This window comes from Euleptes europaea, chromosome 3, assembly GCF_029931775.1.
Source record: "Euleptes europaea isolate rEulEur1 chromosome 3, rEulEur1.hap1, whole genome shotgun sequence".
Classification (NCBI taxonomy): Eukaryota; Metazoa; Chordata; class Lepidosauria; order Squamata; family Sphaerodactylidae; genus Euleptes; species Euleptes europaea.
In genome coordinates, this window is record NC_079314.1 from 120,718,442 (window position 1) to 120,779,389 (window position 60,948).

General features: G+C 50.0%; 2 protein-coding genes and 1 pseudogene across 2 annotated transcripts; 2 read left to right on the forward strand and 1 right to left on the reverse strand.

Moving 5' to 3' along the window:
• Nucleotides 1-1,459, reverse strand: part of LOC130474937 (tubulin alpha-3 chain-like) — a 4,376-nt pseudogene extending 2,917 nt beyond the window's left edge.
• A 10,787-nt stretch (nt 1,460-12,246) lies between these two features.
• LOC130475766 (tubulin alpha-3 chain) lies at nt 12,247-23,484 on the forward strand. Its single transcript, XM_056847627.1, has 4 exons — nt 12,247-12,319; nt 19,950-20,193; nt 20,420-20,568; nt 22,504-23,484. The coding sequence occupies exons 1-4, from the start codon at nt 12,317-12,319 to the stop codon at nt 23,482-23,484; spliced, it is 1,377 nt and encodes a 458-aa protein (XP_056703605.1). The 5' UTR covers nt 12,247-12,316.
• Nucleotides 23,485-27,656: 4,172 nt separating this feature from the next.
• COPG2 (COPI coat complex subunit gamma 2) lies at nt 27,657-60,563 on the forward strand. Its single transcript, XM_056847147.1, has 24 exons — nt 27,657-27,704; nt 31,619-31,671; nt 32,310-32,390; nt 33,119-33,190; nt 34,354-34,433; nt 35,758-35,833; nt 36,621-36,713; nt 37,753-37,839; nt 38,976-39,133; nt 40,377-40,510; nt 41,365-41,432; nt 42,732-42,920; nt 43,496-43,591; nt 46,090-46,333; nt 47,281-47,356; nt 49,797-49,900; nt 50,842-50,967; nt 52,052-52,114; nt 52,233-52,372; nt 53,972-54,143; nt 56,128-56,225; nt 57,803-57,941; nt 58,671-58,769; nt 60,431-60,563. The coding sequence occupies exons 1-24, from the start codon at nt 27,668-27,670 to the stop codon at nt 60,559-60,561; spliced, it is 2,616 nt and encodes an 871-aa protein (XP_056703125.1). The 5' UTR covers nt 27,657-27,667; the 3' UTR covers nt 60,562-60,563.
• The last annotated feature ends 385 nt before the right edge of the window (nt 60,564-60,948 follow it).

Here is a 60,948-nt window from a genome sequence, read left to right on the forward strand (position 1 = left end):
ACTAAGAGAAAAGCGATTCCACCTAAACATTAGGAAGAACTTTCTGACGGTGGGGGCTGTTCGACGGTGGAATGCACTGCCTCGGAGGGTGGTGGAGGTCTTTAAGCAGAGGCTGGATGGCCATCTGTCGGAAGTGCTTTAATTGTTGAATCCTGTATGGCAGGGGGTTGGACTGGATGGCACTTGTGGTCTCTTCCAACCTTGTCAACTTGTGAACTTGTGAACAAATCCAGTTCACCAGATTAGCCTCCACTGCTCATGTGGAGGAGTGGGAAATTGAACTGGTTCTCCAGATCAGAGTCCACCGCTGCAAACCACCGCTCTTAAACACTACACCACACTGGCTCTACGCACATTGATACACACAGTCGGAGGACTGCACTGAATTCAGCCTTCTTTTCCTGGGTCCTACCCCAAAATCTCCAGGCATTTCCCAACCCGGAGCTGGCAACCCTACCCCAACCTGAAAAAGGAGAGGCAAGGAGAGCCAGCGCTCCTGACGCTTGGAGCCTTCTTTGGTGCTCCGTGCAATGAAGGAATCGCAGGGGAGATCAGTCTGGTGTTGCTATCCTTGGGGCTCTGGCAAATCCGCACCTGAACCAGACCATCCATCCCATCAAGGTCAGTATTTACTACTCAGACCATTAGCGGCTCTCAAGTGCCTCAGGGAGGGGCCTTTCACATCATCCATTTGCCTAGTCCCTTTAAGTGAAGATGCCAGGGATTGAACCTGGGACCTTCTGCATGCCAAGCAGATGCTCTACCACTGAGCCACAGCCCCTCCCCTAGCCACTAGTGATGCTGGGGTCCCATCCTGGACCTTTGCCCAGGGCCCGAGAATCACTAATTCTGCCGCTGGCATAGAGACAGAAGTCTCAAACGACCCGCTTGGTTTCCATTTTGATCTACACATCCTGGTACCCCCTTGTCGCATGGGGTGGCCAGGCTCCCAGCAGCAAGGGAAGAAAAAAAAAAGGTGGACGCGTTCTCTGCTAATGCTACGCTTATGGGCCCCGTGCAATGGATGGGGTGCCAACCTTGAGGCGGGGCCTGGAGATCTCCCAGAATTACAACTGACCTCCACACTACCAAGATCAGTTCCCCAGGAGGAAATGGCTGCTTTGGAGGATGGACCCGCTGGGGTCCCATCCCACTCCCCCTCAAACCCTGCCCTCCCCAGGCCATCCCCCTGCCCCAAATCTACAGAAATTTCCCAACATTGAGCTGGCAGCCCTAAAAGGGACATCTCCTTCCCCCCCATCTTACCAATGACAGATGGTTCCAGGTCGACAAACAAAGCTCTTGGGACGTGCTTCCCTGACCCTGTTTCACTGAAGAACGTTCCAAAGGAAGAATCCCCGTTGGTGGCCCAGCTGTGAGGAATCCACCCGTCTGGCTCAATCCCATGTTCCAAGCAGTAGAGCTCCCAGCAGGCGTTTCCCATCTGAAATCCAGCCTGGCCAATGTGAACAGAGATGCACTCCCTCTGAGAAGGAGAGAGAAAGGGAAACTTCTACGTGCATCTTTTTTAAATAAACAAAAAAAAAGCAGTAAAACACTTCTGTATTTGGACCAACCAAAATATCGAACAGCATGGAAGCGTCTTCAAGCTGTGTTTCTGTTGCAAGATAGCTTTCGTCGCCCTGGAATGGACAAGGGGAGGGGCAGGGCTACGGCTCAGTGGCAGAGCCTCTGCTTGGCAGAAGGTACCTGGTTCATAGAACCATAGAGTTGGAAGGGACCACCAGGATCATCTAGTCCAACCCCCCCATAAAATGCAGGAAATGCACAACTACCTGCCTCCCCCACACCCCTAGTGACCAGAAGATGGCCAAGATGCCCTCCCTCTCATCATCTGCCCAAGGTCATAGAATCAGCATTGCTGACAGATGGCCATCTAGCCTCAGCTTAAAAACCTCCAGGGAAGGAGAGCTCACCACCTCCCGAAGAAGCCTGTTCCACTGAGGAACCGCTCTAACTGTTAGAAAATTCTTCCTAATGTCTAGATGGAAACTCTTTTGATTCAGTTTCAACTCGTTGGTTCTGGTCCGACCTTCTGGAGCAACAGAAAACAACTCGGCACCCTCCTCTATATGACAGCCTTTCAAGTACTTGAAGGTGGTTATCATATCACCTCTCAGTCTTCTCCTCTCCAGGCTGAACATACCCAGCTCCTTCAACCTTTCCTCAAAGGACTTGGGGCGAAAATGCATGGTCTGAATCCTGACTGAAACAAGGATTAAAGGAGGATAAAGCGACCATGCATTTTTGCCCTTGGTCTCCAGACCCCTCGCCATCTTTGTTGCACTTCTCTGGTTCAATCCCTGGCATCTTCAGTTTCAAAGGATCAGGTGGTAGGTGATAGGGAAGGTCTTCTACCGGGAAGTCTCTGCCAGTTGAAGGAGGCTCTTTCTCCCCCTGACATGAGTCACACTGACTTATAGTGACCCTGTAGGGTTTTCAGGGCAAGAGACGTTCAGAAGTGATTTGCCTTTGCCTGCCTCTGCATAGCAACCCTGGCATTCCCTGGAGGTCTCCCATCCAAGTACTAACCAGGGCTGACCCTGCTTTGTTTCCAAGATGTGATGAGATTGAGCTAACCTGGGCTATCTGGGTCAGGACAGAGACAAACAGATGTGGTTTGCCACTGTTTGCCTCGGTGCAGCAAGCACAAGCTAGATTCCTCGATAGTCTCCCATCCAAGTACTAACCAGGGCTGACTCTCATTAGCTTCCAAGATTGGGATTGTCTGGGCTATCCAGGTCAGGTCAAGTAGGCAAGCCAGGTCCTATATCCCAGTACATCCCAGGTTCAATCTCACTACAGTCTCAGAACACACCGCCACCTCCTACTTTCAATACGCTCTTCACACAACACATAGATAAATTGTGGAACTCCCTGCCCCAGGATGTGGTGATGGCTGCCAACTTGGAAGGTTTTAAGAGGGGAGTGGACATGTTCATGGAGGAGAGGGCTATCCGTGGCTTCTAGTCAAAATGGATGCTAATGATGCATCCCTATTCTCTCCAGGATCAGAGGAGCAGGCCTATTATAGTAGGTGCTGTGGAACACAGGCAGGACAATGCTTATTTTCATATGACATTCCAGTTTCCTGGAGCTCTCCAGCCACTACCTGGAGGTTGCCAACCCTACTTATAGGGTTTGCTGCTTGAACCTCATCCTAGTGCGCATGTGTGGTGAACAAGGGGGCCACGCCTCCTGCCCCTGTTTGGCTGCTAGCGTAGGGAGGTCTCGCAGTGGCAGAGAGGATTCTCTAGGATTGCCAGCTCCAGGTTGGGAAATTCTTGAAGATTTGGGGGTGGAGCTTGGGGGGGGTGGAGCTTGGGGAGGGTGGGTTGGGAGGGACCTTAGTGGGGGGTCTGATGACCTGGGGTCCACCCTCTAAAGCAGCCATTTGGCCAAGGATCTCTGCACCAGGTTTCTCATTTTAGAGAAGTTTCCTCTTTTAAAGTCAAAGGTAATTGTGTGAGATTTCCCAGGCGCTTTCCCACTTACATATACATTAAATTTGATGCCATTGTGGTCACTATTGCCAACTGGTTCAACAACATCCACATCCCGCACTAAGCCGCTTGCAGCACCACAGAGTATTAAGTCCAGGATCGCCTCCCCTCTGGTTGGATCTATGATCAACACAGGGAGGATAAATGCTGCTGCAGTTGTCTTGCTTGTGGGCTTCCTGGAGACACCTGGTTGGCCACTGTGTGAACAGACTGCTGGACCTGATGGGCCTCCGTCTGATCCAGCAGGGCTTTTCTTATGTTCTTAACACTGGCAAATGCCGACTAAAAAAACCCTTTTATGGTATTCAACTTCTACCCTGAAAATCTGGTTGGTCTCTAAGGTGTACTCGAATCTAGCTCTTCCTACCGCAGACCAACATAGCTACCTTCTGAAACTTATTCGTGACTGTAAACAGTCTGCTTATTTCCCCTTTCTTGGGGAAATAGGGAGTTGTCACTTCCCTTCAGACACACAACTTAGGATGTTTTTGGAAAAGAAAAAGAGTTGGTTTTTATATGCTGACTTTCTCCACCACCCAAGGGAGAATCAAACCGGCTTACAATCACCTTCCCTTCTCCTCCCCACAACGACGCCCTGTGAGGTAGGTGGGGCTGAGAGAGCTGTGACTAGCCCAAGGTCACCCAGCTGGCTTCATGTGTAGGAGAGGGGAAATCAACCCGGTTCTCCACATTAGAGTCCGCCCCTCATGTAGAGGAGCGGGGAATCAAACCCAGTTCTCCAGATTAGAGAAGAGTTGGTTTTTATATGCCGACTTTCTCTACCACTTCAGGAAGAATCAAACCGGCTTACAATCACCTTCCCTTCCCCTCCCCACAACAGACACCCTGTGAGGTAGGTGAGGCCAAGGTGAGAGCTCTAAGAGAGCTGTGACTAGCCCAAGGTCACCCAGATGGCTTCCTGTGGAGGAGTGGGGAAACCAACCCGGTTCACCAGATTAGCCTCCGTCGCTCATGTGGAGGAGTGGGAAATCAAGCCTGGTTCTTCGGATCAAAGTCCACTGCTCCAAACCACCACTCTTAACCATTACACCATGCTGAGTTGCAGGTCCACCCATCACTCACTTTTTCTTTTCTTTTGCATGAATAGGGCTGCCAAGTCCCTCTTCATCACCGGCAGGAGGTTTCTGAGACAGAGCCAGAGGAGGGCGGGGTTTGGGGAGGGGAGGGACTTCAATGCCATAGAGTCCAATTGCCAAAGCGGCCATTTTCTCCAGGTGAACTGATCTCTATTGGCTGGAGATCAGATGTAATCGTGGGAGATCTCCAGCTAGTACCTAGAGGTTGGCATCCCTATGCACGAAGCTGCGTGCTTCTTTCTGCCTTTCCATACTGGGTAAGGTCAAGAGTCTGGCTCTGTCGCTTCTGGGAAATCTGCAGTGCTGTAAAATGCTCCGGTGATTGGTATTTTACTGCTGTTTGGATAAGCTTAGCTTCAGCAGGAGGCATGACACAAGCTACACAGACACCTTCAGAACAGGCAAAGTTGAAGACTTCCAAGGATAGGGCTTAGGGTTGCCCACCTCAAGGTACCAGCTGGTAATCTCCTGCTATTACAACTGATTTCCAGCCGATATAAATCAGTTCACCTGGAGAAGATGGTCGCTTTGACATTGAAGTCCCTCCCCTAACCCCACCCTCCTCAGGCTCCGCCCCAAAAATCTCCAGGTATTTCCCAACCCGGAGCTGGCAACCTTACCCATTCTGGAAGCCCCTGCTCTACCCTCTCTACGATGACTTTTGGAAATAGACCTGTTAAAGGTTACTGAGCGAGTCTGATTTGCAGCTATTCTATAATTAACAGCTAGATCAAGAAAGAGACTAAACAAGCTATAAAATTCTTCAACTTTTTAAGGAGAGGAAACTTAGATCTGTTTAATATCTGGATAAGCTGGGAGGGGAGTTGGAAGGGGGGCGTTTTTATGCACGCATACAGGAGTTACACTTCTTTCCCCCTGCTCAGATTTATTCCCAGAGTCTTGGAAGGGACTCTAATCAGAGCACACATACACACAACTAGTCTATTTTTTTTTAAAGCATTAAACACCTCTCCTGGGGGGAAAAACGACAGAAAAGAGGGACAAATATCAGCCTGCACTGGGCAAACAGGGGCTGTTGAAACATAAACACCACACCGTGTAAATAAAACTTAAAAGACAGACTTGAAGGACCACAGAAAGCAGGGTTAGCAACCCCCAGGTGGGGCCTGGAGACCTCCCAGGCTGCAGAGAACAGTTCCCCAGGGAAAATGACTGCTTTGTAGGGTGGACTCCGTGGTCTTTTATGCATGGCTGTTTCCCTCGCAGTCACCCCCTGACAACATCGGATCTTTGTGTTGATCATGCATGCCATTTTTAACCATCAGAGGCCACCTCGCTCTCCCCCTGCGGTTTGCCCGTGTTTTCAAAGACCTGTTTTAACTCGAATTTGAAAACATGGGCAAAGCATGGGGAATCGCAGGGGGAGAGCGACGCAACCTCTGGCAGTCAGAAACGGCATGCATAATCCACACAAAGTCCCAAAGTCGTCAGAGGGGTGAAGGCGAGTGAAACAGCCATGCATAAAAGATCCTCGCTTCCCCAAATCCCACCCTCCCCAGGAACCACCCCCCAAATCTCCAAGAATTTCCCAACCCAGAGATGGGAACCGTAAAAGAGACAATGAAAAAAACGCCAGCCACTAGGATTGCCGAATTCCAGGTACTAGCTGGAGATCTCCTGCTATTACCACCAATCTCCAGCCGATAGAGATCAGTTCCCCTGGAGAAAAGGGCCGCTTTGGCCATTGGACTCTATGGCAATGAAGTCCCTCCCCTCCCCAAACCTGCCCTCATCAGGTTCCGCCCCCAAATCCTCCTGCCGGTGGAGAAGAGGGACCTGGCAACCATACCAGCCACTGATCAATGGAGTATTTCCAAGTCACCGCACTGGGTTTACAGCTATTTCAATCTTGAGGACTAGTAACTCCCTCCACTCTTCGGGATTCGACAGGCCTAGTCTGGCTGTACACTGAGCCAAAATCAATGCACTCAGGATAGGGTTGCCAGGTCCCTCTTTACCGCCACCGGGAGGTTTTTGGGCAGAGCTTGAGGAGGGTGGGGTTTGGGGAAGGGAGGGACTCCAATGCCATAGAGTCCAATGGCCAAAGCGGCCATTTGCTCCAGGGGAACTGATCTCTGTCGGCTGGAGATCAGTTGTAATAGCAGGAGAATCTCCAGCTAGGACCTGGAGGTTGGTAACTCTAACTCAGGAACTAGAATTTTCCATTTCCATTTTTCAACATTCACAGTTGACGCAGGAGAGACACTGATGCTGCTGTTCTCTGCCAAGCTGGCTCGATGTTCGGCTGCCCCTTCAAGCTTCAGCCAACACAGCCTTCAGCCCTGCAGTAAGGAACCCCGTAAAGGAAAAACGGCAAGCAGAAAAGCCCTTACAACAACCCTGTGAGGTAGTTCAGCATTGTCCTTATGTTGCAGATAAACAGTTCAAAGCAAGCAGATTCCAAAGCCTAGGGTCGCCGAACTCCAGGTAGGACCTGGAGTAGGGTTGCCAACCTCCAGGTAATAGCTGGAGATCTCCTGCTATTACCACTGATCTCCAGTCGATAGAGATCAGTTCACCTAGAGAAAATGGCCGCTTTGGCATTTGGACTCTATGGCATTGACGTCCCTCCCCAAACCCCGCCCTCCTCAGGCTCCCTAGCCTGGAGGTCTCCCGTTATTACAATTGGGCTACAGAGATCAGTTCCCCTGGAGAAAATGGCTGCTTTGGAGGGTGGACTCTATGGCGTTATGCCCCGCTGAGGTCCCTGTCCTCCCCAAACCCTGCCCTCCCTAGGCTCCACCCCTAAATCTCCAGGAATTTCCCAACCCTAAGCTGGCAACCCTATCCAAGGTCACATAATGAATTCATGCAAGAATGAAAGTTTAAACTGGGGGTCTCTTTCAGACACACTGTAACAGTTACTCTTTGTCTCCAGAAAGAGACAGTTTCCAAATTTTCCCAAGGACTAAGTTACAGTTTTCTGGGGGTCAAGAACTTTGACGTGCTCAGTTATTTACTAATCCGTTACTATCTGTAGAGCAACTTGCCCCAAACCCTTTGATACAGAAAGGATGTCCCCTTTGTGGATTTACTCAGAAGTAACTGAATTGGAGGGTTTGTGCTAGGCAAGAATGCCGGCTACGGCAGCCTTACATTACTAGAGCTCCCACTCAGCATCCCTGATCTGTATAGCACTCTGGTTCCCAACCAGGGGTCCGTGGACCCCCAGGGGTCCCTGAGAACTAAATTAAGGTCCGCGAAACAAAGTTATAAACCCATAATAAATTAATATTTTCAATTAAAAGTTCTCTGTTATAAAAATATATATTCAAATATTATTCTAAGTTTAATGTTTAACTAACAGTTATGATTAAAGATTATTTTCAAATTCTCTGAATTTTTATTTTGAACCTTGGGGTCCCTGCACCGAACAAAAAAGTCCTAGTGGTCCCTGGTCAAAAAAAGTTGGGAACCACTGGTATAGCAGGACACACTTTTGGGGAGGAGGAGAAGACCTAGTTTTCATATGCCGACTTTCTCTACCACTTACGGAAGAATCAAACCAACTTACAATCACCTTCCCTTCCCCTCCCCACAACAGACACCCTGTGAGGTGGGTGGGGCTGAGAGAGCTGTGACTAGCCCACGGTCACCCAGCTGGCTTCGTGTGCAGGAGTGGGGAAACCAATCCAGTTCACCAGATTAACCTCCGCCGCTCACGGGGAGGGGTGGGGAATCAAACCCGGTTCTCCAGATCAGAGTCCACCGCTCCAAACCACCGCTCTTAACCCACTACACCATGCTGACTTTCCCCTAGGAGACCCCTAAATTGGGACCCCAACTAAGGTTCTTCAGCGCAAAGCAAATTACACAACAGCCCTCCTTTTCTGGCTTAGACAATGTTTTTTCCCCCCACCTTACTTGCAGATCACAGACGGGGCTTGCAAAGAACTCCCGCCCTCCACCACTGCAAATTCATTTCTGGACAGCTCTACCCATCTGGAAGCAGGCCAACGTCTCCAGGGCAGTTAGCCAGGTAGCAACGATGTGTCAGTATGATTGCCAACCTCCAGGTGGTGGCTGGAGATCTCCAGAGAGAGAGCCAGCATGGTGTAGTGGTTAAGAGCGGTGGTTTGGAGCGGTGGCGTCTGATCTGGAGAACCGGGTTTGATTCCCCCATTCCTCCACTTGAGTGGCGGAGGCTGATCTGGTGAACTGGATTTGTTTCCCCACTCCTGCACACGAAGCCAGCTGGGTGACCTCAGGCAAGTCACAGTTCTCTCGGAGCTCCCTCAGCCCCACCTACCTCACAGGACTGTTGTGGGGAGGGGAGAGGAAGGTGCTTGTAAGCCGGTTTGATTCTCTCTTAAGCGGTAGAGAAAGTTGGCACATAAAAACTCACACTCCTTTTTCTTCTTCTTCTTAGTTTGTGTGTGTTCCTGTCTCGCAGCCTTTGACTCTCCTTCAATGCTGAGAGTTAGACTATAAACTCCTCAGGGCAGGGACTGCTCTCTTGACTTGGGACACACTGCAACATGCTGTTTATACTGGGACTAATCTGGTGAGCTGGGTTGGTTTCCCCACTCCTCCACCTGAAGCCAGCTGGGTGACCCTGGGCTAGTCACAGCTCTCTTAGAGCTCTCTCAGCCCCACCTACCTCACAGGGTGTCTGTTGTGGGGAAGGGAGGGTGATAGTAAGCTGATTTGATTCTTCCTTAAGTGGTAGAGAAAGTCGGCATATAAAAACCAACTCTTCTTCTCCTCTCCTCCAGGAATTATAACTCATCTCCAGGCGACAGAGATCAGTTCCCCTGGAGAAAATGGCTGCTTTGGAGGTTTGACCCGCTGAGGTCCCACCCCAACCCAGGGCCGTCTTAACAGCATTATGGCCCCCTGGGCAAACCAGTGTGCTGGGGCACCTACGATAACCACTCACAGGAATAAAAAGTAAATGGTCGATAATAGTATTTATTTATGGCAAGTCACTTAACATCCACAGATTAGCATAGGGCCCCTATGCTCGTGGGGGCCCCGGGCAAGTTCCCATCAAGCCCATGCATTAAGATGGCCCTGCCCCAACCCCTCTCTAAACCCTGCTCTCCCCAAACTCCTCAAATCACCAGGAATTTCCCCACCTGGAGTTGGCAACCCAGTGCCTGAGGCTATGAACTTTTACCAGTCCCACATCTGGATTTTCACTTCCGGATGGAGCTCAGAGGAGTGCAATGGACTCCACAGGAAAGTGGGGGTCCAGTGAGCAACGAACCTCAGGTAAATCTCCCATGCATAAATGACCTAAGGTTTAGAAGGTCCGGCTTCGAATCCCCACTCTGCCAGGGACACTCATTTGGGGCTGTCATAGGGCGAAAATGCACGGTCGCTTTAGCCTCCTTTCTTCCCTGTTCCAGCCAGGATTCAGCCAGGATCAAACGTTCGGCTGGAGATCAGTTGTAATAACGAGAGATCTCCAGCTACTACCTGGAGGTTGGCAACCCTAGGCTGTTACTTTCTGCCAGCCTAAGGACGAAAACGGAGGAGGAGGAGGAAACAATATTGTATTTCAACTTGAGAGCCTCATTAGGAGAAAAGTGGGACCTGTTGTGTCCTGTTATTGTCCTCCTGACCCGTCTCCTTCCCATATTTACGCTGGTTCAGAAGTAAAAGTACTTTTTTTGCTGGTCGTCAAATTTGCATTGTTTGGCCCTAACAAGAGCAGGTAGGGTTGCCGACTCTGGGTTGGGAAATTCCCGGAGTTTTAGGGGTGGGGCCTGGGAAAGGCAGGGTTTGAGGAGGGGAGCGACTGCAGGCAGGGATAAGGCCATAGAGTTTGCACTCCACAGTGGCCATTTTCCCCAGGGGAACTGATCTCTGTCATTTGGGGATCAGTTTCCCAGGAGAAAACGGCTGCTTTGGAGGGCAGATTCTCCGGCATTACATTCCTACTGAGCTCCCTCCCCAGGCTCCACGCCCAAATCTCTAGGAATTTCCCAACCCAAAGGTTTGCAACCCTAGACCATGGTCTTTTATGTAGGGGGAGTTTGTGTTTGGTTTGCTGCACTGGATTCTGATCCGAATTCTCAAGCATCGTATGCATGAGGGCTTCCCCCCTCAACGCATAATTACCTTGTGAGTAGTTATGTATCCCCAGTGAATCAGGGAGCTTCTGTGAAAACGCAGACTTGTTACAGTTTACTGGGAGGGGGCGGGTCAGCTCTTCCAGGGACTGCTCCCTGTCTGTGCCTGTGCTTTTGCAAAGCTGGGTATTCCTCCCTGCCCTCCTCTAAGCGACAGCCCTTCAAATACTTCAAGAGAGCAATCATATCCCCTCAGCCTCCTCTTCTCCAGACTGAACATTCCCAGCTCCCTCAGCCTTTCCTCGCAGGGCTTCTTGGTCTCCAGGCCCCTGATCATCCTCGTCGCTCTCCTCTGCACCCGCTCCATTCTTTTTTGAAGCAAGGCCTCCAGAACTGCACACAATACTCCAGGTGTGGCCTGACCAAAGCAGTGTACAGTGGAACTGTGACATCTTGCGATTTGGATGTTATGCCTCTGTTGATGGCACCCCAAGATCGCATTAGCCTTTTTTGTTGCTGCGTCACACTGGCTGCTTATATTTAACCCGTATCCCAAGATCTTGTTCACACACTGTGCTACCCAGAAGTGTATCCCCCATCCAGTATGCATGATGTCCCTCATTTCTGTTACCCAGATGTAGAACTCAGCACTTATCCTTCTTGAATTGCATCTTGTTCACATCTGCCCACTTTCCCAGTGCGTTCAGATCTCGTTGAATTCTATATCTTCAGGTGTGTTCGCTCCTCCTCCCAATTTGGTGTCATCTGCAAATTTATAAATGATCTGGATGAGATTTTATAAATTTATAAATGATCTGGATGTCCATCCACACCCTCATCCAGATCATTTATAAAAATATTGAGAAGTACCGGGCCCAGAAACGAACCACAAAGTTGTTCAAGGCTCAAGAATCTTGTGGGGTGGGGGAGAAGGGCAACATCCCTTATTTCCCTTGAGATGCTCAGAATTGTGTGTGGATTTCCAAACAGTTATTTAATGCCATCCCCCAAGAGCCTACAGCAGTACAGGCATTCCCCAAACCAGTAGAAAATGTGTGTGTGTGTGTGTGTGTTAAGTGCCGTCAAGACACTTCCGACTTATGGCAACCCTGTGAATCAAAGTCCTCCAAAAAGTCCTATCCTTACAGCCTCGCTCAGATCTTGCAAACTGAGGGGCGTGGCTTTCTTTCTAGAGTCCATCCATCTCTTGTTGGGCTTCCTCTTTTCCTGCTGCCTTCAACTTTTCCTAGCATGATTGTCTTTTCTGGTGACTCTTGCCTTCTCATAATGTGACCAAAGTATGACAGCCTCAGTTTAGTCATTTTAGCTTCTAGGGTCAGTTCGGGCTTGATTTGATCTAGAACCCACTGATTTGGTTGTTGTTGTTGTTGTTGTTGTTTTTGGCAGTCCAGGGTATCCGTAACACTCTCCTTCCAACACCACATTTCAAAGGAATCTCCTTTCTTCCTATCAGGGTGGAAAGCTTCTCTGGGTGAATTTCCCGAATCTCCCTGGCCACTTTCAAAAAGTGTCTCTGTTGCTTTAAATGAACCGAGCCCTTCATCTTCAGGTGGAGTCTTTCTGGGTTATAAATTTGCTGGGAGCGGGCGAAGCAGCTGTTTTGCTGGAATCTCAGCAGGGCTGCAGGCTGTTCAGAATGGTAAGCGGATGCATGGTTGAAAATCTTGCCGAGCATTGTAAGTTTTCGGGCAGCTGTTTGTCCCGCTCTCTTTAGAGAGGAAGTTTAAAGTCATTTTGAGTTAACTTTCTTGCAGAACTTGTTGATGAATGTGTAGGGGTTTTTTTTGGGGGGGGGGGAACTGGTGTTTGTGCCTTATAAGGTCAAAAGTGGACTGTTGCTAAAAAGCACTTCGAGGGTCTTTCTCTCCCCTCCCTCCCGATTCTCTCTTCCTACCCAGTAACTGAACCGATCTGCTTGCAAAGTTCTGGGTCTGGTTTCTGACAACTGAGGCTTCCCCCCATTCTCTCCTCCACAGTTCCAAAGAAGAAAAGTGTGATAGTTCAAAAGTCCCCGTCTCTTTCTCCAGTCTGCCCTTTCGCCTGCATTATTTCATACTTCAGTTATGAAGGCTGTTCGGCGGAGAGGTGTTCTGCCTCTCCAGATTTTCTCTCCCTTTCTTTTCCCCTGCATAAGAGGAAACTGCCATATTGCCTTTGTCTACTGTAACCCCAAGAGTTGATATTCTGAAAGAATAGAGCTGCGTTTGTTCCCCTTTAAAAACACACACACACATATTTTGCATGCAAATGTTTAAGATTTCTAACAAGCTGGAAGTTGCTTAGCTGTAACTTCTGGGAAACTCTCCAGATGTCGATAAACTTTGAAGTTCTGTTAAGAGATTTAATTAAGCCAAATGCTTGGAGGGGGGTGGTAAAAGCAAAAATGTTCTTTTTTTAAAGTCCCAAATGCAGAAGTCATTATTCTAAGTCTATAGCCATTTATGCATGGGAGGTTTTGCCTTGGATTTGCTGCTCTCTAGGTACACATTTTCCCCATCTGAATTCTCAGCACTCTGCATGGGGGGTTATTTTTGAGTTTTGAGTATTTGGATGGGGGAAATGGGCAGAGTGGCAAATCCAAGGCAAAACCGCCCATGCATAAATGGCCTAGGTGTCTGCTGTTGGCTTATTCAGAAGTAGGCCCAGGCGAGCTGATGGGACCGCTGTGGTGGAAGCATCGCTTGAACCAGGTTTCAAAACGGTGGATTGGGCTCTTCCCCAGGAAAACGTGGGGTTCAAAGCTCCATTGTTCGGAGTTGTCAAGTCTGACGGTTGGCTATTTGCATGGGGGTTGAAATATGAAAAGAAGTCGAGGGGCGTCTGGACCGTCCTCCAGCAAACTGTGAAATGACTCTCTATGGTCATGCAGCAGAATTTCCTTTTGGGATGGGGAAGGCTCCACGTGCGAGGAGGCGGTTTGGCATCTGCCATTCGGGGTTGGTCTTCCCATTTTGCCACAAGCTCTGTTGTTTTTTTAAAAACACCACATGCCTCTTGTGGGGAAGCAGGTGGTGCCACTTGGCAGGCTGTTGAGAGAGAGTCGATGGGACGCTTTCCTTTGCTTCCAGGGAAGGAATGTCCTCTGAGTGACTCCAGCATATTTAGAGCCAGGCCCTTGTGGATGGGGAGGGGCTGCGGCTCAGTTTGTAGAGCATCCGCTTGGCATGCAGAAGGTCCCAGGCTCCATCCCCGGTATCTCCAGTTAAAGGGACCAGGCAAGGAGGTGATGTGAAGGACCCCTGCCTGCGGCCCTGGAGAGCTGCTGCCAGTCTGAGTAGACAACCCTGACCTTGATGGACCCAGGGTCCGACGAAGCATAAGGCAGCTTCATGTGTTCAGGTGATGGGGAGCGGTGGAGGAGAAGGCGTGGAGTGCGGCAACCAGATCCCATGAGCAGATGCTCCGAGGAATGGCTCATCCTTTTGGCTTGTCCGGGGGGATGGGGGGGGGCTGTTAGGGTCGCCAGCCTCCAGGTGGGGCCCGAATTACAACTGGCCTTCAGATGACAGAGATCAGTCCCCCTGGATAAAATGGCTGTTTTGGAGGGGGGGGGACTCCATGGCATTTTACCCCTTGGAGTTCCTGCCCCTCCCCAAACCCCGCCCTCCCCAGCCTCCACCCCCCAAATCTCCAGGAATTTCCCAAACTGAAATTGGCAACCCTAGGAACTGTCGCTGTGGTTAGAGAATTTGGTGGAGCAGTTGCGGTAAGGTTGCCAGCTGGGGTTGGGAAATGCCTGGAGATTTGGGGGGTGGAGCCTGGAGAGGGCGGGGTTTGAGGAAGGGAGGGACCTCAGCGGGGCATAATGCCACAGGGTCCACCCTCCGAAGCAGCCGTTTTCTCCAGGGCAACTGGCCACTATTGTCTGGAGATAGTGGTAATAGCAGGAAATCTCCAGGCCCCACCATAGTCCTATGGAAAGGAACAGCTGGAACCCTCGGAGGTCTGAACAAATTTGTTTCAAACATGAGACACTTTTTTGTACCATTGCATCTTATAACGGACAGCTGAAGAAGATGATCGAAACGCAGGAGAATATCTAGAATCTGTGTCCGTCCTTTTTGGGAAGGGATCCACGTTGCGGACCTGGGACTTATTCCGTTGAACTTTGCACCCGCATGTTACTTCGGGGCGGTTGTTACTAGCCGGATACTTCTTATGCAATTTATGAATGTATTATTTGTATGTGTATGTTGAGTATGGATTGTAGAGCATGTATGTTTGTTTGAATTACTCCACCTTCACTTTTGTATGTGGCATGTATCGGATTTGATTGTGTGTTTAATGCAAGTGTTTAGTTAGATAAGAGAGCCTGCGTGCTGCCTTCTTTTTGTTCCCACCTGGAGGTTGGCGACGTTAGCTTGGGCCCGCATTCTGACCCGGCCCTGGCTCTCCTGCTCTTCAGCTCGAGCACGTGGGTGGAAGACCCAGAGAAGAATCTGTGGCCGAGGAAAGCTCACCAGCCCCCCAACCCAGGGGCAAGGCGAAACGCCTTTTTCCAAATGCTCATGTCAGAGTTGTGGAATCTCAAATATGTCCGGCGGTTTAAGGTGTTTATTCCTCTTACTGGTGGGGTCTGGCCCTGGGGGCCAGCTCTGGGATCTCAACTCAGTGTCTTCTGGCAATGCAGCTGCCCCCTTCCCACATTTGAAGGGGGGGAGAAGGGGGCTTCTTGTCAGGCTTCAGCAAATGCACGGCGTTTCAGGCAATAGAACTCAAATCCAGACAGAGCAGCGATTCAAGGATTTATTCCGAAAGTCAGTGATTTCAGTAAAGAGACGAGCAAGGCTGGAATACATGACTGGGGGAGTATGGATACATATATAGGGCTGATACAATAGGGTTACAGGAACAAAGAGACAATGTAGTCGTTTCCTGCCGGTAACGACTTAAGTAAAACTGAACAGAAACAATTGTGTTTTTTTTCCATAAATTTTTTATTATTTTTAAAATATTTTACTGTCTGGTGCTTTTCAACAACACATTCATTTCATAAATCATACAATAAAAAACTTTAATAGCGTCATCGAAAAGCATATTCATCTATTAATGAAAAGATATTCAAATAAGAGACTTCCCCCTCACCTTCCTCCATCTTGCTATAAATTTATCTATTCTTTTGCAAAGAAGTTGAACAGAAACAATTGTGAGCAATCAGTGGAGGAGATGGCCGAGCTCTCGGCTTTGTGCGCGGGACCCGATATCAGATCGGAGATTTACACGGGCGGGTCCCAATACAATTGTAAATCCCTGGCCGAAGCTCGTGTGCAAAACGGGGAGAGAAGGACTGCACGGAGAACTCCATCTTGTTTGCAGGGAAACCATCTTGTTTGGGAAAGGAGCTGTCAGAAGCCCTATCTGACACTTCTTAAATCATGCTCGAGTTAAGAAAGAAAGAAAAAACTGCCCCTAGAAGGCCACCTGGCTATATCAACTACGCAAGTGATAGCTTAAAAGGAGGATTAGACAGAGTCACAGAGGAGAGGTCCATCAGCGGCTAATAGCCATGGTGACTAAAGGGGACCTCCACGTTTAGAGGCAGTCAACCTCTGAATCCCAATGCCAGGAGGAACTGGTTGGCCTTATTCAATTCAATTCAGCGTCTGGGTTTGTGTATATACCTCAGAAACGCTTTAGCTGTTAATTACAACGCCAGCATTATTAATTGGAAATTCCTAATAAACAGTTATAGGTTATTTACAATAAAGTTGTTTTCATACTCACATGTCCTTACATATGATTCATTCTTTATCACAGTAACTTGTGAGGTCAGACCCGACAAAGATTCTGTCTTGTTCACAGTCATATGGCTGATAGTTAACATCACATTTAAGTACATATTAGTTAGATCCCAGGTGCAAGAAAGGTGGTTACAGAAAAGAGGTGAGGTCATTCATCATGTTTAACCCTTTAGGTGTCACACAATCAAAAAGACGTACAAAATGAATAAGGCTTCCGTGAATTGTTGGGGTAGCTGAAGAAGATTTGAAACAGGCATTTACCAGCATCCTGTACCACTACCAAATGGACAACAGCCTAAAATACTTAATTCAAGAAGAAGACTTTGCTATATCTATATTTCTGTTAATGCCTGCTCTGCAGCATTTTTGTTGTTGATGTGTACTTATGTTACATTATGGAAATAATAATGTACATGTAACAAAAACTATTTGCTTTTTTCATGGCACGTGTTATATGCTTTAAATATCACATTTGGTTTATTTATATAGCCTACAACTGTGTTTTTGATTACAACTACCTGGAGGTTGGCAACCCTACTTACAGGGTTTGCTGCTTGAACCTGATCCTAGTGCGCATGTGTGGTGAACAAGGGGGCCACGCCTCCTGCCCCCGTTTGGCTGCTAGCGTAGGGAGGTCTCGCAGTGGCAGAGAAGATTCTCTAGGATTGCCAGCTCCAGGTTGGGAAATTCTTGAAGATTTGGGGGGGGGGGAGCTTGGGGAGGGTGGGTTGGGAGGGACCTTAGTGGGGGGTCTGATGACCTGGGGTCCATCCTCTAAAGCAGCCATTTGGTCAAGGATCTCTGCACCAGGTTTTTCATTTTAGAGACGTTTCCTCTTTTAAAGTCAAAGGTAATTGTGTGAGATTTCCCAGGCGCTTTCCCTTTTACATATACATTAAATTTGATGCCATTGTGGCCACTATTGCCAACTGGTTCAACAACATCCACATCCCGCACTATGTTGCTGCCAGCACCACAGAGTATAAAGTCCAGGATCGCCTCCCCTCTGGTTGGGTCTATGATCAACACAAGCAGGATAAATGCTGCTGCAGTCGTCTTGTTTGTGGGCTTCCTAGAGGCACCTGTTTGGCCACTGTGTGCACAGACTGCTGGACTTGATGGACTTTGGTCTGATCCAGCTGAGCCTTTCTTATATTCTGTAATGTGGAGATCAATTGTAATCCTGGGGGGATCTCCAGCCCCACCCTGGAGGTTGGCAACCCTGTCCAAACCCTGTCATTCTAGCTGTATCTGAAGAAGTGAGCTGTGGCTCACGAAAGCTCACACCCTACCAGAAAATATTTTTGTTAGTCTTTAAGGTGCTACTGGACTCTGGCCCTTTTCTACTGTCCCAAAGTCTGAGCCTTGGCTTATCTTTCCCCTCCCCCATTCTCTTGGTCTGATGCCCACAGTCCTAAACATGACGCAGATGAGATCTGGGTGCGGAGACTCCCCTATGTCATGTGAGTGTGGCGTCATGTGACTTCCTTTCATGTGCTTGTTTATTTACCTATTCACAGCCTGCCTTTCTTCCCAATGGGGACTCAAAGCAGCTTGCATCATTCGCCTCTCCTCCAGTTTATCCTCACGACAACCCTGTGAGGTCGGTCAGGTTCATCTCCCGGATCCTAGTTCCAGTGGCGGAACTACTATGAAACTAATGAAGTTTGCACTTGGAAAGAAGGCGGTTAAGGGGAGACATGATAGAGGTCTATAAAATTATGCATGGTATGGAGACAGTGGACAGGGAGACGCTTTTCTCCCTCTCCCATAATACTAGAACGTGGGGTCATCTGCTGAAGCTGGAGGGTGACAGATTCAAAACAGATAAAAGGAAGTGTTTCTTCACACAACGCATAGTTAAATGGTGGAACTCCCTGCCCCAGGATGTGGGGATGGCTGCCAACTTGGAAGGCTTTAAGAGGGGAGTGGACGTGTTCATGGAAGAGAGGGCTATTCATGGCTACTAGTGGAAATGGATTCTAGTCATGATGCATCCCTATTCTATCAACGCAATTTAAAAGACGGATTTCAAATTTTAAATTAAGGACTGATCCCCACATCTTGTGCGTTTCAAAATGTATATCCTGTTCCCTCCTGTATTTGGAGCAGCTCACAATTGACGGTGTGTAAACTGCCCAATAACAACACAAAAACAATTAAAACAAATACTTTAACCTTCCTGCGGAAATACAGTGCCCGACATAAGAAACACAATCTCTATGAATCATCACAGAATGCCCTTTGGGAAGCAGCCTTGCCATGAAAAACAGCCAGAGGGTTAGGGTTGCCAAGTCCCTCTTCGCTGCTGGTGGGAGGTTTTTGGGGCTGAGGAGGGTAAGGTTTGGAGAGGGGAGGGACTTCAGTGCCATAGAGTCTTAAAGTGGCCATTTTCTCCAGGTGAACTGATCGCTATCAGCTGGAGATCAGTTGTAATAGCAGGAGATCTCCTGCCACCACCTGGAGGTTGGCAACCCTACAGAGTGTCCTTGCTGGACACTCTGGAAGACTATAACACAAGCCATGGAAAAGGCATCCTGGCTGTGTCAGGATTAGGCTTGCCAACTCCAGGTTGGGAAATTCCTGGAGATCAGGGGGTGAAGCTTGGCAGGCGGGTTGTCAACCTCCAGGTACTAGCTGGGGATCACCTGCTATTACAACTGATCTCTAGTTGACAGAGATCAGTTCCCCTGGAGGAAGTGGCCGCTTTGGCAGCTGGACTGTATGGCATTGAAGTCCCTCCCCAAACCCCTTCCTCCCCAGGCTCTGCCCCAAAAACCTCCCACCGGTGGTGAAGAGGGTCCCGGCAACCCTAGAGCCTGGGAAGGGGAGGGGCAACAGTGGGGTATGCCATAGAGTTCAGCCTCCAAAGCAGCCATTTCCACCAGATAGGGTTGCCAGGCGGGAGGTTTTGGGAGAGATCTCCAGACACCACTGGAGGCTGGCAACCCTGGTTGCCAGGTCCCTCTTCACCACTGGTGGGCACCTGGTTGGGCACTGTGTGAACAGACTGCTGGACTCGATGGACTTTGGTCTGATCCAGCAGGGCTTATGTTCTCTCCAGGATCAGAGGAGCAGGCCTATTATATTAGGTGCTGTGGAACACAGGCAGGATAAATGCTGCTGCAGTGGTCTTGCTTGTGGGCTTCCTGGAGGCACCTGGTTGGCTACCGTGTGAACAGACTGCTAGGCCTTGGTCTGATCCACCATGGCCTTTCTTATGTTCTTATAGCTTTTCTCTCCAGGATCAGAGGAGCATGCCTATTATATGAGGTGCTGGGGAACACAGGCAGGATAATGCTGCTGCAGTCGCCTTGTTTGTGGGCTTCCTAGAGGCCCCTGGTTGGCCACCGTGTGAACAGACTCCTGGACTCGATGGACTTTGGTCTGATCCAGCAGGGCTTTTGTTATGTTCTTATGTCCTTAACATATAGCATGTTGTTAATGGCCTGAACTGCCTTGTAAGCCAAGTCTTGCCCGCCTAGTTCCCTGAAATCTCCAGACCCCCTCCTCTTTCCCCCCCCCCAGAGGGAGTGTCTGTCAATCCACATCGGCCAAGCGGGGGTCCAGATGGGCAACGCCTGCTGGGAGCTGTACTGCCTAGAGCACGGCATCCAGTCCGACGGGACCATCCCTGGCAACCAGGCCTCGCAGAAGATCCTCCCAGAAGCCGAGCAAGTGGACTCCTCCTTTGAGACGTTCTTCTGTGAAACGGCGTCAGGGAAGCACGTGCCCAGAGCGGTGTTCATTGACCTAGAGCCGACGGTCATTGGTAACGTCACTTGCGGCGGGAGGGATGGAGACAAATATTGTCCTTAGGGTTGACAGGTCCCTCTTCGCCACTGGCGGGAGGGTTTTGGGGCGGAGCCTGAGGAAGGCAGAGTTTGGGGAGGGACTTCAATGCCATAGAGTCCAATGGCCAAAGTGTCCAATGGCCAACCTGGAAGTTGGCAACCCTATTGGCAAGCTGTTCCACTCTTTCTCTTTTGTCCCTGCAGATGAGATCCGCACAGGGTCATATCACTCCCTCTTTCACCCCGAGCAGCTAATCAGTGGCAAAGAAGATGCGGCCAATAATTACGCCCGGGGCCACTACACCATCGGGAAAGAAATCATCGACACCGTCCTAGGCAGGATTCGCAAAATGGCAAGTGGCAATACCTTTTTCCGCTGATCCTGAAATTCATTAACTGCTTTTATTCTCCATCTTTCTCACTGACTCAGAGTGGATTACACAGTTTAAAACAATGCCATGAGTACAGTAGAAAGCTTGCAACCAACAGTGAATAAATCTGATTTATAAAATTAGGGAACACATGAAACTACCTTCTACTGAATCAAACCATTGGTCCTTCAAAGTCAGTATTGTCTACTCAGACCAACAGCGGCTCTCCAGGGTCTCAGGCGGAGGTCTTTCACATCATCTACTTGTCTAGTCCCTTTAACTGGAGATGCCAGGGATTGAACCTGGGACCTTCTGCATGCCAAGCAGATGCTCTACCACTGAGCCCACAGCCCCTCTCCATGGCTCTCCAAGGGCTCAGGCAGGGGTCTTTCACATCACCTACCTGTCTAGTCCCTTTAACTGGAGATGCCAGGGATTGAACCTGGGACCTTCTGAATGCCAAGCAGATCCTATGCCACTGAGCCACAGCCCCTAGTGTGCAAAAATCATGTACGTTGTACCCAAAACAATGCACTAAAAATAATATTACAAGTGCAATATAGTAGTGCAATAGATACAAATAATATAACACAACTGAACTGCCAAATGATGCAAAGGCCATTTTTTCCCAGCAGTATTTGGACCGCTTTGGCCCTGCCACCAGTTTTCTCCTCTCTCCCCTCTTGCTTACCTGAGTCAGATCCATGCTGCCTGCCAGCTCGGACCTCCATATGGAGGTCCGAGCCAGCAAGCAGCATGGATCAGAACATCGAGTCCAGGACTGAGATCCACGCTCCCTGCTGCCCCCGATCTCAGCCGTATTTTTCGGGTTCGGGTTGATTAAACCTGAACATTTTTGATTATTCGGAAAAGTCAAATCCCTTGTATTCGGCTTTCTTGGATTTTCGACAATTTCCAGGTTTAAGAACATAAGAGAAGCCCTGCTGGATCAGACCAAGGCCCTTCAAGTCCAGCAGTCTGTTCACACCATGGCCAACCAAACCCAAACCCGAAATATACCGGAGGTGGGGGAATGGTGCACAGTCTTAATTAACACTCTCTTGGTGTACAAATGAAGGGTACCTCCAGGTTTATTTTGAGTGTTTGGGATATTTCTAGAGTGGGGGTCACCAACAATAGTACCCATGGGTGCCATGGCAACCCTGGGTGGGGACAGTTGGGGCTGTTGACCACTGGCTTTGCAGAGTTTTAAAGACATTGCTTTTGATAGCAGTTCACACTACAGCACAAGGACCTGCAGGGTATGATGGAAGGCAAGCCGTGGCAGCCGTTCTGTGGCTAGCTCTGCCTCCTGAGGTGGCTATTTTGCAGCTGTGCCTACCGTGCTGTGTCTGAATTCCAAAGGGACCCACAAGCTCGAAAAGGTTGGGGACCCCTGTTCTGCAGCAGCAAAGAGCCAGCGAGGTGTAGTGGTTAAGAGGAGTTGTTTGGAGCTGTGAACTCTGATCTGGAGAACCGGGTTGGTTTCCCCACTCCTCCACATGAAGACAGATGGGTGACCTTGGGCTAGTCACAGCTCTGATAGAGCTCTCTCAGCCCCACCTACCTCCCAGGGTGTCTGTTGTGGGGAGGGGAAGGGAAGGTGGTTGTAATCTGGTTTGAGTCTCCCTTAAGTGGTAGAGAAAGTTGGCATAAAAAACCAATTATTCTTCCTCTTCTTCCTCTTCTTCGCCAGGCACTTTAAACACTGAGACTCGTGATCGCGCAAACATTTGTGAACCCCGTTTAGCTTCCTATATCTGATGAAATTAGGCTAGCCTGGGCCATCCAGGTCAGGGCAAGAGACAACAGAGGTGGTTTGCCATTACCTTCCTCTGGTTTCCTAAGAGGAAGGGCAGGTTGAAAAAATGTCACAGGCAGGCAATGCCATTAACCCAGTTTCTCTTGCCCATGTAGGCTGACCAGTGCAGTGGCCTCCAAGGTTTCTTGGTCTTCCACAGCTTTGGTGGAGGGACAGGTTCAGGCTTCACTTCTCTCCTGATGGAGCGGCTCTCCGTGGAGTACAGCAAGAAGTCGAAACTGGAGTTCTCGGTCTACCCTGCCCCGCAGGTCTCCACTGCGGTGGTGGAGCCCTACAACTCCATCCTGACCACCCACACCACGCTGGAGCACTCGGACTGCTCCTTCATGGTGGACAACGAGGCCATCTACGACATCTGCAACCGGAACCTGGACATTGAGCGCCCGACCTACACCAACCTCAACAGGTTGATTGGCCAGATTGTGTCCTCCGTGACAGCCTCCCTGCGGTTCAACGGTGCCTTGAACGTCGACCTGATAGAATTCCAGACCAACCTGGTGCCCTATCCCAGGATCCACTTCCCACTGACCACCTACGCCCCCATCATCTCTGCCGAGAAGGCCTACCACGAGCAGCTCTCCGTGCCGGAAATCACCAACGCTTGTTTCGAGTTCTCCAACCAGATGGTGAAGTGCGACCCTCGACGGGGCAAGTACATGGCTTGCTGCCTGCTCTACCGAGGGGACGTGGTACCCAAGGATGTCAACGCGGCGATCGCGGCCATCAAAACCAGGAGGTCCATCCAGTTTGTGGACTGGTGCCCCACCGGCTTCAAGGTGGGCATCAACTACCAGCCCCCCACGGTGGTGCCTGGCGGAGATCTGGCGAAGGTGCAGCGGGCCGTATGCATGCTGAGCAACACGACGGCCATCGCCGAGGCCTGGGCCCGCCTGGATCACAAGTTTGACCTGATGTACGCCAAGCGGGCCTTCGTGCACTGGTATGTCGGGGAGGGCATGGAGGAGGGGGAGTTCACCGAAGCCCGGGAGGACATGGCTGCCCTGGAGAAGGATTACGAAGAAGTGGGGAGGGATTCTGCTGACGGCGAGGAGGAGGATGCCGAGGAGGAATATTAGACCTCAAGTGTGCTTCATATATGCATGTATGCAGCCTTAAGTGGAGATTAATCACGCGGTTCTGTTTTCAAAAATGGGGATTCTAGCCTCAATATCTTTGTAACTTTAACACAGTGTACTATTTTTTAGAATGCACTTACTGTAGCCCCTTTAGCTTCCTGTTTTTAGAACTACACAACGCAACTCTCGAGTGTGAATGGTTTGGGGGTGAGGGGAGGAAACGACACCTGGCACTTGGGTATTGTGTAATGCTCCTCAGCACCGGCCGGCCAAAGAAAGTGCCTTTTCCTTTATGTGTTGTTGGAGGAATGTGATGATATAATACGCCTCTTTGTATTTCAATAAAAGGTGTTCAACTCAAGGATGATAAAAAAAACTTATTCCAAAGCTGCAACGAACGTGGGGATCTGCTGTGGTCTGTTCAAATTGTTGATTTAGGAAGTTTTTCTTTTGTGCCACAGTTTCGCTAGGCTTACGGGTGTGGCAGTCATGCCATTGAAACCCCATTCTAAACCTCTGAGAGCTTTATTTGCCCCCCCTTCTGGAGAGTTTGATCCTGAGGGAAGTCGGTTTCAGGCAGCCGGCTCAAGGTCGACTCAGACTTCCATCCTTCCAAGGTCGGTAAAATGAGCACCCAGCTTGCTGAGGGTAAAGGGAACATGACTGGGGAAGGCACTGGCAAACCACCCCGTAAACAAAGTCTGTCTAGTAAATGTTGGGATGTGGCGTCACCCCATGGGTCAATAATGACCCAGTGCTTGCACAGGGGACTACCTTTACTTAGTGACTCACCTTGCAGCATAGAATTGTGCAGCCATAGAGTTGGAAGGGACCACCAGGGTCATCTAGTCCAACCCCCTGCACAATGCAGGAAATTCACAACTGCCTCCCCCTCACACCCCCAGTGACCCATACTCCATGCCCAGAAGATGGCCAAAGTGCCCTCCCTCTCATGATCTGCCTAAGGTAATAGAATCAGCATTGCTGACGGATGGCCATCTAACCTCTTCTTAAAAACCTCCAGGGAAGGAGAGCTCACCACCTCCTGAGGAAGCCTGTTTCACCGAGGAACCGCTCTAGCTGTTAGAAAATTCTTCCTACTGTCTAGACGGAAACTTTTTTGATTTAATTTCAGCCCGTTGGTTCTGGTCTGACCTTCTGGGGCAACAGAAAACAATGTGGCATCATCCTCTATATGACAGCCCTTCACGTACTGCCTCTTCCAATGGAGGCTCCCTTAATTTGTCTGGCTTCATTCTTACCTAAAAAGGTAAAGGTTGCCAACCTCCAGGTACTAGCTGGAGATCTTCTGCTATTACAACACATACCCAGCTGATAGAGATCAGTTCACCTGGAGCAAATGGCTGCTTTGGCAATTGGACTCTATGGCATTGAAGTCCCTCCCCTCCCCAAACTCCACCCTCCTCAGGCTCTGCCCAAAAAACCTCCCCCCCGCAGCGAAGAGGGACCTGGCAACCCTACTGATACTGAAAGCCCCTTGGTCCATCAAGAAGAAGAAGAAGAGTTGGTTTTTATATGCTGACTTTCTCTACCACTTAAGGGAGAATCAAACCAGCTTACAATCTCCTTCCCTCCCCCTCCCCACAGACACCCTGTGAGGTAGGTGGGGCTGAGAGAGCTCAAAGAGAACTGTGACTGGCCCAAGGTCACCCAGCAGGCTTCATGTGGAGGAGTGGGGAAACCAACCCGGTTCACCAGATTAGCCTCTGCCGCTCATGTGGAGGAGAGGGGGATCAAACCCGGTTCTCCAGATCAGAGTCCACTGCTCCAAACCACCGCTCTTAACCACTACACCACGCTGGTTCAGTATTGTCTACTCTGACTTGCAGCGGCTCTCCGGCAGAGGTCTTCCACATCACCCATGATCTGATCCCTTTAGACTCGAGATGCCGGGGATAAAACCTTCTGGATGCCACGCAGTGGCTCTGAGACCAAGCCATAGCCTCTCCCCAATTTCAGCGATTTCCCCATTTCGTCTGTTGTTCGTTTTAATTTCGATCGCCTCTTTGCTCCACAAGGGAGGCTGGGGCCCAGCCGCCCTTGGATATAACTGCAACTGGACCCCAAATTTCCTATGTGTCAGAAACAAGGGGATCAAAAACGGTTTCTTCCGAGCCAGTTCATGCACGTAGCATTGTTTTCTACATATTGCACGGTGCTAGCTGTTCTGCTGAAAGCAGGAAGAGCCCTGCGGTGTCAGCCCAAAAGTCCACCCAGTCCTGCATCCTGTTTCCCACAGTACCCAAGCTGGATACGAAGGCAACAGTGTACCCCTCCCCCTTCCCGACAACTGATACACTGCCTCTTCCAATGGAGGCTCCCTTAATTTGTCTGGCTTCTTTCTTACTTAAAAAGGTAAAGGTGCAAGCACCAGATCATTGCCAACCCGTGGGGTGACGTCACATCCCGACATTTCCTAGGCAGACCTTGTTTACGGGGTGGTTTGCCAGTGCCTTCCCAGTCATCTTCCCTTTACCCCCAGCAAGCTGGGTACTCATTTTATTGACCTCAGAAGGATGGAAGGCTGAGTCGACCTTGAGCCGGCTACCTGAAACCCACTTCCGTCGGGGTCGAACTCAGGTCGTGAGCAGAGCTTGGACTGCAGAACTGCAGCTTACCACTCTGCGCCATGGGGCTCCTTCTTTCTTACTTACATAAGAACATAAGTAAGGTCACACGCTGGATCAGACACAGGCCCATCAAGTCCAGCAGTCTTGTTCACACAGTGGCCAGCCAGGAGCCTCTAGGAAGCCCACGAACAAGACGACTGCAGCAGCACCATCCTGACTGAGTTCCACAGCACCTAATATAATAGGCATGCTCCTCTGATCCCGGAGAGAATAGGTGTCCATCATAACCAGTATTCATTTTGACTAGTAGCCATGGGTAGATCTGTCCTCCATGAACACGTCCATGCCCCTCTTAAAGCCTTCCAAGTTGGCAGCCACCACCACATCCTGGGGCAGGGAGTTCCACAATGTAACTTTGTTTCTTTCTTATTTTATTTTTACCCCTTTCCCATCCTAAAACAGGCTCAGGGCGGCTTCCAACAATATACATACATATGTATACAGTATATTAAAACATCAATTTAAAATATAATGCCACAGCTCATACAACAGGTTAAAATAGCCATGAAGCTTATACCTACTACCACAAAAAATTTACATTATAATTTAAAGGTGAGGTGCCTATTACAGATTGTAGGCTTAGGGTCCAAAAATAGCGAATTAAGACAAGCGAAAAGTAGGGGGCGGCCAATTTATTGATGGGAAGCATCACTGCCCCAAAGGAATTTTAAAAACGCACCCTACAATCCGAACTCAGCTCCTCTCGGGCTGAAAATTAACCACGTGGCTTTTCCAATAGAGGGGTACTGTCCCTTTAAACATCCAGTGGGGCTCTCCTCTCTTCGCCCCCTCCTTCGGAATAGGCGTGGCTTTCACTCCTGCCCGAGCTTGTAGGCAGGATGGGCGCGTCCTTATGCAAATGAATGCAGAGATCTCGTCCATCCTTTGGAGGCGAGATGGGCGTGTCCTATGCAAATGAATGCAGAGATCTCGTCCATCCTTTGGAGGCGAGATGGGCGTGTCCTATGCAAATGAATGCAGAGATCTCGTCCATCCTTTGGAGGCGAGATGGGCGTGTCCTATGCAAATTAAGCAGCGGGCTCGCCTTCGCTCTGGCCCAGTACTTGGAGGCGGGATGAGCGTGGCGTATGCAAATTGCGTAGGGAGCGCTTTCATTCCTGCCGGTGCTTGGAGGCGGGATGGGCGTGGCGTATGCAAATTGAGTAGGTAGCGGTTTCATTCCAGGCCGAGCTTGGAGGCGAGATGGGCGTGTCCTTACGCAAATCAACGCCGAGATCCCGTCCGTCAGGGGCGCGTCCTATGCAAATCAAGAAGGCAGCGCCCCTTCGCTCTGGCCCCGTACTTAACGGTGGGGTGGGCGTGGCGTATGCAAATGACGTAGCGCGCTCGGAGGCGGTTGGCGCTTGGAGGCGGAACAGCGGCGCTCGCCCGATGTTGAGTGGCGGCCGAATCAGCCAAGGGGGGGCGTAGGAAATAGACAGTCGCCTTGGAGAAGGGGGCGGGACTTCCTGCCGGGGCTGCGAGCGTGGAGGCCGAGGCGAGCGGCCCGAGACCCCGCCGCTGTCGCCGCCATGATCAAGAAGTTCGACAAGAAGGATGAGGAGTCGGGTAGGAGCTGGCGAGGGGTCCGGGTCAAGGCCTGGGGCCTGTTGCTAGGGGGGAGCGGGGAGGCCCCTGGGCCTTCGAGTCGGAAACCCCTCATCTGCCTCAAGCCCCGCCCCCTTTCCCATCGCCCCCCACTATTTTGAGGGGGGGGGTCCTCCACCTCTTATACTTCCTACCTATCAGTTCTGTCCCATTGCACCCAATTCCCCTCATCTCAAAAGTAGCTCCCTGCAGGTAGAAAGCTAGTGCACCAGGGACATCCTATCATCCTGCCCGCAAATGTGTTTTTAATGCAGATAATTTTATGTGCTGCTGTTGCTTTTGTTGTTGTTTTATCTGTCGTGACCTTCCCCCCCCCCCAAGACCAGCTTTGGCTGGGGGAAAGACTAAGCATAAATAAAATAGGATGCACACGCCTTCCTTCCTGCTTTCTCCTATTTTTCCAGTTCCTTTCAGCACAGGGGAGTAGTTAGAAATATCACCCTAGTCGTGACAGAAACTCCCTGCAGGTAGAAAGCTAGTGCAGCAGGGGCCTTCCATAACACTGCCCGGAAATGTGTTTTTAACCCCGGGGACTGTTGGTTTTAATGCAGATAATTTTATGTGCTGCTGTGTTTTTTATGTTGTGAGCTGCCCTGAGACCAGCTGGGAGAAGGGCAGGATATAAGACTCAATATAAATAAAAACAAGAGGGACAGTGGCTCAGTGGCAGAGCATCTGCTTGGCATGGAGAAGGTCCCAGGTTCAATCCCTGGCATCTCCAGTTAAAGGGACTAGGCAAGTAGGTGATGTGAAAGACCCTTTTCTGCCTGCGACCCTGGAGAGCCATGGAGAGGGTCCATAGCTCAGTGGCAGAGCATGTGCTTGGCATGCAGAAGGTCCCAGGTTCAATCCCCAGCATCTCCAGTTGAATGGATCAGGTAGACCCTGGAGACCTGCTGCCAGTCTGAGTAGACAATACTGGCCCTGATGGATCGATGGTCCAACTCAGTATAAGGCAGCCTGATAAGGAGGGACCATGGCTCAGTGGAAGATCCCCTGCCTTGCATGCACTAGGTGATGGGAAAGACCCCTGCTTGAGACCCTGGAGAGCCGCTGCCGGTCTGAGTAGACAATACTGACCCTGATGGACCAAGCGTCTGATTCAGTAGAAGGCAGCTTCATGTGTTCAAAATAGGGTGCACACACTTTCCTTCCTGCTTACTCCTACTTTTCTAGTTCCTTTCAGCACAGGGGAGTAGTTTTAAATATCAACCTATTCTTGAAAGAAACTCCCGGCAGTTGGAAAGCTGGCAGACCAGGCAGCTCATTGTGTCCTGGGGCACTGTTCGTAATTATTTGGTGCGTGCACCCCTGGCTTCCTCCTTTCTCTTACCTTTTTGTCTCCTTTCAGCATAGGGGCGTAGTCAGAACTGTCACCCAGTCTTGAAAGAAGCAGGTGACATGTGCGAACTTAAAGTGATCACATGATTGCGTCTGGTTTGGTAGCCCCAACCTCTGCTCCCCATCTTAGGGGGCAAGGATGGTCATTCACAGTAATGTAGTAAATGACTGACGTCTCCTGTTGCCTCCTCCACCAGCAAAATGTCGAGTGTAAGCAGATTGGGGCAGGGCCCTCCTTTTTCCATTTTCCTTATTTGGTGGTGGTAATCTGAAAATGTTTTTCTCTCCCAGGAATACTTTCTACATCAGAGGGTTTGCCAAGGAATCCCTCCATGCCTGCCTGTCACCATCACAGGTTACAGTGGATTCTAGGGCACACTTTGACTGTTGCCTAGGGGCCTTGGCTCAGTGGTAGAGCACCTGCTCAGCATGCAGAAGGTCCCAGGTTTTATCCCCAGCATCTCTAGTAAAAGGGACCAGGCAAGTAGGTGGTGTGAAAGGCTTCTGCCTGATACCCTGGAGAGCCGCTGCTGGTCTGAGTAGACATACTGACTTTGATGGACCAAGGGTCTGATTCAGTAGAAGGCAGCTTCATGTGTGTTTTTGTGTCTACTGCCAGTCCGCACCTCTGGCCTTGGGCATGTGGCTCATAAGTGTAGTGGTTAGAGTTCTGGGCTAGGACCAGGGACAGGTGGCTTCAGAGCTCACATGAACACATTATATAGCCTTATACAGACTCAGACCCTTGGTCCATCAAAGACTGGCAGTGGCTCTCCAGGGTCTCAGGTGGCAGTCTTTCACATCACCTACTTGCCTGGTAAGGAGCCCCGTGGCGCAGAGTGGTAAGCTGCAGTACTGCAGTCGAAGCTCTGCTCACGACCTGAGTTTGACCCCGACAGAAGTCAGTTTCGGGTAGCCGGCTCAAGGTAGACTCAGCCTTCCATCCTTCTGAGGTCGATAAAATGAGTACCCAGCTTGCTGGGTGTAAAGGGAAGATGACTGGGGAAGGCACTGGCAAACCACCCCGTGAAACAAAGTCTGCCTAGTAAACGTTAGGATGTGACATAACCCCATGGGTCAGGGATGACCCGGTGCTTGCACGGGGGACCTTTACCTACTTGCCTGGTCCCTTTAACTGGAGAAGCCAGGGATTGAACCTGCAACCTTCTGCATCCCAAGCAGCTGCTCTACCACAGAGCCGCAGACCCTCTCTAAAATCAAAGTCAATATTATCTACTCAGACTGGCAGCTCCTCTCCAGGGTCTCAGGCAGAGGTCTTTCACATCACCTACTTGCCTAGTCCCTTTAACTGGAGATGCTGGGGATTGAACCTGGGAACTTCTGCAGATCAAGCAGATTCTCTGCTACTGAGCCACAGTCCCTTCCAAGCTCCACTTGGTCACAAAGCTCACTGGGTGGCCGTGAGCTGATTGGTTTCTCTCAGCCTCACCTGTCTTAAAGAGCAGCTCAATTTGAGTCCAGGACCACCTTAGAGACCAACATGATTTCTGGGATGTGAGCTTTCGAGAGTCAAAGATCCCTTCGTCAGATACAGCGCTTAGACTCTTGAGAACTCATACCCCAAAATCTTGTTGGTCTGTAAGGTGCTATGGGACTCGAACCTTGCTCTTCTATTGCCGAGCAACACAGCTACCCTCTGAAACTACCTTAAAGAGGTAAGGATGAAATGTAAGGATGAAATGGAGGAAGGGCAGGGGCATATTCACCTCTCTGAGTGCCTTGGACAAAGGGTTTGATAAAAACATGCTCATCCCTCTGCTGCATTTGTACTTTGCAGGGGAAGAAGATCAACAGTGGTCGTTTATGCATGGGCGTTCTACCGGAGGTTCGTTGCTCGCTGTACCCACACTTTCCTGCTGGGAATCTATGCATCAGCAGTCTCCAAGTTCAGATCAAGTCCCCTTGAAATGCTGCTTTGTAATTGGCTTACTTTGTAGAGCTTACTGTGCCGCATAAAACAGCATTTTAAGAAGAAAAAACAAAAAATGGAACAATCTGAAAGGGGGAGAGAAATCCAAGCCTCGGTTTTAAAAAGCCTTTCTTTGTTCAGAAACAGCTCAGAGGAAGCAAAAAGCATTTGAATCCCCACCTCTTTACATGCTACTTTTTAATTGGCTGTGAGAAACCAAGCTTGTGTGCCCCGCGCTTTGCCTTATGCATGGGGATATTCACCCGGGCTGAATCGGGTTAATGGAGGGATGGGAAGTCCTGGGATTTGTGAGGGCTGGCCGCGAGGTCATCTCTAATGGATGGAAAACTCATGCATAACTCCAAGGAACAACTGAGATAGACCGGGAGTGAATGTGACTGAAAGTACCCATGCATAAACGACCCATGATGGACAAGCTGCCTTTTGGGGTCACATGTCTGCTGTTACCGGTTTCCTTGCCTGAGCTCCCCAGGCAAATTTTCAGGGTTTCTTTGGTTGGCAAGCTCCTAGTTTATGAGAGTGATGCCAGAACTTCTCTCGGGCCATCCCTGCTAACAACCAGTGGTGCTTTTTTATCTTTCAGGCAGTGGCTCCAACCCTTTCCAGCATTTGGAGAAGAGCGCTATTCTCCAGGAGGTACAGATAACCCTTTTAATGACATTACCTGCCCTCGAAGAGGAGAGAGAAGGGGGTAACCCTGCCTCAGATCCATCTTCATTTAGGTCAGGAGCCCCCAACTTTTTTTGGCATTCTAATATGGCCTGGTGGGCACAGCAGCAAAATGGCTGGCCACAAAATGGGTGCAGCAGGAGCGGAGCCAACCACAAAATGATTGCCACAATTTAACTTCAGAGGCACAGTGCAGATCCTTCTGCTGTGGTGGCAGCTGTTGCCAAAGCAACATTTTTAAAAATTTGCACAGCCAATCAAATTTCCCAGTAGTCAGTCAAAAGCCTTGCTGGGCAAAAGGCCTACCTGGCCCCACTGACATTCCTAAAAACACTTGGCGGGCACCAGAAAAGGTGTCAGCAGGCGCCGTGGTACCCACAGGCACCCCATTGGGGACCCCTGATTTAGGTTATTCCAGGAAAAATTAAAGGCAAAGAAAATCCGCAGTTAGCACTGAGGAATAATACCCCCTTCCCTTTTTTCGCTTCAAATCACGGCCACTCAACGCCTGGGGAGTTGAGCTTTGGGTTCCTGTGAACCGGAGGGTGGAAAATCCTTAATTTCTGCCTCTTGTTTCTCTCAGTGTTTTTGTTCTTTCCATACAGGCTCGTATCTTTAACGAGACCCCCATAAATCCAAGGAGATGTCTACATATCCTCACCAAGATACTTTACTTACTGAACCAGGTAAATGCCCTCTGTTGCCATCCCAGTCCGAAGCATACAGAGAAGAGCTGAGTTGGAGCCAGTGCGGGATAGTGTCTGACCAGCAGCCAACCATTCTCCCCCCTTAACCTACCTCGCCAAGTTGTTGTTAGCATGAAATCAAGGTGACGGAACTGTATGTTGTAGCTAGGATGGTGACTAGAGCTGGCTGTAGGGAGCATTTTGCTCCAGACTTGGTCCATCTTGCTGAAGCTGGAGGGTGAGAGGTTAAAAACAGACAAAAGGAAGTATTTCTTCACACAACACATTGTTAAATGGTGGAACTCCCTGCCCCAGGATGTAGTGATGGCTGCCAACTTGGAGGGCTTTAAGAGGAGAGTGGACATGTTCATGGAAGAGAGGGGTATTCATGGCTACTAGTAAAATTGGATACTAGTCATGATGCATACCAATTCTCTCCAGGAAATGCTTCAAGGATATGCATGGCTGAAGATGAAAAACAATTTTGCTTGTGTGTGTGTGTGTGAGAGAGAGAGAGAGAGAGCTCTCAGGCCCTGACGGATGCTTCCCTCTCTGAGCCTTTGAGCAGGCATAAGGAGTGTGTGGCAGAGAACTGCTCTGCGGACGTTGTAGACCCTGCGTAAGAGTCAGTTCACTGAATAGCAGTGATGTAGCATTTTAGAGCAAAAAGACCTTGTTGGCTTGCCGACTTTCTCTGGCACGTGTTCTAATGGTATCGTTCTCTTCAGGGGGAACATTTAGGAACTACCGAAGCCACAGAAGCCTTCTTTGCAATGACGAGGCTATTTCAGTCCAACGATGTAAGTTTCTAGTCCTCAAGGACAGGGGTTTTCCTTTTCCTGGGACTTGAGATGTATGAGGGGGGAGACATGATGGAGGCCTATAAAATTATGCATGGTGTGGAGAGAGTGGACAGGGAGAAGCTTTTCTCCCTCTCTCATCATACTAGAATGCAGGGTCGTCTGCTGAAGCTGGAGGGTGAGAGATTCAGAACTGATAAAAGGAAGCATTTCTTCACACAACGCATAATTAAATTGTGGAACTCCCTGCCCCAGGATGTGGTGATGGCTGCCAACTTGGAAAGGTTTAAGAGGGGGGCAGGCATGTTCATGGAGGAGAGGGGTATCCATGGCTACCAGTCAAAATGGATACTAGTCATGATGCATCCCTATTCTCTCCAGGATCAGAGGTGCATACCTATTCTATGAGGTGCTGTGGAACACAGGCAGGATAATGCTGCTGCAGTCGTTTTGTTTGTGGCTTCCTGGAGGCACCTGGTTGGCCACTGTGTGAACAGACTGCTGGACTCGATGGGCCTGGGACTGATCCAGCAGGGCGGTTCTTATGTCTCTTATGTGGGCAAAAGGATATGCGTCAGGGCAACAGTTTAAACTGCTGAATAGATTGCAGTGTTTGGCACTTTCATTCTGTTTTAAGGAAGGGTGCCAGCTATGATACCCTCCCCCCACAGCAAGGCCCACCACATAATAAGAAATGCAATTGTCTGACTTGATGGTTGCCTGGGGATGCTCTCCGCTGCATTATTAAGGTGGGGGATACCTGCAGGAGAAAGTCTCCCATTGTTGCCCCCACGTAATGCAGACGGTTGGCACTTTCCTGTCCAACATAATAAGACCCTCTTGTTCCAGAGGGCCTTTGGAGATCGTTTGATTGTTTCTTCCCTGTTACCTGGAGGACTTTAATGATATTCCTGCCGTCCTGATGTCGGCATGCAATCTGTTTTTGCCTGATGTTTTACTGGTGGGCTTTAGAAGCTTCCTCGAGAGTGGTTTAAATAGAAAGGCAGGGTAGCGACTCCTTCAATAAACTCGAACATGTCTAGTTCTGCTCCCAAAATAGAGAGCATTAATTCCCTCTTCCTGTCTTTGGTACTTGCGATGACTTTGTTTAACTTTTCGGGGCGGTGTTCTGGTATAATCTTCCTCTTCTGTCAATTCCGCAGCAAACCTTAAGGAGAATGTGTTACCTTACTATCAAAGAGTTGGCCAACATTTCGGAGGATGTTATCATTGTCACCAGCAGGTACTGTTTTTCTAAAAAAAATTATTTCCCCTTTATTTCAAATTTTGGTGGGTGATGGCCTTGTGGTGTTTGGTTGGCCTTGGAGGAACTGGCTTTGGTCAGGGTAGCCATTGAATTCCTCCCATCGTGTGGCTCTTTCAAGTTCCGCATTTGGGTGTCTCAACTCGGGGCCATTTCAGACGTGGTGTAGAGTCACACCCGTTCTTGCTGCTGGAAGATGTTGTTAATGCTAAGAGAGCCAGTGTGGTGTAGTGGTTAAGAGCGGTGGTTTGAAGCGGTGGACTCTGATCTGGAGAACCAAGTTGGATTCCCCACTCCTCCACATGACCGGCAGAGGCTAATCTGTTGAACCGAGTTGGATTCCCCACTCCTCCACATGAAGCCAGCTGGGTGACCTTGGGCAAGTCACATTCTCTCAGCCCCACTTACCTCACAGGGTGTCTGTTGTGGGGAGGGGAAGGTGATTACAAGCCGGTTTGAGTCTCCCTGCTGTGGTAGAGAAAGTCGGCATATAAAAACCAACTCTTCTAATCTGGAGAACCGGGTTTGATTCCCCACTCCTCCTCACGAGCAGTGGAGGCTAATCTGGTGAACTAGATTTGTTTCCCCACTCCTCCACATGAAGCCTGCTGGGTGACCTTGGGCTAGTCACAGCTCTCCCAGCCCCACCTACCTCACAGGGTGCCTGTTGTGGGGAGGGGAAGGGAAGGTGATTGTAAGCAAGTTTGATTCTTCCTTAAGTGGTAGAGAAAAGCAGGGTATAAAAACAAACTCTTCCTTTTCTTCCTCCTCTTCCCCCTTTCCTAATGCATCAGCTTGTGTAAGATCAACATTCCAGACTCCAAGATAGCCATAAAGATTTTATACACATATATTTATGTATATGTGTGCGTTGTTATTGCAAGGTAACATTTAAAATATAAAACTGCAACCCTTCTTCCTCTGTTTTAGACTTCCATCCACAAGGAAAACTAATCCTTGTGGATGTATCCCTCTTAAATGAAGGGATGTAACATTGCAGCCATAAATACAATTATCAATATCTCATAGTCAAAAAGTATTCATAAGTCTGGAGTAGTAATCAGGAAATAAGGTTTTTGTGGCTTTTGAGCCACTGAAGTATAAAGCAAATCCAATGCAGATCGGAACAAAAACCATCTTCTGATTTGGACCGGGATGACATGGCAGGGAACATCTGCGTTTTCACGTTCCTGTTCGTTCCAAAGCGACACGTGAAAGTTCCTGCTAGATTTTGTCCATTGTTTCTTGCCCTGTGTCCCGTGGAAGATTTTCTGCTCACCGATGCTTCCCTTAACTCTTCTAGCTTGACCAAAGACATGACGGGGAAAGAAGATGTCTACCGAGGCCCGGCCATTAGAGCACTGTGCAGAATCACGGACGTAAGTCTTCCCGTCACAAAAGGCTGACCTTGGAGCCTTTCCTGCAAAGTGGATTTCTGTTTGCTTCAGCTATAAAATTACGCATGGTGTGGAGAGTGTGGACAGGGAGAAGCTTCTCTCCCTCTCTCATAATACCAGAATGTGGGGTCATCTGCTGAAGCTGGAGAGTGAGAGATTCAAAACAGATCAAAGGAAGTATTTCTTCACATAACGTGGAACTCCCTGCCCCAGGATGTGGTGATGGCAGGTTATTAGTACCAACCAAATTAGATCAAAATGTCTCCTGTATCTCTTTCCTCTGCATCATCGCATACAGAGGACACAGGAGTTTTATGGGGCTTTATGGTGATGTATGGAGAGCTTTGTTTGAGCCTTCCAGAAATCTGCCCGTATGTTAATTTGTGGGCATTTCCAAGAACTAGAATGGGAGCTCCTTGGGGAGGTCTCTGCCAGATACACATGAACACATGAAGCTGCCTTATACTGAATCAGACCCTGAGTCTTCGATTGTCTACTCAGTATTGTCTACTCAGTCAGGCGGCAGCGCTCCAGGGTCTCAGGCAGGGGTCTTTCACATCACCTACTTGCCTAGTGCCTTTAACTGGAGATGCCGGGGATTGAACCAGGGACCTTCTGCATGCCAAGCAGATGCTCTGCCACTGAGCCACAGCCCCTCCCCAGGGCTCTTGCAGAAGACTATCGATTCATGGCTCTTAGTCCTGTGGCTCTTTCTCCGGCAAACCTATTAGCTGGAAGCACCTCTTTGGTTTCTCTCTTTGGTTTCCAGGGTACGATGCTGCAGGCCATTGAGAGGTACATGAAACAAGCCATCGTTGACAAAGTCCCCAGTGTGTCTAGTTCGGCGCTGGTGTCTTCCTTAGTAAGTAGGGGGAGGGCTTGCTGTCATCTGGCAGGATTGCTTGCACTCGAGGGCAGGGTTGAATGCGTCACCCAAGCAGCTTGGTCTCGCAGATAGCGTGGCTGCACCTTTTCCCTGCTGCGTTCTCTCGTTCTCGTGCCTTCCGTCTCCCTGGGCGTTGCAGGACCACCTCTTGAAATGCTGTTAAAAAGGCGTTCACATCTCATGAGGACTGGTGCCTGCCCTGTTTGTTCCATTGGCAGCATGAACGTTTCATGGTGCAGAATCCAAAATGCAGGATTGCAGAATCTTAAATAAAACGGATGCCGATGGTCTTTTAAGCCTTGCTTAAGCTAGTGTGGTGTAGTGGTTAAGAGCAGTGGTTTGGAGCAGTGTACACTGATCTGGAGAACCGGGTTTGATTCCCCACTCCTCCACGTGAGCAGCGGAGGCTGATCTGGTGAACGTGGTTTGTTTCCCCACTCCTGCACTGGTGACCTTGGGCTAGTCACAGCTCTCTTAGAGCTCTCTCTGCCCTGCCTACCTCACAGCGTGTCTGTTGTGGGGAGGGGAAGGTGATTGTAAGCCGGTTTGATTCTTCCTTAAATGGTAGAGAACGTTGGCATATAAAAACCAACTCTTCCTCCTCCTCTTCCTTGTCCTCCCCCCTTGAAAAACCTACAGGGTTGCTATCAGCTGTGAGTTGACGGCCAAAAAAAAAAAAAGTAATACACTAGCTAGAGCCAGATGTAGCAAGGAATCATAGAATCATAGAGTTGGAAGGTACCACCAGGGTCATCTAGTCTAACCCCCTGCACAATGCAGGGAATTCTCAACTGCCTCCCCCCACCCCCACACATCCCCAGCGATCCCTGCTCCATGCCCAGAAGATGGCAAAAAAAAAAAAAAAGCCTCCAGGACCCCTGGCCAATCTGACCTGCAGGAAAGTTACTTCCTGACCCCAAAGCGGTGATCGGCATTTCCCTGGGCATGTAAGAAAGGGTCACAAGAGCTGAGCGCTGCGGCCGCTGCTCTCTGATTCGCCGCCTTTGCTTTCCAGCACATGATGAAGATCAACTATGACGTGGTCAAGCGGTGGATCAATGAGGCCCAGGAGGCTGCTTCCAGCGACAACGTCATGGTGCAGGTACGCGCCCGAGGATCGCAGGAACGTTGGGCCTCCGTGCCGCAAACATGCGATGCGGAGTTGCTAAAGAGGTGACGCATCACATTAAACAATCAGTTCCCTTTTTTGGGTAGAGAGTTGTATATTGGATTTTTCTAGTAGGACAATTAAGGCATCATGAAGGACTTTGTATTGCGTGATTAATTCTGTCTCTCGCAAGATGTCCCAAAACAAACTAACTTTTGGGCATGTCCATCAGCAGTGTAGAAAATTAGCCGGGTTACCACAGCCTTTCCAGCATAAACCTGAGTGCCCGGGTATGATAGGATGAAGGCGAGAGGGTGTGAGATACCACTGGCTCATGATTTTATAAGCTAGTTCTTTCATGTTGGTAGAAGCTGATTTAAGAGGATACATCTTCCAAATAGATGTCGAGTCATTCTCAGAGATGTCCAAGAGGAGGGCGACCAGAATGGTCAGAGGTCTGGAATCCATGCCCTATGAGGAGAGACTTAGGGAGTTGGGTTTGTTTAGTTTGGAGAAGAGAAGGTTGAGGGGAGACATGATAGCCATGTTTAAATATTTGAAGGGATGTCATGTTGATGAGGGAACTAGCTTGTTCTCTGTTGCTCCAGAGACTAGGACACGGAGTAATGGATTTAAACTAATAAAAAAGCGATTACACCTAAACATTAGGAAGAACTTTCTGACTATGGGGGCTGTTCGACGGTAGAATGCGCTGCCTCGGAGAGGGGGTGGAGTCCCCGTCTTTGGAGGTCTTTAAGCAGAGGCTAGATGGCCATCTGTCGGGAGTGCTTTGATTGTGGGATCCTGCATGGTGGGGGGAGGGTTGGGGTCACTGGGGATGTGGGGGGGAGGTAGTTGTTAATTTCCTGCATTGTGCAGGGGGTTGGACTAGATGACCCTGGTGGTCCCTTCCAACTCTATGATTCTATATTAGAATTGATTTATCTCTGCCACTTCTTAGTATATGAAGGAATCAAAGTGGGGGAAAGGGCGGATTCAGTTATTTTCTAGGCCTGGAGCCTTGAATGAATTGGGCGGTGGAGAACGGCAAATCTTCCTGCCGAGGGCGTGTGCAGACGGTGGATCTCGTTTGTGAATGTGTGTTCTCCCTTTCCCCTCTGGCTGGCCAGTACCATGCATTGGGGCTGCTCTACAATCTCAGGAAGAACGACCGCCTCGCTGTCTCCAAGATGCTGAATAAATTCACGAAGTCCGGCCTGAAGTCCCAGTTTGCCTACTGCATGCTGATCCGGATAGCCAGCCGGCTCCTGAAAGAGTCCGAAGAGGGGTAAGGGGCTCAATCTTAGATGGAGATTCCAAAGCAGAAACCTGTGTGTGTGTGTGGGGTGGGGGGGCTTAAAGGCTTCCAGGTTTATAGTGGCCTCTGTGGACTTCCTCTGTTCTGGGATTGCGGGGTGCACGCAGTATATGAACACACGAAGCTGCCTTATATTGAATCAGACCCTTGGTCCATCAAAGTCAGTATTGTCTACTCAGACCGGCAGCAGCTCTCCAGGGTCTCAGGCAGAGGTCTTTCCCATCACCTACTTGCCTAAAGGTAAAAAAAGGTAAAGGTCTCCTGTGCAAGCACTGGGTCATTCCTAACACATGGGGTGACATCACATCCCGACGTTTCCAAGGCAGACTTTGTTTGCGGGGTGGTTTGCCAGTGCCTTCCCCAGTCATCTTCCCTTTACCCCAAGCAAGCTGGGTACTCATTTCACCGGCCTCGGAAGGATGGAAGGCTGAGTCAACCTTGAGCCGGCTACCCGAAACCAACTTCCGTCGGGATCGAACTCAGGTCATGAGCAGAGCTTTTGACTGCAGTACTGCAGCTTAACACTCTGCGCCATGGGGCTCCTACCTACTTGCCTAGTCCTGTTTAACTGGAGATGCCGGGGATTGAACCTGGGACCTTCAACATGCCAAGCACAGGCTTGGCCACTGAGCCACAGCCCTTTCCCTAAACATTCACACGAACACATGGAGATGCCTTATACTGAATCAGACCCTTGGTCCATCTAAGTCAGTATTGCCTGCTCAGACCAGCAGCGGCTCTCCAGGGTCTCAGGCACGAACTTTCACATCCCCTACTTGCCTAGTCCCTTTAACTGGAGATGCCGGGGATTGAACCTGGGACCTTCTGCATGCCAAGCAAATACTCTACCACTGAGCCACGGCCCCTCTCCTTTATTGCCGTGTGACGAGCCCTTTACTGCTGTCTACGGCGTATTGTAAGTAGGATCCTATTGATGTAATTTCTCTACCAGTTTATGTGTCATGTGAATACTTACGCTGTGCTTCTGTTTTTCTGTTGGTTCCCGGCTTCTAATAACCTATTGCAGTAGTTACTGAATGTCTCGTTTTGTACACTGTACTGACTCACTCTGTATAATCTGCCTCGAGTCCGTGTGAGAAAGGCGGATTATAAAAACGCGAATAAATAAATAAACGAGTCCGCAGGCACGCTGCGTTCTGAACGGCTCCCAGTTCTGGTGATCTGTAATGCCCGTTCTCTCTCTCGGCGGCAGGCACGACAACCCACTGTTCGATTACATCGAGAGCTGCCTGCGGAACAAGCACGAGATGGTGATCTATGAGGCGGCCTCCGCAATCATCCACCTCCCGAACTGCACGGCCAGGGAGCTAGCGCCGGCCGTCTCAGGTGAGCTGGGGAGACGCAGCCGAGGAGAAGAGCCCGGCTCTGTCCTGGAGAACGAGGTGCAAGGGACTTCCGGATATCACTTTGGGGGTAGCCGTTTTCGTCTGCAGTGGAACAGCTGGGTTTCAGTCCAGTAGCACGTTAGAGACCAACAGGATTTTTGAGGTATAAGGTTACGAGAGTCAGAGCTCCCTTCATGACTGGGTATAGCTGGTGCAAGTGTAAATCTTTCTACATCCCTGAGACGCTGTGTCCCCATGGGAGCCAGCATGGTGTAGTGGTTAAGAGCAGCGGACTCTAATCTGGAGAACTGGATTGGTTTCCCCACTCCTCCACATGAAGCCTGCTGGGGGACCTTGGGCTAGTCGCAGATCTCTTAGAGCTCTCTCAGCCCCACCTACCTCACAAGGTCTGTTGTGGGGAGTGGAAGAGAAGGAGATTGTAAGCCACTTTGAGACTCCTTAAAGGTAAAAAAAAGTGGGGTATAAACACCAACTCCTCCTCCTCCTTTTTCTCCTCCACCTTGAGCAGAGTTAGACCAGGAGTTGTCCTGCCCAGAACAGCTCTCCAAAGTCTCCAGCAGAGAAAGGTCTTTCCTGAGATCCCTTGGGACCCTGAGGATTTGCACCCGGTTCCTCCTGCAAGCAAAGCATACGCTCTGTCGCTGGATCCTCCCCTCTGTTAATTTATTGCTTTTTTTAAAAAAATGTCCCGCTGTTCTATCAGTCACATCTAAGCGGTTTCTGCGAGTCTCGTCAAAGCCAGCAACGCCGATAGTTTGCCAGGCGATCGACACCGCAGCCTTCGACCCCGCTGAACCCTCGTTGACTCTGTTCTTCTCACTTGCTTCTTCCTAGTGCTTCAGCTCTTCTGCAGTTCCTCCAAGCCTGTGTTGAGGTATGCAGCCGTGCGGACCCTTAACAAGGTGAGTATATCGAGGGCACAACGCACATCTTGGGGGGGCCCTTCCGAAAGTGGTGGCTCACTAAGGTGCTCAGTGGACACTTGGCCTCCCCCCCCCTCCCGGCTGGCACCATACAGCTGTCCTGTTTCTTGCAGCAGCTGCTGGTACAGGCCTTCTGGCTCCCAAGTGCCCCCTTCTGCCATCTTGCAAGCCTTTGGGGTGCTGTAAGGAAACATGGCTGCCAGGATTGGGTCAGTTATCCCCACCGTCAACTGCAAAAAGAGCCAGCGCGGTGTTGTTGTTAAGAGTGGTGGTTTGGAGCGGTGGACTCTGATCTGGAGAACCAGGTTTGGTTCCCCACTCCTCCACATGTAGCCTGCTGGGTAACCTTGGGCTAGTCACAGTTCTCAGAACTCTTTCAGCCTCACCTACCTCACAAGGTGTCAGTTGTGGGAGAGGAAGGAAAGGCAATTGTAAGCCACTTTGAGACTCCTTAAAGGTAGAGAAAAGCGGGGTATAAAAACCAACTCCTCTTCCCTCTTCTTCCTCTTCTCCTCCTCCTCCTCCTGGTTAAGAGCGGTGGTTTGGAGTGGTGGACGCTCAACATGAGTGGTGGACACTAATCTGGTGAACCGGGTTGGTTTCCCCACTCCTACACATGAAGCCAGCTGGGTGACCTTGGGCTAGACATCTCTCTCAGAACCCTCTCAGCCCCACCTACCTCACAGGTTGTCTGTTGTGGGGAAGGGAAGGTGATTGTAAGCCGGTTTGGGTCTTCCTTAAGTGGTGGAGAAAGTTGGCATATAAAAATCAACTCTTCTTCTTCCTCCTTCTCCTCCTCCACCACCACCACCACACGGGGGAGTGACTGGTTAGATGGTGGGTTGTTGCTCCCGGTTGTAGTAAATGTTGGTTACTTCCCTTTTGGTGGCCTCTTGGATGTATTCATTTTTATTTATGGGTTGACACACCTAAGGCTGGGGATGGTGAACAGAATCAGCTCTGTGCTTTCGGGGCATCTTCCACAGGCTCCCCTCTATCTGGAAGAGATGGGTGCAAAATTGAGAATTCTCTCGCACCGCCTGCGATGGTCTCGGGTGCTCCATGCCAACAGATAATGGGGATGGCGTTGGGGCCGCCTGCCATTGGGGGCCCGGCGAGTGCCCAGCGCCCCCACCTTTGGAGCCCACCCCGGGTGACACCACATCGATAACTTAATCACCGCTGCTGGGCTTTCCATGCTCGACGTCCGGCCGCCCCAGCAGGGTTCTCCCGTCCCTTAAGCTGCTCCTGATCGCCCTCTCGGGTGGCTTCCCGCAGGTGGCCATGAAGCACCCCTCTGCGGTGACGGCCTGCAACCTGGACCTGGAGAACCTGATCACCGACTCGAACCGCAGCATCGCCACCCTGGCCATCACCACCCTCCTGAAGACGGGCAGCGAGAGCAGCGTGGACAGGCTCATGAAGCAGATCTCGTCCTTCGTGTCCGAGATATCCGATGAGTTCAAGGCGAGTCTTGGCAGCTAGTCAGGATTTCCTCCCCCCCCCCCATCTTACTGATGGGCCCTGTCTCCCTAAATGGGGAGCAGAGGTTAATTGGAGCCCTGAGAAAAGGCAAATCCTTTTCCAAGCATTTAAAGGGCCCCTTTGTGGGATAAGAGAGGGGCATTATAAGGGGGTTGTCCTTTTCCAAGCCAGCGTGGTGTAGTGGTTAAGAGTGGTGGTTTGGCGCTGTGGAGTCTGATCTGGAGAACCGGGTTTGATTTCCCCCTCCTCCACATGAGCAGCAGACTCTGATCTGGAGAACCGTGTTGGTTTCCCCACTCCTCCGCATGAACCCAGATGGGTGACATTGGGCTAGTCACAGCTCTCTGACACACCTACCTCGCAGGGTGTCTGTTGTGGGGACACGAAGGTGATGGTAAGCTGGTTTGAGTCTCCCTTAAGTAGTATAGAAAGTCGTCATATAAAAACCAACTCTTCTTCTTCATCAAGGCTCTACCTGGAGGGAACTCACCTGTAAAGCCTTTCTCCAGGTCTTCATCCATGCTCACGGGTGTGTGTGTGTTTCTCTGGCCTTGCAGGTGGTGGTAGTCCAGGCTATCAGCGCCCTGTGCCAGAAGTACCCACGCAAACACATTGTGATGATGACGTTCCTCTCCAACATGCTCAGGGATGATGTAAGTTTGGTCACTGGCTGCAGCCAGGTGTCTCGGCTGATGGGGTGGCCCAGAGGCCTTTGGTGTGCATCTTTGCAGGGGTGGGGTCAGTAACTCGTCAAGCACGAAAAGCCAAAGGTGAGGTCACTGCTCAGCGGCAGGGCACTTGGAGCTGGAGGGTGAGAGATTCAAAACAGATAAAAGGAAGTCTTTCTTCACACAACACATAGTTAAATTGTGGGTCTCCCTGCCCCAGGGTGTGGTGATGGCTGACAACTTGGGAGGCTTGAAGAGGGGAGTGGACATATTCATGGAGGAGAGGGCTATCCATGGCTACTAGCCCAAATGGATACTAGTCATGATGCATACCTATTCTCTTCAGTCTCAGAGGAGCATGCCTATTCTATGAGGTGCTGTGGAACACAGGCAGGACAATGCTGGGCTTCCTGGAGGCACCTGATTGGCCACTCTGTGAACTTGATGGACCTTGGTCTGATCCAACACGGTTTTCCTTATGTTCTTAACAAAGGCAGGATAATTTTGCTGCAGTTGTCTTGTTTGGGGGCTTCCTGGAGGCACCTGGTTGGCCATTGTGTGATCAGACTGTGGGACTTGATAGGCCTTGGTCTGATCCAGCAGGGCCTTTCTTATGTCTTTAGGTAGCATTTGACATCGTCAGTTAAAAGGATCTTTGGCAGCTGGTGCTGGGGAAAGGGGTTTCTCTCTGCCAGAGACCCTGGAGAACTGATGCCAGTTAGAGGAGGGAAAACTGGGCTAGGGGGACCCAGGGTCTGACTCGGTCTAAGGCAGCTTTGCATGCCTACCCCAATCGTAAGGGCTGACGCTCATATATTGGCAATGTGCGACATAAGTAGACTGCGTTTTCACACAAGCTAATTTAAACGTTTTGGATTTGGGAAGGTTGTTTCCTATCGCTCCAGAAGGGTCGGACCAGAACCAACGGGCTGAAATTTAATCAAAAAGAGTAATCTGCTAAACATCAGGGAGAACTTTCTGACAGTCAGAGTGGTTCCTCAGTGGAACAGCTTCCGCGGGAGGTGGTGGACTCTCCTTCAGAGGCTGGATGGCCAGCAATGCTGATTCTGTGAACTTGGGCGGATCATGAGAGGGAGGGCAGGAAGGGTTGCGTCAATGTTTGGCTCTCATGGCCCTTTCTCACATGCCCAGCGTAATGCCAATCACCACTTTGGGATCAGGAAGGAATTTCTTCCAGGCCAGATTGGCCAGGGATCCTAGAAGGTTCCCCCCCTCTTCTTCTGGGCATATGACGACAGGTTAAAGAATCTGGGGCTTTTCAGTTTAGAAAAGGAAGGCTAAGGGGGGACATAATAGAGGTGTGTAAATTATGCATGCAGAAAAAATGGATGGAGGGGAATTTCTTCTTTGGGGACACCTGATGAAGTTGATGGGCAACAAATCAAGGATGGACAAAAGAAAATACCTCTTTTCAGCTGTGCTGATAATTGGCATGTCAATTTTGGGGGGGCCGGAAGTTGCAGAGACATTCTGCATCCTCAAATTATTCCGTTCAAAAGTGAAAAATATTTAGCAGCCCTTCAAAACATTTTGGAGCATGGACCAAAATAGTGGTGAGGTAGGCAATCAATGAATTTGGGTTTGCCTTATTTGCTTCTCCTCTGATCTTTACCTTTGTGCTTTTCGTCATTTTCTCCCCACATCCATGAGGACTAGAACCTTCCTTTTCCTCTTTTCCATCCTGTTTGGTGATGACAGCTTTGCCTAAGGGTATCTAGGCTATGAGTTAGTTGCCTGCAGCTGCCATAACCAGGAACGATTTTTCTCTTGCCCCAGGAGCATGTCCAGTAGGTCCAAACTTGATTTTTGCCCGTTTAGAAATAGGTAACTAGCGTGGCAGTGTACCTGGTCATGAGTGACCGCGTGGGCCAGGCTGTAACCCCAGTATCAGTTTTATGTTCAGTTTTGGGCACTGCAATTTAAGAAAGATGTAGACAAGCTGGAACGTGTCCAGAGGAGGGCAACAAAGATGGTGAGGGGTCTGGAGACCAAGTCTTATGAGGAAAGGTTGAAGGAGCTGGGTATGTTTAGCTTAGAGAGGAGAAGACTGAGAGGGGATACGATAACCATGTTCAAGTACTTGAAGGGCTGTCATATAGAGAAGGGTGCTGAGTTGTTTTCTGTTGCCCCCAAAAGGTCAGACCAGAACCAATGGGTTGAAATTAAATCAAAAGTTTCCAACAGTTAGAGTGGTTCCTCAGTGAAACAGGCTTCCTCGGGAGGTGATGGGCTCTCCTTCCCTGGAGGTTTTTAAGCAGAGGCTGGATGGCCATCTGTCAGCAATGCTGATTCTATAACCTTAGGCAGATCATCTTGGCCATCTTCTGGGCATGGAGGAGGGGTCACTGGGGGTGTGGTGGGGAAACAGTTGTGAATTTCCTGCAATGTGCAGGGGGTTGGACTAGATGACCCTGGTGGTCTCTTCCAACTATGATTGATTGATGACTCCCCCACTCCCCCAGGGCGGCTTTGAGTACAAGCGAGCGATTGTGGACTGCATCATCGGCATCATTGAGGAAAACCCCGAGAGCAAAGAGTCGGGCCTGGCTCACCTCTGTGAGTTCATCGAGGACTGCGAGCACACGGTGCTGGCCACCAAGATCCTCCACCTGCTCGGCAAGGAGGGGCCCCGGACCCCCGCCCCCTCCAAGTACATCCGTTTCATTTTCAACAGGGTGGTGCTGGAGAACGAAGCCGTGAGGGCCGGTGAGTCGGTCCCCCCCCCCTTGGCCCCTGCCTTGGAGGGTAACACCTGCTTGGAACCAGTGGAGACACCGGCCCAGGAGGTCATGGGTGGACCTTGGGGGGGGGGGAAGCTGCATGGAACTGACGCTGTGTAGGACCCTTGGATGCCTTGAGGGGCTGAGAAGGGTATGGGAATAGACTTTGGAGGGGGGCTGGCATCCGTCGCCCTTGGGGCTGCATGCCTGCTTGGTTCTCACCCACAGTTCCTATGAAATGTTCCATATCCTCCTGTTTCTAAGGAGCCGCGGGACCAGCGCGTCAAGCGTGGGTGAGCCTTCGGCTTTTTCTCACAAACCCAAGAGGAAAAGCAGGGACCTGCAAAGTAGAAGTCTAAAAGAAAGTAAAGCTATAACTGTAGCTCAGTGGTAGAGCATCTGCTGGGCATGCAGAAGGTCCCCAGTTCAATCCCAGCATTGCCACTTGAAGGCACTAGGCAAGTAGGTGATGTGAAAGTCCTCTACCTGAGACCCTGGAGAGCCATTGGAGAGAAGCTGTGGCTCAGTGGTAGAGCACCAGCTTGGCGTGCAGAAGGTCCCAAGTTCAATCCCCGGCATCTCCAGTTACAGGGACCAGGCAAGTAGGTGATGTGAAAGACCTCTGCCTGAGACCCTTGAGAGCCACTGCCGGTCTGAGTAGACAATACTGACTTGGATGGAACAAGGTCAGATTCAGTATAAGGCAGCTTCATGTGTTCATCTTTCTCTGGATACATTTTAAAGAAAGTTCTGAGCGCATGATTCTAGATGAAAAAAGCGAGGCTTGTGGGGAAGAGGGGGGATTGTCATTCTTTGTTGGGTCCACAAGACTTTGAACTGAACCGTTTGGGGGACAAAAAGCTCTCTGGGTGGGTCCAGCTTTGGAAGAAGCCCTCGCTGGCCTCCACTCACAGGCTCTGTTTCTTCTTTAAGCGGCCGTGAGTGCGCTGGCCAAGTTCCGGGCCCAGAACGAGAGCCTCCTCCCCAGCATCCTGGTGCTCTTGCAGAGGTGAGCCGGAGGCCCGGCCGGGCCCTTCTTTTCAGCTTGGGTTGACTGGAGGGTCTGGGTATCACTTGAAACTGTGCGTGGGAATTTTTTTTTTCCTGGATGACAAAAAACAAAAAGGGGAAGGAAAGACCCAACCTAAAACCAAAGCTGGGTAACCAAAGGTTGGGTAGGAAAAGCCTCAGTTATGTGTCTGTGTTAAGTGACGTCAAGTCGCTTCCGACTCATGGCGACCCTATGAATCAAGGTCCTCCAAAACGTCCTATCCTTAACAGCCTTGCTCAGGTCTTGCAAACTGAGGGCTGTAGCTTCCTTTACAGAGCTGATCCATCTCTTGTTGGGTCTTCCTCTTTTCCTGCTGCCTTCAGCTTTTCCTAGCATGACGGTCTTTTCCAGTGACTCTTGTCTTATAATGTGACCAAAGTACAATAGTTTAGTCATTTTAGCTTCTACGGTCAGTTCAGGCTTATTTGATCTAGAACCCACGGATTTGGGTTTTTTTTTTGGCCGTCCAGGGTATCTGTAACACTCTCCTCCAACACCACATTTCAAAGGAATCTACTTTCTTCCTATCAGTTTTCTTCATTGTCCAGCTTTCACACCCATACACAGTAATAGGGAATACGATGTCGTAAATTAACTTGACCTTGGTTGCCAATATTTATTTACAGCGCTGATATCTATATTAAAAACATTTCAAATCATATTAAAAGGACGCACAAATGGCAACTAATACAGGTTGATAAAATAAAACCACAACCCAAATGCGTTTCAGCCCCCTGGCCTTCATCAGTGGTCTAATAGCATCACTTATAATGCACACCAATACATAATATAAGATGTGTAACAGTATTAAAAAAGAATTATAACAACCCAGGTATGTATGCAGGGATGTCTGAAAAGAAAAAGAAATAATAACTAGTTAACCTCAATTAAACTTTGCCAAATTTTGTAGTTCTTCATAGGGATATTGGGATTACTTACTTTCCAGTTTGACTCTGGGCCCCATATATTCTATAAAATGTATAAAATTAAAGAGCCCACTGACGCGGAATACTTTCTGCTTCTGGGTGTTCAGGGGCTGAGCCAACCGAATGGGAGACGGCAGGAACAGCATTGGCAGGCTTTGATTCACTTTACCTTTAAAGCTGACGCTTGAATTAAAGTCAGCCACTTGTAAGAGAGAAGCGGAGGGGGGTGGCCGTAATTTACACCAAATGAAATCTGGCCATAGGTAGCCATTTAAAAAACAATCAACAAGGAATTCATCTAGCTGAAGGTAAAAGCAGAAAACAATTGAGCGTGGGAGAAAACAGCTGCATATAGATCTCGCAGCAAACCAGTTGTATTTGACAGGCCCCTGGCTGACTTTTTTAGGCATGTTCGCATGATCTCCGCCCCCTTCCCCTCTTATGTAGATTGTGAGTGAAAGCTTGCTGGCTTCAAAAGCCTTGAACCAAACCCTGGAGAAAGTTGGCATATAAAAACCAACTCTTCTTCTCCTCCTCCTTTTCCTTCTCCATGTGAACCTCCTCCTTTCAAAACTAAACAGCCCTCAGCATTTTAACCGCTCCTCATAGGGCAGTTGCTCTAGCCCCCTGATCATTTTGGTTGCTCTTTTCTGCACCTTCTCAAGCTCTGCAATATTCTTGTTTGGGTGTGGTGACAAGAACTGTACCGAGTATTCCACATGTGGTCTCACCATAGATTTGCACTTTTATCCATTAGGAAGAATTTCCTAGCAGTTAGAGTGGTTCCTCAGTGGAACAGGCTTCCTCGGAAGGTGGTGGGCTCTCCTTCCCTGGAGGTTTTTAAGCAGAGGCTAGATGGCCATCTGTCAGCAATGCTGATTCTATGAACTTAGACAAATCAGGGCAGGAAGGGCCGTGTAGGTGCTTGGCTCTTGTGGCCTTTTCTTACATGACCAGGGTAATGCCGATTGCCACTTTGGGGACAGGAAAGAATTTTCCTCTGGGCCAAATTGGCCAGGGATCCTGAAGGGCTGTTGTTTTTTTGCCATCTTCTGGGTGTGGAGTAGGGGAGGCGCTGGGGCTCAGTGGTAGAGCATCTGCTTGGCATGTAGAAGGTCCCAGGTTCAATCCCCGGCATTTTCAGTTAAAGGGACTAGGCAAGTAGGTGATGTGAAAGACCTCTGCCTGAGACCCTGGAGAGCTGCTGCTGGTCTTAGTAGACAATACTAACTTTGATGGCCCAAGGGTCTGATTCAGTACAAGGCAGCTTCATGTGTTCATGTGAATGGGGGGAGGTAGTTGTGAATCTCCTGCATTGTGCAGGGAGTTGGACTAGATGAGGTCCCTTCCAGCTCTATGTTTCTATGATCCAGTCCTTCACCCTTCTGCTGGAGCATCGTCCATGACCATGGACCCCCCACTCCCCCCCCCGGCTTTCCTCCTTTTGCTGACCGCTCTGCTTTTCCGGGCAGGTGCATGATGGATAGCGATGACGAAGTCCGCGACCGAGCCACCTTCTACCTGAACGTGCTGCAGCAGAGGCAGCTGGCTTTGAACGCCGCCTACATCTTCAACGGTTGGTGCCAGGCCCGGTGAGGCCATGCCGGTGGATTGCTTTGTGACCACACACATCTCTCCCCCCCACCAGCCACCCCAGTTCTGCGTGGTGCTTTACAATGTTATAAAATACGATTTGAGCTTCTGGCGAAGCTTCCCGTCACCCTAGTCATAAAAACATAAAAAAGGCCCTGCTGGATCAGACCAAGGCCCATCAAGTCCAGCAGTCTGTTCACACAGTGGCCAACCAGGTGCCTCTAGGAAGCCACAAACAAGACGAGTGCAGCAGCACCATCCTGCCTGTGTTCCACCGCACCCAAAATAATAGGCATGCTCCTCTGATACTAGAGAGAACAGGTATGCAGCATGACTAGTATCCATTCTAACTAACAGCCATGAATATCCCTCTCCTCCATGAACATGTCCACTCCCCTCTTAAAGCCCTCCAAGCTGGCAGCCATCACCACATCCTGGGGCAGGGAGTTCCACAATTTAACTATGCGTTGTGTGAAAAAATACTTCCTTTTATCTGTTTTGAATCCCTCGCCGTCCAGCTTCAGCAGATGACCCCACGTTCTGGTAGTATGAGAGAGGGAGAAAAGCTCCCCGTCCACTCTCTCCATACCATGCGTAATGTTATAGACCTCTATCATGCCTCCCCTTAACGGCCTTCTTTCCAAGCTAAACTGCCCTAAGCGTTAAGGGGATCTTTCAAATGTGTGGGTCGACGGTTGTGAAGCGTGCTTGACGTTCATTCTGCTCCTCTCACCTGTGCTCTTGCCCTCCTCACTGGCGGGCAGGAGCTTCTCCCCAGAACCCCCCTCCTCTGTCCTCTGCTGTTCCGCCAGGTGCTTCAAAGGCCACGATGTGAGCCCCACACCATGGCCACTCGAGCTTTGCTGTGCAGCTTCTGAGCTACGATGCTCATCTGACATGCTTCGCCTCTCTCTCCGTTTGCAGGCCTGACGGTCTCTGTCCCCGGGCTGGAGAAGGCCTTGCACCAGTACACCCTAGAGCCTTCGGACAAGTCTTTCGACATGAAGTCTGTGCCGCTGGCCACCGCCCCCATCTTTGAGCAGAAAACAGGTAAATGGCCAGGTCAAATTTAAGGAGAGCGTACCACGGGGCCAGAGGGTCCCCTGCTCCAAACAAGGGCTTAGGTGTGCCGTGCCACACAGGTGGGAAATTTACAGGGTTTTATTTGTGGAAATCGTGCAGCTGCCTTGACCGGGTCAGGGTCATTCTCGTCCACTTGGACTGGCCGCTGCCCTCCAGGGTCTCTGGTAGCATTTTGGTCAAGAGCCAGCGTGGTATAGTGGTAAAGACTCTAATCAGGTGAACCAGGTTTGATTCCCCACTCCTCCACATGAGCAGCGGACTCTAATCTGGAAAACCGAGTTCGATTCCCCACTCCTCCACATGAGCGGCAGACACCCCCACACACCCTACTCCATGCCCGGAAAATGGCCAAGATGCCCTCCCTCTCATGATCTAGCTAAGGTCCCAGAATCAGCATTGCTGGCAGATGGCCATCTAGCCTCTGCTTAAAAACCTCCAGGGAAGAAGCGCCCACCACCTCCCGAGGAAGCCTGTTCCACTGAGAAACCGCTCAGACTGTTAGAGTTTCCGTCTAGACATTAGGAAGAATTTTCTTTCGATTTAATTTCAACTCATTGGTTCTGGTCCGACCTTCTGGGGCAACAAAAAACAGCTCGGCACCCTACTCTCTATGACAGCCCTTCAAGTACTTGAAGATGGTTATCCGATCCCCTCTCAGTCTTCTCTCCAGGCTAAGTTGCATAGTTTATGTCGGCCAGAGTTGTGCGGTAGGTGAGGAACTGCCAGAGATAGTTATCTTTAGACTCTTCTGGCTGTAGGCTTTTGGGGGTCTTTTGCCCAGATTGCTTCAGTGGATCCCTATAAAGAGATAAAGGGGCTGCGGCTCAGTGATAGAGCATCTGTTTGGCATGCAGAAGGTCCCAGGTTCAGTCCCTGGCATCTCCATTTAAAGGGACCAGGCAAGTAGGTGATGTGAAAGACCTTTGCCTGAGACCCTGGAGACTGCTGCCGGTCAGAGTAGACAATACTGACTTTGATGGACCAAGGGTCTGATTCCGTATAAGGCAACTTCATGTGTTCATGTGACACCCTCCCTTCTGTTTCCTTTCAGAAATTGCCCTGGTGGCGAGCAAGCCAGAGAAGGTGGCTCCTTCACGGCAGGACATATTCCAAGGTACCTGACCCCGGCGCCATGTTCTGATTGCTTGGAGGGCTTGGAGATGACTGGGCTGGGGGGGTGGGACTTCCTGTGTCTGTCTGTAAGGTCTTAAGAGCCGCCTCTTCCTGTCTAGAGCAACTAGCTGCCATTCCGGAGTTCAAGAGCCTGGGTCCGCTCTTCAAGTCATCCGATCCGGTGCAGCTGACGGAGGCGGAGACAGAGTATTTCGTCCGCTGCATCAAGCACGTCTTCTTGAATCACATCGTCTTCCAGGTAGGAGGAGCACTGGGGTCGTTGCCAGAATGAGAGACTCATACTGGATGCCCTTCTCGCCATTCTCTTTATTTCTGTTTAAGCGTTTTTTGAGGTTGAATCTGCAATCTCTACATTGTAACCTAAATTAAAGGACTTTAGTTTTATTCCACGTGCACAAGCATCTTTTCTAGCACATAGGAATTCTATAGCTCGTTTGGTTTGCTTACCTTCATTAGTATTTTTACCTCCTTAGGTAAAGGTAAAGGTCCCCTGTTCAAGCAGTGGGTCATTCCTGACCCATGGGGTGACGTCACATCCCGACATTTACTAGGCAGACTTTGTTTACGGGGTGGTTTGCCAGTGCCTTCCCCGGTCATCTTCCCTTTACCCCTAGCAAGCTGGGTACTCATTTTACCAACCTCGAAAGGATGGAAGGCTGAGTCAACCTTGAGCCGGCTGAGTCAACCTGAAACCGACTTCCATTGAGATCGAACTCAGGTCATGAGCAGAGCTTTTGACTGCAGTACTGCAGCTGACCACTCTGCACCACGGGGCTCTTTCTTTTACCTCCTTAGGGGGTTGTTATATTGGTATTGTATGACTAATACATTTGTTTCCTGTTTTGAGGTGTTAATTTCATTTAGCCATAGTGCTATGGTTTTTGCTACTCTTCTGGTTTAGAGTGAGGTTTTTTTCAGTTACAAGAATGAGGGAGACAGCAGCCCAGGGGCTCAAAGTGAGTCCAAACCAGTTTGTGCGACATTGATTTATCTTTTGTCAAAAGGCTCCTTCTCCCCCACCCACTAGACAGTGCATGCAATTCACTACTAGTGGACAGGTGGCTTTTTAAAGGGGGTTAGGCAGATTTGCGAGGGGATCGTTCCATCAGTGGTTGCTAGCTGCGGTGACTAAAGGGAACCTCGACATCCACATGCCAGTTTTCAGGCGGGTCGCTATGCTGGTGCCGGCATGGTGTAGAGGTTAAAAGCGGCAAACTCTAATCTGGAGTACCGGGTTCGATTCCCCTCTTCACATGAGTGGTGGACTCCAGTTCTGGAAAACCGGGTTCGATTCCCCTCTCTTCCACATGAGCAGAGGAGGCTAATCTGGACAACCGGGTTCGATTCCCCTCTTCTCCACGTGAGCGGCGGACTCTAATTTGGAGGACTGGGTTCGATTCCCTGCTCCTCCATATGCAGCCTGCTGGGTGACCTTGAGCCAGTCACAGTTCTCTCCGAACTCTCTCATCCCCACCTACCTCAACCGCCTTTCCTGAGCCCTAGTTTTAGTGTGTATTTTTGCACCTGGCACCATTTGAATTACCTGAATTATGTGACTTATTAATTATGAATGATGATTTATGTATCAGGATTGTTTTATGGGGCCTGTTTTCAATCGATTGGTAATATTTTAATGTTATTTTATCGCCCTTTCTTGTATTTTATTGCATTTATGAGGTTGATTGTGTTGTGAGCCGCCCTGAGCCTAGCTTGACGGGGAGGGCAGTATAGAAGAGCAAAAAATACAGAAATATAATAAACGGACATTCAACCAAGCCAGGTAACTTGATGGGCCGGGGTTCCCTTTTTTTCTCCTTCTCCTCCTTTCCTCTCCCAGTTTGACTGCACGAACACCCTCAACGACCAGCTGCTGGAGCGGGTGACAGTCCAGATGGAGCCCTCGGAGGCCTACGACGTCCTGCGCTGCGTCCCGGCCCCCAGCCTCTCCTACAACCAGCCGGGCATGTGCTACACGCTGGTCCGCCTGCCCTTGGACGACCCCACGGCAGGTGAGGCCGCCCTCCCCGTCCGCGACCATCGAGGCCCAGCGGGGATGCGTGACGGTCTTTCAAGTCACATTCCCCACCCCTCCACCTTCTCCCTTTCTGTGGTTGGCAATATTTTAGAAGGCTTACAAAAAGGCATAAGAACATAAGAAAGGCCATGCTAGATCAGACCAAGGCCCAAGCAGGTGCCTCTAGGAAGCCCCCAAACAAGACGACTGCAGCAACATTGTCCTGCCTGTGTTAAGAACATAAGAAAGGCCCTGCTGGATCAGACCAAGGCTCATCAAGTCCAGCAGTCCGTTCACACAGCGGACAACCAGGTGCCTCCAGGAAGCCCACAAACAAGGCAACTGCAGCAGCACCATCCTGCCTGTGTTTCATGGCATCTAATATAATAGGCATGCTCCTCTGATCGTGGAGAGAAAAGACTTTAAAAGGGGATTCGACAGATTCTCGGAGGCTACTAGCTGTGGTGGCTAAAGGGAACCTCCACGTCCAGAGGCAGTCAACCCCTGAATCCCAGTGCCAGGAGACAGCACCAGGGGAAGGCTCAGCCTCTCAGCCCTGTTGTTGGCCCTCTAGGACAAATGGTTGGCCGCTGTGTGAGACAAGATGCTGGACTAGATGGACTTTCCGTGGTCTGAACCAGCAGGGCTCTTCTGATGTTCATAAGAACATCAGAAGAGCCCTGCTGGATCAAACCAGTGAGGGTCCATCTAGTCCAGCATCCTGCCTCACACAGTGGCCAACCAGCTCCTCTGGAGGCCCAACAAACAGGGCATAGAGGCTGAGGTGGCCTCCAGAGAAGCTGGTTGGCCACTGTGTGAGATGGGATGCTGGACTAGATGGACCCTCACTGGTCTGATCCAGCAAGGCTTTTCTGATGTAAGAACATCACAAAGGAGTCTTCCAACCGCTTCTCCTGCCCTGGTTTTTGCAGGGTGGTTACCCTCCTTTCCCCTTTGGTATGGCTGAATTCGCTTTCAGCGCCCAAAAGCCAAGTGCCTGATGGGAGGGGAGGAAGTCTTCTCTCACAAGGCACTTGTCACAGTGTGAATGAGTCGTCCAGCATTGCCCTTGTTCCCGGCCTGAGATGCGTGTGGCGTCCACAGCTTGGTTGTCGGTATAAAGCAACATCCCTGGGGGGCTGGCTTAGGGAGATGCCTTGGGTTGGCCCCAATGGACCTGTTCTGCTAGCAGAGGGGGCTTTCCAGGCCTCAGGGGAAGGCTGCATATGCCGGAGCAAAGTGCCTCTGTCAGCAAACAGAACTATGGGAGATCTAACCCCACCGGAATAGATGTTTATGTCTCCAGCTCGAAATGCGTCAGGAATTTTATCTGCGTGCCGGCTCTGCCGCTTGAGAGCCATGGGTTTTCTTTGGCCAAAGGGCAAGCTCTCCCTCATCATACAATCATAGAATCGTAGAGTCGGAAGGGGCCATAGAGGCCATCTAGTCCAACCCCTCTCAATGCAGGATCAGCCTAGAGCAGAGGTTCCCCAACTGTGCTCCATGGAGCACTTGGTGCTCTGTGAAACATGTCCTAGTGCTCCATGAAGAGAATGGAAAGAAAAATACTACTGTCATTCAGTTTAGTATATAGGTGTTAGGTGAAAATTAGTGCTCCATGATGAATTTCTCTCCTGAAAAGTGCTCCATGGCTCAAAAAGTTCAGGAACTACCGGTATCTCTCTGCCCGCAATTGAAATCCATAATTGCAAGTCCTATCCTCTGCTGCCAACAGGAACAGCTCCCTGCCCTCTTCTAAGCAACAGCCCTTCAAATACTTCAAGAGAGCGATCCTGTCCCCTCTCAACCTCCTCTTCTTCAGACTGAACATTCCCAAGTCCCTCAGCCTTTCCTTGTGGGGCTTGGTCTCCAGGCCCCTGATCATCCTCGTCGCTCTCCTCTGCACCCGCTCCATTCTGTCCACATCTTTTTTAAAGTTATTCAGAAGTAAAAACATTCTTGTCTCCCCTCCCCCCCAGTGGCCTGCACTTTCAGTTGCACAATGAAGTTCACTGTCCGCGACTGCGACCCCAACACTGGCGTGCCGGATGACGACGGATATGACGACGAGTACGTGGTAAGCTTGGCCTCATTGTTCTGTGTAGAACTGGCAGGTGAGGAGAGCAGGATCAGAAAAGTTGGAGGTTGGAGATCCGCCTGGTCGTGGATTTATTTTTTAAAGCGCAATGTAGACAGCAGTTAGAGCCCAAGTGTTTGGGGAAAGTGTTTACTCAGAAGGCACGTCAACAAATCTTCCAGTGGACTCTGACTCCAGCAGGGTCTTCCCTTTCTGAACAAGTGAGCTCCACAGAGATTTAGAGCAGAGATTACTTTCTGTCCTGCTTTTTAAAACATTGTGGTCACTTTTTAAACAAATGATAAAAAGTATCCCTTGCTGAAAAGCACCATAGTTCAAAATGATTGAAGATTTGATTTCTTTAGGCAAGGAAGAGCTGTCAACGTTGTGGTGTTTACCTTTCTGGGCTCTGTCCTGCTCAGTATTAGAAGCTCACCTAGATTACTGTGTTCAGTTTTGGCCACCGCAATTTAAGAAGGATGTAGACAAGCTGGAACGTCTCCAGAAGAGGGCAATGAAGATGGTGAGGGGTCTGGAGACCAAGTCCTATGAGGAAAGGCTGAAGGAGCTGGGTATGTTTAGCCTGGAGAGGGGATATGATAACCATCTTCAAGTACTTGAAGGGCTGTCATAGAGAGGAGGGTGCCGAGTTGTTTTCTGTTGCCCCAGAAAGTCGAACCAGAAACAATGGGTTGAAATTTAATCCAAAGAGTTTCCATCTGGACATTAGGAAGATTTTTCTGACAGTTCGAGCGGTTCCTCAGTGGAACGGGCTTCCTTGGGAGGTGGTGAGGTCTTCTTCCCTGGAGGATTTTAAGCAGAGGCTAGATGGCCATCTGCCAGCAATGCTGATTCTATGACCTTAGGCAGATCATGAGAGGGTGGGCATCTTGGGCATCTTCTGGTCACGGGGTGTGTGTGGGGAGGTAGTTGTGAATTTCTTGCTTTGAGCAGGGTGTTGGACTAGATGATCCTGGATATCCCTTCCAACTCTATGATTCTATAAGCCCCTTCTTCATACAGCTAGTAACCAAATCACTGGGAGCGAGAACTGTATCCTTGGAGTGCGAACAGACCCTTTGCTTCCATGGGACATCCTCCAGACCCCACCCCCCCTTGAATGAGGAGTTCTGAGCAGGCATGGGGTCTTGGTTGGCTGGTGGCTTTCTTTGGGCCCGGCTTGGTCCCAGGGCTACCGGTCACTGAACACTAGACCATCCTGTCATAATTCGAAAGTGTTAATGCAGTGGTGTCCTCTGAGCTTGAGTGGAGCCAACTTCCATGGGGAGGGCCCGTGGCTCAGTGATAGAACATCTGCTTGGCATGCAATAAATCCCCAGGTTCAATCCCCGGCATCTCCAGTTAAAAGGACCAGGCAGTAGGTGATGTGAAAGGCCTCCACCTGAGGCCATGGAGAGCTGCTGCCAGTCAGAGTAGACAATACTGACTTTGATGGACCGAGGGTCTGATTCAGTATAAGGCAGCTTCATGTGGTCATGTGTTCCTTCACATCCCATTCGTCTGTGTGAGGAGTGTGTGTAGCTGGGTGGAGCCGCTAACCTCCCTTTTCCTGCCAGCTGGAAGATCTGGAAGTCACTTTGTGTGACCACGTTCAGAAGGTCCTGAAGCCAAATTTTGCCGCTGCTTGGGAAGAAGTGGGGGATGACTACGAGAAAGAAGAGACCTTCGCTCTCAGCTCCATTAAAACCCTGGATGGTAAGCTGATGGCTGGCGAGGCAGCGTGGTGTAGTGGTGGTTTGGTGCAGTGGACTTTGATCTGGAGAACCGGGTTTGAGTTCCCACATGAGCAGCAGAAGCTAATCTGGTGAACTGGATTTGTTTCCCCACTCCTCCCCATGAAGCCAGCTGGGTGACCTTGGGCTAGTCATGGCTCTCTGAACTCTCTCAGCCCCACCTACCTCACAGGGTGTCTGTTGTGGGGAGGGGAAGGGAACGTGATTGTAAGCCGGTTCGATTCTCCTTAAAGGTAAAGAAAATCAATATAAAAACCAACTATTCCTCTTCTCCTTTGGAGGTGATGGGAAAGACCTCTGCCTGAGACCCTAGAGCGCTGCTGCCGGTCTGAGTAGACAACACTGACTTTGACCGAGGGTCTGATCCAGTATATGGCAGCTTCATAAGGAGGGACCATGGCTCAGTGGAGGAGCATCTGCTTGGCATACAGAAAGTCCCACATTCAATCCCCATCATCTCCAGTTAAAAGGACCAAGCAGTAGGTGATGTGGAAGACCTCCGTTTGAGGCCAGTCTGAGTAGACCATACTGACCGTGATGAACCAAGAGTCCGATTCAGTATAAGGCAGCTTCATGTGTTCAATCCTTTGCTGACCCCTCCCCCCACACTGTTCCAAACCCACTTTGGATCGAAACATCACCTGAGACTGTGCAAGACTCACCTCTTTGTTTCTAAACCTTTTTAACACAGAGGCCGTTGGCAACATTGTGAAGTTCCTGGGCATGCAGCCGTGCGAGCGGTCGGACAAAGTGCCGGAGAACAAGAATTCCCACACTCTCTACTTGGCAGGTAAGAATTGGTCAGCTTACGAATGAGCTGCTGTAGTGGAAACGGAGCTGTCCAGCCAGAAGTGCAGGAAAGAGCTGGACTGGACCCTTGCAGCTCCAAGGCAGCAGTGCGAATCCTGCTGGGGGTTCCGTCATTGGGGTATGGGGGTGGGGGGAGAGCTTGTCATTTTCCATTGATGGGGCCATCCTTGGCTGTAGGGCCGAAGGTGAGTGATTGAGCCCCTCAAGCTCCCAGATCTCAGCCACTGTGCTCCCAAACCCCTTTCCAACAAACCTGAAGATTTGAAATTAAGAATATAAGAAAAACCCTGCTGGATCAGACCAAGGCCAATCAAGACCAGCAGTCTGTTCACAACCTGGTGCTTCTAGGAAACCCGCAAACAAGATGACTACAGCAGTATTGTCCTGCCTGTGTTCCACAGCACCCTAATATAATAGGCATGCTCATCTGATACTGGAGAGAATAGGTATGAACAGAAGAATATAAGAACAGTCATGCTGGGTCCAACCAAGGCCCATCAAGTCCAGCCATTTGTTCACACAGTGGCCAACCAGGTGCCTCTAGGAATCCCACAAGCAAGACAACTGCAGCAGCATTATCCTGCCTGTGTTCCTTTACCACACCCAATATGAGGCATGCTCCTCTGATCCTGGAGAGAATAGGTATGCATCATGACTAGTATCCATTTTTACTAGTAGCCATGGATAGCCCTCTCCCCCTTAAGAACATAAGAAAAGCAAAGCTGGATCAGACTCAGGCCCATCAAGTCCAGCAGTCTTGTTCACACAGTGGCCGACCAGATGCCTCTAGGAAGCCCACAAACAAAACGACTGCAGCAGCATTATCCTGCCTGTGTTCCACAGCACCTCATAGAATAGGCATGCTCCTCTGATCCTGGAGAGAATAGGGATGCATCACAACTAGTATCCATTTTGACCAGTAGTCATTGATACCCCCCTGCTCCATGAACAGCTGTTAATCTCTAGCCTCAGTAGTTCTGTCTGCCATATGAGTCCAGTAGTTTCTTGTCTGGCTCACAGCAAAGAGGCTGAACGACTAATCCCCAAGCAGACAGGGCCAGGTGAAGGTTTTTGCACAGCAAGGCATCTGATCGGCCACTGTCTGAGTAGGCAACACGGACTTTGATGGACAGATGGTCTGATTCAGTATAAGGCAGCTTCATGTATTCATGAGCTTCTCTTGGGGAGGGGCTGTGGCTCGGTGGTGGAGCCTCTGCTTGACATGCAGAAGGTCCCAGGTTCAATCCCCAGCATCTCCAGTTAAAGGAACCAGGCAAGTAGGTGATTTGAAAGACCTCTGCCTGAGACCCTGGAGAGCTGCTGCCGGTCTGAGTAGACAATACTGACTTTAATGGACCGAGGGTCTGATTCAGTATAAGGCAGCTTCATGTAAGTGGCAGCAACCATTGTGTGGCTGGCTCCACCTCCTGCGTTAGCTATTTCGGAATACTAAAAGGTGCCCACAGGCTCAAAAAAGGTTGGGGACCCCACCAAGCCTCCTTACGCCACAACTTGGACATAACACTTTATTTTTCCTGTTGCCTGATGATCTTTTTAATCCTTGCCTGGATGACGGCCCACAAAATACTTTTCTAGCTGCCAGAGAAACACTCATTGCGATTCCATCCCCCTCCCCCCCAGGTGTGTACAGAGGCGGCTTGGACGTCCTGGTGCGGGCAAGGCTGGCTCTCGGCGACGGCGTGACGATGCAGGTGACAGTCCGGAGCAGAGAAGAAATCCCGGTGGACGTCATCTTGGCTTCTGTCGGTTAAAAGCCCTCGCTGCTCCGGACGGGAGCGCATCCCGCAGTTTTCCGCCATCTCTTCTTGCCGGCCACTCCAAGGATCTACCAGCCCTGCATGTTTCTTTGTTTTCATGTCTTTTGGTTGGGTTATTTGTTGGTGGAGTCAAGCGGCTGCCCTGCCTTCTCTTCCGTGTTACTGTAGCGGGGCCTTGCTGCAAGACGCTTACCATCCACTCCTGCGTTCCTGTGTAAGTTATTTTCTCTATCCTAGCAGTGGTAATGTTTGGGAAACTTGGAGAAGATTCTTCACCCCCCCTTTTTTTAAATTGAAGCTCACACTCTGAAAATGGACTTTTATTAACAGAAAATAAACATGGGTTATTCTGGCTTCAGCGCCGCAGCAAGACGTTCCGTT

What these genes read in the sequence shown, in the direction of transcription:
- LOC130475766 (XM_056847627.1), top strand. An exon ending in CCTAGAGCCGACGGTCATTG is followed by an intron (nt 20,194 to 20,419) that starts GTAACGTCACTT and finishes TTGTCCCTGCAG; the next exon opens with ATGAGATCCGCACAGGGTCA. An exon ending in TAGGCAGGATTCGCAAAATG is followed by an intron (nt 20,569 to 22,503) that starts GCAAGTGGCAAT and finishes TTGCCCATGTAG; the next exon opens with GCTGACCAGTGCAGTGGCCT.
- COPG2 (XM_056847147.1), top strand. Translation starts at nt 27,668, where the DNA reads ATGATCAAGAAGTTCGACAAGAAGGATGAGGAGTCGG. An exon ending in AGAGCGCTATTCTCCAGGAG is followed by an intron (nt 31,672 to 32,309) that starts GTACAGATAACC and finishes CTTTCCATACAG; the next exon opens with GCTCGTATCTTTAACGAGAC. An exon ending in CCAACATGCTCAGGGATGAT is followed by an intron (nt 43,592 to 46,089) that starts GTAAGTTTGGTC and finishes CCACTCCCCCAG; the next exon opens with GGCGGCTTTGAGTACAAGCG.